At 43.8% G+C, this 71,939-nt stretch overlaps 2 protein-coding genes across 2 annotated transcripts; both read right to left on the bottom strand.

Annotated features, from left to right (window-relative positions):
* Positions 1-38,102: 38,102 nt before the first annotated feature.
* il12b2 (interleukin 12B 2) lies at positions 38,103-44,444 on the bottom strand. Its single transcript, XM_056296913.1, has 7 exons — positions 44,328-44,444; positions 43,879-43,975; positions 43,496-43,750; positions 42,910-43,012; positions 39,970-40,151; positions 38,316-38,464; positions 38,103-38,225 (listed from the first exon to the last, which is right to left on the bottom strand). Exons 1-7 carry the CDS (start codon positions 44,328-44,330, stop codon positions 38,103-38,105), a joined length of 912 nt encoding a protein of 303 aa, XP_056152888.1. The 5' UTR covers positions 44,331-44,444.
* Positions 44,445-54,993: 10,549 nt separating this feature from the next.
* LOC130127319 (transcription factor BTF3-like) lies at positions 54,994-65,806 on the bottom strand. The gene is made up of 6 exons (XM_056296925.1): positions 65,582-65,806; positions 57,220-57,288; positions 57,006-57,119; positions 56,104-56,305; positions 55,941-55,997; positions 54,994-55,406 (listed from the first exon to the last, which is right to left on the bottom strand). Exons 1-6 carry the CDS (start codon positions 65,801-65,803, stop codon positions 55,360-55,362), a joined length of 711 nt encoding a protein of 236 aa, XP_056152900.1. The 5' UTR covers positions 65,804-65,806; the 3' UTR covers positions 54,994-55,359.
* Between the last annotated feature and the right edge of the window lie 6,133 nt (positions 65,807-71,939).

Raw genomic sequence — 71,939 nt, 5'->3', positions numbered from 1 at the left:
CCAAGAGGGTCCTAGCCACTTCCATACGGAACTCAAGGAACTGCATGAGGCTCTTCTTTGGTGCACCACATATTGTAAGGTCTTTGCGGTAGAGTAGCCAACTGTTGGCTAAAGCCAGATCCGTGAAGTGCACTAGCATCCACATTGTCCTCTTCTTAGTACGGGCGCTCATGCGATAGTAACTGATCATTCTATCAACTAAATCAACTCCACCCATCTTGAGGTTGTACTCGCGGACAATGCTTCGTCGCGAGACAGACACATATGTTTTCAATTTCTTGTCCCAGCGCTGGCAGGTGTCTTCAGGCTGTGTACCATGAACAACAGACATCATCAGTACTGGTTTGTCGTAATACCACTTCACTACACATAACTTTCCATCTGCAGTGGAAACTTCTGTTGAGGTACCTCTTCCTGCGTTTTTCATGGTTTTGTCAGTGGGTAACTTCTGCACTGCTGCAGCGACTCGGTTCTTCATTACTGTACCAGTCATGTACAGCTCCTTCTTCATCATTTGTTCTGCACCTTGGATGCTTGTGAAGAACCGGTCACAATACACTTTTGTGCCACGATGCAGAGTTTGACACAGACGAGCCATGACTAAGCTTCCCAAACCCGGACCCTCTGGTTCTTCAACCTGCTCAAGCAGTGCACCTGTACCTTGATACAGATCAAAGTCCAGCACAATGCCATCTGTTGTAGCGCAAACAAAGTTCCTTATGCCAACTGGGTTTGGCTTCATTGGCAGATACTGTCTGCACGGACAGGCTCCTGTGAAAGGAATCATCTGCTCATCGACAGATACGCATTCAGGTCGAGTCTGAGACCTGCAGCCTTGCAGAATCCGATCCAGAAAAGGCCTCACCTTCCAGTATTTGTCACTCTTCCTCAGGTCTTCTGGGACATCATCATCAATTAGCACTTTTAGTGATTGCCTCAGTCTGAAGAATCTGTCACGCGTGAATCTGTGATGGCAGTGAATGTCAAGGCTTTGGACCAATACATGCTGATTTTTGGGTATCGGACACAGGACATCAAAATACAGGCACCAAAAAAATGGTAAACTTCATGTACTGATGTGTTGAGTGAGTAGACAGTGACATAGCATTAGAGCAATCTGAAATAGTTTTCATCAAACCTTTATCTATATACTGTTCAAAATAGTTTAGTGGGGTCCAGCCATTTCTGTCCTACTCAGTTTCGTCCTCATGGTCAAACTCGGCAAGGTTGAGCGTCAATGGAGTAGCCCTCCAGCGCATTCCACGTCCTGCACAACCAGAATCAGAATAAAAATAGTACTTATTGCAAAGTAAGTTACACATTTACCCATGCAAGCAATTGACTGAGGTGTATTGGTGCATAATATAGTTGAATCTGAGTGGACATTTCTATGAAATTTGAAGATTTACCCTCAAGGTGTGCCAAAATAAGAACAATTACCTTTATTGGACTGTCCCTGAGGGCTCGGTCCTGGTGTTGGCTCTTCCGGGCCATCATTTCAGCCATTAGCCTCAATCTGCTGAGTTTGACGGCGACGTCTGGGAGTTTGGGATCTGGCAACGTCATAGCCTGGACGACCTGTACCTGTCCCCGACTCTGTCAACAAGTGTTGTAAATTAGCATTTTGCTACAAACATTCCATGGTGCCATGTCTATACGTGTTCCTCCCAATCATTCACCTAGCCCTGAAGCCCTAACTGCCTAAAATAAACAAATACCCACTGGGTCTTGGCTAACCTTTATTTTCACCACGAAGACGTTTACGTCCCCTGCTGTGCTCAGTGGGCTGAGGAATGGGGTCCTCGTCGTCACTACTGTCATCCTCACCGCTGCTTTGCTCCCGTGGTGGGGGTTGGTAAGCAGCATCCAGGATGGCGTCATCGTTGTCAGACAAGTTTTCCAAATCTGACTTGTCTCCATCAAGAGACTCAAGTAGCCCCATTGCTCTTTGCATAGAAAAACGCTCTGGAAATAAAATCATGACAAAAAATCAAATACAAATCAATGTAATGTATGTATGTATTTATTTATCTAATTGTTATTTATGTCACCGGGACAATGTACAGCTTTTTAGCTGCACCAGAGTTAGCTATAAGCTAATTTACATGTGCACATTGTTACTAACATATTAACATTTTCAACCAAACTAAATCCATCTGTACACATACGTGTACATCATGTTTAGCGGCATACTAAATCGTTACTTTTACTAATTATTGTCAAATTTGTATGTCATGGCAAACTTACAATGCTTTTATGCATATCTAAATTAGAATAAGCCGTGAAATATGATTGTCCTTCTTACCTTGTCGACGTTTGTGTTTTGAGTGGCCACGCGAAACTTCGCTTGTTGTACTCTTCTGACACCACTAGATGGCAGTGTAAGTGTCCACATACGTGGACAAAATGCCCCAGGTAAGCAGAATCAACGACTGTGGTAATATGACCAACATGTGATGTCCACGCACGTGGACGCCAGGTCTGACGAGTTAAAGATCATTTTAAAAGCCAAAAGTGTCCCAAATTGAAGAATGAGCCAAGTGTGTTGTGTTGGTAGTTGTTTAACTACTACGGGAGGGAAATCTGTCCCCGGCAGGTGGACATGTAGCTACGCCATCTTTCCATGTAATGCTGGCAGCACTCAGTGCTCCGCTCATTTCACCGCCGTCCATCTTCTTCTCTGAAGACATTTCTTCTCTTCAGTGTTTGCACATCCTGCTGAAGACAAACAGGGGAGCCGTTTGTACGGTCTGCTGTGTTTATATAGACGGGTGGCGGACGTAAGTGGGGCCCACAGGTAGGTGAACGTTGACTTAAACGTTTCGGTGCTGCACGCATGCGCGAAGGGATAAACCCACTAGCGATAGCCTTAGAGGGCGGCGCCTGTACGAAATAGAACGTGACAGAAGCCGCCAATCATAAAACCCCGCCCATGATTCCAACAAGTCTCGTCCAATCACGGAGCCCCACGTGGAAGGCAAGTAATAAAAGCGGAGCGGCCGCCGCGCAGCTGCACATTGCCACGATGGACGCAAGTGAGAAGAGAAGCAGCAGACACAGAGGTGGACGGGGAGAGAAGAAGAGCGGAGACCTTTCTCAGCGGCAACCGCGGCGAACCCAGAGAAGAAGAGCGGGTCCGCCCGGTGAGGCGCCGCAGGCTGAATGCCGCAGACGAGAAACAGGAGTCCGGCAGGGGGCGCTAGAGCGAGGAGGCCCAGCCAGACAGGTAAGAAACGAGCTGAACCAAGCGAACCAAGTGTTCTTGTGAGTGACAGGCGCAGTATTTAGTGTGGTAACACTGTGTGTGCCGCACAGCTGGTTCACATCTGCTGACTAGAACCAGCAAGACGCTCATTAGGGTCGTTTAGATTCTCACTTTAGTTTGTGTTGCCGAGGCAACGCTGGCCAGTCATTTTCCCGTCTCAAAAACGTTACGACACAATCTACCCAAAACGACCATGGACGGTCAAAATGACTGCTGGTAACTTGCGCGTGATCGCGCGCGTCATGCCACTATTTATTAGGCGTGTTGGTTGGTCGCATCGTTTCCTTCGTGAAGTTCACTGCTCTGTCCTACCCACTAGCGCCCTCCAGTGGACACAAATAGTCTAAACTTTTGATCATTTCCACCACGTCTGGTTACAGACGCCGTTTCAGACGCACCATGACAACCACCGACGCGCTGCAGCATTTACAGGCGTTGGACAGCGGCCACTTTAAATAGTTTGGAAAATAGTATTAAAGTTGTTAAACTGTTAATTTTGGTGCCAGTTAGTTTCAAAACAGACATACTAACATATGTACTGCATTAATATGTCAACTGGGTATTTATCTTGACAGAATATAGAGTTTAAAAACTGCGGCGGTCGAAAGGACTGCCCACGGTCGTTCTAGTAGTTTTAAGTGCCGCTCGTTGTCTAGGACTGTTTCAATAGTTATTTTCTATTGTTTTGTTTTGACATTTCACCTTTTATAGGCCTTGTTACCTTTGTTAGAATAGCAGTGTGTTTTCCCTTTTGTATTTCAGGTAATATTTTAACTTTCTCAGCTTTGCTATTCAAGTTCGACTATGTCTCTCTGAAGTTTAAATGGTTTAAAAATGGAAATAGTATTATAGTTGTTAAAATGTTAATTTTGGTGTCAGTTAGTTTAATAACAGACATGCTAAAATGTAATGCATTTCTATCTTAATTTGGTACTTATCTTGACAGAATAGAGTTTAGAAACCGTGGGCGGTCATTGTGGACCACTCATGGTGGTTTTAGGTAGGAGTGACGTCCCGGTGGTTCTGGTGTTAAATGACTTCTCTGGTGTCTCTGGTTTGGATCAAACACTTGACTGACATTTCTGTCAAAGTCCTGCTACACAGTGTTTCCACACTACATACAAGACACATGGATTTACACACATTTCAACACATTTCACAGAAAATGTGACTTTGTACAGATTGCCAGCAGACATTTGACAGTCACGTTCAGTTGGTTCTTCTTGCTGATTCCACACACACACACACACACACACACACGCACACACACACACACACACACACACACACACACACACACACTGGTACAATGTAAAAAAAATTCAAACCATCTGTTTCATGATACACTTCGTCTGTGTGATATTAATATAAAGAAATTCCATTTACAAAGTTTCAAGGTATTTCAGTTCTACTTCCAGCTTTGGCAGTATATAATTTTTTCATTTCATATACAATTTAGTTTCAGATTTTCATATACGTTTTTTTCAACTCTGATCCTTAATCTGATACGCTCCAGCTGTTCTTTTAGTAATGCACTTCAGCTCCCAATTCTGCCTGTAGGCGAATATGTTCCAGCTTCCAGTTAAGATTACAGCATATTCAGCTTCATTAGATACTGACTTCAGCTTCCAACTGCCACTACTACACTTCAGCGTGCATGGTTTTTTCCAGCAATTTTCAGCATTATTTCAGCAATTTCCTTCAGCTTTCAGCGTCCTTGTTTTACTTTTACAATTCTGCTGTTTTTGCAGCAATTGTCAGCATTGCTTCAGCAATTACTTTCAGCTATCAGCATTCACATGCACTTTCTGCAGGATCTGCATTTTCTGGTTTTATATGAGCTGTCAAGAAATGGACTCCACATAAATCAAAATTCAGTTTTTATTATTTGAACAAGTTGTGGAACATAAAAAATATAAATGTTGAAAATAATCCCCAATCTTAAAGCTGTATAAAGTAATTAAAATAATGGAGGTAATTAAAAGCAAGTGCAGCGTTTCTATTATAGTTATAGGGTGGGTTACATAGAATTACCTCATGTCTTCCGTAGGGGTTTGGATTCATGTGATCTCACTGTCATGTTGACATGTCAGAAACTGCCATTCAAAGGAACGAGCTAATTATATATTAACTAACTCATTCGAGTTAACTCTTTGGAGTCTTACAAGTACCCAAAAAGTAACTCTTTAATGTTGACAAGTTTGTATTCTGAAGCAATGCGCACTCAATACATTTAGATTCCTTCAGTTGGCTGAAATCAGATTCCAGAAAAGTTTTAAGTAACAACTTTTTTTTTACTCTATTTTGCAGAATGTTTATAGAGGAGAGCATGAAGACAACAGGAGGGAGAGACCGTCAACTGTTAGGGAGGCAAACAGGAGGAGCAACAATGTCAGGAAACCAGATGAAGTCGCTCTTCTGAAAAGCCGGGTGGAGGACTTGTCTACGCTCCTGAAGGAGCTCCAAAACAAGACCTTGCACTTGCAGAGGACTCTCAAAGAGAGGGAGGTCAGCCACAACAATTGGCAGAAGGAGAGGGAGTCTCTCCTCCAAGACAATGAGGAACTTGAGAAAATGAACAAGATTCTCAAAGAAGAGTCTCTTGTCAATGCTAAAATGTTGAAGGAAGCACTCTATGATAAGGAGACATGCCTTAAGACCTGTGAGAAGGAAAAAGAAGTTCTCCTCAAGGACCAAGACTCACTTCTGCAGCAGTTAAACTTCCTGCAAACAGAAGGGCTCCGTAAAGAGAAGGACTTTGAAAGAAGGCTCGCTGAAGAGAATGTGGAAGTGCAGATAGCGCTGAACAAGCGCTTCACCTTGGAACTTTCGCAAAGGAAGGAGGAAAGTGAGCAAATGATCACGGCCGCCGTCAGTCAAGTCGAGCAGGAGTTTAGGTGTAATCTTGAGCAGTGGCAGAAGGAGAAAGCTAGTATCCTTGAAGAAAACAAAGAGACTAAGCTGCTCCTGCTTCAGGCTCAAGAAGAAGTTCAGCTGCTAAAACAGAGCAAGGAGGAGGCAGAGCTGAAATGGACTGCTCTTCTTAGCCTGAAGGCGGAGCCCTCGCAGGTCCCAGGTACCGACTCGCTGGCCTCAACAACAAAGGCACACAAGAGTCGGGAGGACAAGGAGTCAGCAAAGAAAGAGAAGAAGGAGCAGAAACTGTTGGCCAAGAGAGAGAAGCAGGAGAAGAAAAGGCTGTTTGAGAAGGAGAAAGAAGGCAAGAAGATGCCCAAGAAAACAAAGAACTTCTTTCTTTCTTTCTTTACGAAGAAAATAAGGGGGTTTTCAAATAGTTAATTCGTATGTAGTTTCAAACTGTTAAGATTTTTCATGTTAAGAGTTCTAGTGTAAATAGTTATAGTGTTAAAAGCTCTAGTGTTGAGCGTTGTTACTGTTAAGGGTTCTACTGTTAAGAGTTTTAGTGTAAATAGTTCGTGTTAAAAGCTCTAGTGTTGAGCGTTGTTACTGTTAAGACTTCTAGTGTTAAGATTTTTCATGTTAAGAGTTTTAGTGTAAATAGTTCTAGTGTTAAAAGCTCTAGTGTTGAGCATTGTTACTGTTAAGAGTTCTACTGTTAAGATTTTTCATGTTAAGAGTTCTACTGTTAAGATTTTTCATGTTAAGAGTTCTACTGTTAAAAGCTCTAGTGTTGAGCATTGTTAGTGTTAAGGGTTCTAGTGTTAAGATTTTTTCATGTTAAGAGTTCTAGTGTTGAGATTTTTCATGTTGAGTTTTCGTGTTAATAGTGTAGAAAACCTGCGGCGGGAGGTGATTGACATGAGGCTCCTTAATGAAGTGATTGCTTGCAGCCGCGCAACTAGACTGGAGGAGACGCAAGTTAGAAGAGAGGACTAAGCAGTCCCTTTTAGGTCTCTGAAAAAGCCCATTTCTTTCAAGCAATTTCTTTCAGCTATCAGCATTCACATGCACTTTCTGCAGGATCTGCATTTTCTGGTTTTATATGAGCTGTCAAGAAATGGACTCCACATAAATCAAAATTCAGTTTTTATTATTTGAACAAGTTGTGGAACATAAAAAATATAAATGTTGAAAATAATCCCCAATCTTAAAGCTGTATAAAGTAATTAAAATAATGGAGGTAATTAAAAGCAAGTGCAGCGTTTCTATTATAGTTATAGGGTGGGTTACATAGAATTACCTCATGTCTTCCGTAGGGGTTTGGATTCATGTGATCTCACTGTCATGTTGACATGTCAGACACTGCCATTCAAAGGAATGAGCTAATTATATATTAACTAACTCATTCGAGTTAACTCTTTGGAGTCTTACAAGTACCCAAAAAGTAACTCTTTAATGTTGACAAGTTTGTATTCTGAAGCAATGCACACTCAATACATTTAGATTCCTTCAGTTGGCTGAAATCAGATTCCAGAAAAGTTTTAAGTAACCTCAACTTTTTTTTACTCTATTTTGCAGAATGTTTATAGAGGGGAGCATGAAGACAACAGGAGGGAGAGACCCTCAACTGTTAGGGAGGCAAACAGGAGGAGCAACAATGTCAGGAAACCAGATGAAGTCGCTCTTCTGAAAAGCCGGGTTTTAGTGTAAATAGTTCTAGTGTTAAAAGCTCTAGTGTTGAGCATTGTTACTGCTAAGAGTTCTACTGTTAAGATTTTTCATGTTAAGAGTTCTACTGTTAAAAGCTCTAGTGTTGAGCATTGTTACTGTTAAGAGTTCTACTGTTAAGATTTTCATGTTAAGAGTTCTAGTGTAAATAGTTCTCGTGTTAAAAGCTCTAGTGTTGAGCATTGTTACTGTTAAGGGTTCTAGCGTTAAGATTTTTTCATGTTAAGAGTTCTAGTGTTAAGATTTTCCGTGTTGAGTTTTCGTGTTAATAGTGTAGTAAACCTGCGGCGGGAGGTGATTGACATGAGACGCGGCTCCTTAATGAATTGATTGCTTGCAGCCGAGCAACTAGACTGGAGGAGACGCAAGTTAAAAGAGAGGGCTAAGCAGTCCCTCGGGGTTGCTGGAGAGAGCTGACTTGGTTGGTTTGCGAATACACTCATTGGGGGGAGGCGGCGTTCGCAGTTTATAGTATTGCCGGCGCTGAAGACAGAAAGGTAGGGGAGCTGTTCCAGATCAGGAGGGGAGGCTAGTTGCCTCCTTTAGTCAGAGAGGGCCGGGAACGCTTAGGAGTGTTTTCGCGGACCTCCGCTCTCCAGCCCGGGTTCCAGTGGTCGGCACGCCGCCGCCCGCTGCCTGTACCGCCGACTGAACGCGATTGTTTCCCCGGCTGTCGGACGGTGCCAATAAAGCTCAGACCCTGGGGGAGGGTCTCGCCAGCCGAGCGAGCTAAGTTTTAACTCTTGCTATTTCCCTATTCCTGTTGTACTAGGTTTTATATATGGATTCACTGGTGAGTTTTATTGTGCCGGCTTTTTACAGAGGAGCAGAGGGCTAGTGGGCGGCTCAAGTTACCCGGGTGGTGGGGACGTTTACTGTCTTATTTGCAGTGTCTGAGCAGGCGTTATAGCCCCCGTTTGCTCCTTGAGTGGAGGTGTAGCCTAGTGTTTCATCCCCCGTGTGCAGTGTCTCCAGCGGGCGGAGCGTAAAGGGTGGGGTGTTTGCATTCATGCGCACCGTGCCTGATCTTAAAGTGTGCCCTATTCCATGTGCGTGGTTTGTACTACAGTGAACAGACTTTACTTACCTGTGAGTAGTCGCCGGTCCTCAGGCCCATCTGTTCAACTCTGTAGGCCTTTTAATATAATTTGTGAAGAAATAAAGGTTTATCTACTTTTCTATATTCCTCGACTGGGGTTGTGTGTCTTTTAGGTCTCTTACAAAGCCGATATCGGGCTTGTTTATTCCAATATATTGTAAGAAATATGAGGCAGAAAGAAGGCATCTGACTCAAAATCTCAGAAAAATAAAAATACAATTTGATTCAGTAGATGTTAAATAACAGAACTAAACTCAGTGTTATAACTTATTGTCTCAGTTTCGTGGAGTAACTAATTTAATTAATAAGATTTGAGGGGTATTTTTGGGGGGGGGATAACGTAAATAATAGACACTGATCCACACGACATACCAGTTGGTGGCGGATTGTTGCAGCTGCCATCAGGACCGTGTAGGTAACACATAGCTAGCAGAAAGCACTATTAACGGGGACAAACTGATACACGGTAGCCATCGGATCTCTGGTCTAACCGGAATGCCAAACAAGGGCAATCGGCCGTTTATTTATTGAAAAGCATAATTAGAAGCACCTGTAGAGTAATCACCCGCCCCCCTCTGTACAGCGACGTCGGCCTAAGAGCATTCAAGACAGACAGTGTTCCTTGGTGTTCAACACCCCCACTTGCTCTTAGGCTGATTACAGTATGCAGTTGTCAGGTACATCTAGCAAAGAAAATAAAAACATCTTGCATACCAAAAACAAAAAAACTTGTCAAGCAGAGCTTTAGTTACAGGTTTAGTCAAAATATCTGAAACCATGTCTGATGTGGGGCAATACTCAATAGTTATCCTTCCATCACTAAGTGCAGACCGAACAAAATGATATTTGATGTCAACATGTTTACACCTTTGACGACATACAGGATTCTTGGACAGAGCAATGGCACCCTGGTTATCCTCATGGATAGTCACTGGTGTATAATCACACCCCATATCCATCCCATTCAACAGTTGAACAAGATACATACTCTCCTGTGTAGTAGCCGCCAAAGCCACGTACTCGGCTTCACATGTGGATAAAGGAACAGTGGGTTGTTTCTTAGACTTCCAAGAGATAACAGGACCCGTTTCAGAGAGGCAAAAACAATAACCAGTAATACTTCTTCTGTCATTCTGGTCTGCGGCCCAGTCAGCATCACTGAATGCAATAAGATTAAGGTTCACATCACTTCTCTTGTAACACAATTCATGGTTAACAGTTCCCTTCAAATATCTGAGCACATGCTTTGCAGCTACCCGATGCTGCTCTCTTGGGTCAGACAGGTGTTGTGACAGTTTACTTACAATGAAGCTAAGGTCTGGTCTAGTACTTGTCATTACATAGATCAAACTGCCAACCATTTCTCGGTACCTCCTCGAATCAACAGGGTTACCTTCATCATCAAATTCCAGTTTGTTCTCACATGGGGTCGATCTTGGTCTGCAGTGAGTCATGTCAAACCTTTCCAGGATTTTTGTGATGTACCTCTTGTGGTTCATCTTTATTTCACCATCTCCCTGTGTAAAGTCAATACCAAGGAAATGTTTTAGTTTACCAAGATCTTTCGTCTTGAATTGGTCTCCCAATAGCTCTTTCACATTCCTGAGGGTTTGACTGTAACTCGCTGCAATAAGAAGATCATCGACCCAGATAATCAAAATGATTCTCTCACTCCCAGTTTGTTTGCTGTAAATACAGTGGTCAGCTGGGTTCTGAACAAAACCATTTTGGCAAAGGAAATCATGCAGCATTTTATTCCAGTTTTGTCCTGACTGTTTCAGACCATAGAGTGACTTGTTGAGCCTACAGACTAGTCTCTCACCAGCTAGAGACTTAACCTCAAAACCTTGTGGCTGTTCCATGTATAGCTCACAGTCAATGGGAGCATGTAAATATGCAGTTTTTACATCCATTTGGTGCAGCTCCAAACCATATTGTGCAGCAACCTGCATTAAACTGCGTACAGAGGTCATATCAGCGGTTGGGGAAAAGGTCTCACTATAGTCTATCCCTTCAATTTGACTATAGCCTTTACGCCATCTTTTCATGTAATGCTAGCAGCACTCAGTGCTCCGCTCATCACACCGCCGTCCATCTAATTCTCTGAAGACATTTCTTCTCTTCAGTGTTTGCACATACTGCTGAAGACAAACAGGGGAGCCGTTTGTACGGCCTGCTGTGTTTATATAGACGGGTGGCGGACGTAAGTGGGGCCCACAGGTAGGTGAACGTTGACTTAAACGTTTCAGTGCTGCACGCATGCGCGAAGGGATAAACCCACTAGCGATAGCCTTAGAGGGCGGCGCCTGTACGAAATAGAACGTGACAGAAGCCGCCAATCATAAAACCCCGCCCATGATTCCAACAAGTCTCGTCCAATCACGGAGCTCCACGTGGAAGGCAAGTAATAAAAGCGGAGCGGCCGCCGCGCAGCTGCACATTGCCACGATGGACGCAAGTGAGAAGAGAAGCAGCAGACACAGAGGTGGACGGGGAGAGAAGAAGAGCGAAGACCTTTCTCAGCGGCAACCGCGGCGAACCCAGAGAAGAAGAGCGGGTCCGCCCGGTGAGGCGCCGCAGGCTGAATGCCGCAGACGAGAAACAGGAGTCCGGCAGGGGGCGCTAGAGCGAGGAGGCCCAGCCAGACAGGTAAGAAACGAGCTGAACCAAGCGAACCAAGTGTTGTTGTGAGTGACAGGCGCAGTATTTAGTGTGGTAACACTGTGTGTGCCGCACAGCTGGTTCACATCTGCTGACTAGAACCAGCAAGACGCTCATTAGGGCCGTTTAGATTCTCACTTTAGTTTGTGTTGCCGAGGCAACGCTGGCCAGTCATTTTCCCGCCTCAAAAACGTTACGACACAATCTACCCAAAACGACCATAGACGGTCAAAATGACGGCTGGTAACTTGCGCGTGATCGCGCGCGTCATGCCACTATTTATTAGGCGTGTTGGTTGGTCGCATCGTTTCCTTCGTGAAGTGAACTATTCTGTCCTACCCACTAGCGCCCTCCAGTGGACACAAATAGTCTAAACTTTTGATCGTTTCCAGCACGTCTGGTTACAGACGCCGTTTCAGACGCACCATGACAACCACCGACGCGCTGCAGCATTTACAGGCGTTGGACAGCGGCCATTTTAAATAGTTTGGAAAATAGTATTAAAGTTGTTAAACTGTTAATTTTGGTGCCAGTTAGTTTCAAAACAGACATACTAACATATGTACTGCATTAATATGTCAACTGGGTATGTATCTTGACAGAATATAGAGTTTAAAAACTGCGGCGGTCGAAAGGACTGCCCACGGTCGTTCTAGTAGTTTTAAGTCCCGCTCGTTGTCTAGGACTGTTTCAATAGTTATTTTCTATTGTTTTGTTTTGACATTTCACCTTTTATAGGCCTTGTTACCTTTGTTAGAATAGCAGTGTGTTTTCCCTTTTGTATTTCAGGTGATATTTTCACTTTCTCAGCTTTGCTATTCAAGTTCGACTATGTCTCTCTGAAGTTTAAATGGTTTAAAAATGGAAATAGTATTATAGTTGTTAACATGTTAATTTTGGTGTCAGTTAGTTTAATAACAAACATGCTAACATGCAATGCATTTCTATCTTAACTTGGTACTTATCTTGACAGAATAGAGTTTAGAAACCGTGGGCGGTCATTGTGGACCACTCATGGTGGTTTTAGGTAGGAGTGACATCCCGGTGGTTCTGGTGTTAAATGACTTCTCTGGTGTCTCTGGTTTGGATCAAACACTTGACTGACATTTCTGTCAAAGTCCTGCTACACAGTGTTTCCACACTACATACAAGACACGTGGATTTACACACATTTCAACACAGAAAATGTGACTTTGTACAGATTGTCAGCAGACATTTGACAGTCACGTTCAGTTGGTTCTTCTTGCTGATCACACACACACACACACACACAACACACACACACACACACACACACTGGTACAATGTAAAAAAAATCAAACCATCTGTTTCATGATACACTTCATATGTGTGATATTAATATAAAGAAATTCCATTTACAAAGTTTCAAGGTATCTCAGTTCTACTTCCAGCTTTGGCAGTATATAATTTTTTTCATTTAATTTTCAATTTAGTTTCAGATTTTCATATACGTTTTTTTCAACTCTGATCCTTCAGCTGATACGCTCCAGCTTTTCTTTTAGTAATGCACTTCAGCTCCCAATTCTGCCTGTAGGCGAATATGTTCCAGCTTCCAGTTAAGATTTCAGCATATTCAGCTTCATTAGATACTGACTTCAGCTTCCAACTGCCACTACTACACTTCAGCGTGCATGATTTTTTCCCAGCAATTTTCAGCATTATTTCAGCAATTTCCTTCACCTTTCAGCGTCCTTGTTTTACGTTTACAATTCAGTTGTTTTTGCAGCAATTGTCAGCATTGCTTCAGCAATTTCTTTCAGCTGTCAGCATTCACATGCATTTTCTGTAGGATCTGCATTTTCTGGTTTTATATGAGCTGTCAAGAAATGGACTCCACATAAATCAAAATTCAGTTTTTATTATTGGAACAAGTTGTGGAACATAAAAAAAATAAATGTTGAAAATAATCCCCAATCTTAAAGCTGTATAAAGTAATTAAAATAATGGAGGTAATTAAAAGCAAGTGCAGCGTTTCTACTATAGTTATAGGGTGGGTTACATAGAATTACCTGATGTCTTCCGTAGGGGTTTGGATTCATGTGACCTCAGTGTCTTATTGACATGTCAGAAACTGCCATTCAAAGGAATGAGCTAATTATATATGAACTAACTCATTGGAGTTAACTCTTTGGAGTCTTACAAGTACCCAAAAAGTAACTCTGTAATGTTGACAAGTTTGTATTCTGAAGCAATGCGCACTCAATACATTTAGATTCCTTCAGTTGGCTGAAATCAGATTCCAGAAAAGTTTTAAGGAACCTCAACTTTTTTTTTTTACTCTATTTTGCAGTATGTTTATAGAGGGGAGCACGAAGACAACAGGAGGGAGAGACCCTCAGCTGTTACGGAGGCAGACAAGAGGAGGAGCAACGATGTCAGGAAACCAGATGAAGTCGCTCTTCTGAAAAGCCGGGTGGAGGACTTGTCTACGCTCCTGAAGGAGCTCCAAAACAAGACCTTTCACTTGCAGAGGACTCTCAAAGAGAGGGAGGTCAGCAACAACAATTGGCAGAGGGAGAGGGAGTCTCTCCTCCAAGACAATGAGGAACTTGAGAAAATGAACAAGATTCTCAAAGAAGAGTCTCTTGTCAATGCTAAAATGTTGAAGGAAGCACTCTATGATAAGGAGACATGCCTTAAGACCTGTGAGAAGGAAAAAGAAGTTCTCCTCAAGGACCAAGACTCACTTCTGCAGCAGTTAAACTTCCTGCAAACAGAAGGGCTCCGTAAAGAGAAGGACTTTGAAAGAAGGCTCGCTGAAGAGAATGTGGAAGTGCAGATAGCGCTGAACAAGCGCTTCACCTTGGAGCTTTCACAACAGAAGGAGGAAAGTGAGCAAATGATCACGGCCGCCCTCAGTCAAGTCGAGCAGGAGTTTAGGTGTAATCTTGAGCAGTGGCAGAAGGAGAAAGCTTGTATCCTAGAAGAAAACAAAGAGACTAAGCTGCTCCTGCTTCAGGCTCAAGAAGAAGTTCAGCTGCTAAAACAGAGCAAAGAGGAGGCAGAGCTGAAATGGACTGCTCTTCTTAGCCTGAAGGAGGAGCCCTCGCAGGTCCCAGGTACCGACTCGCTGGCCTCAACAACAAAGGCACGCAAGAGTCGGGAGGACAAGGAGTCAGCAAAGAAAGAGAAGAAGGAGCAGAAACTGTTGGCCAAGAGAGAGAAGCAGGAGAAGAAAAGGCTGTTTGAGAAGGAGACAGAAGGCAAGAAGATGCCCAAGAAAACGAAGAACTTCTTTCTTTCTTTCTTTACCAAGAAAGTAAGGGTTTTTTCAAATAGTTAATTCGTATGTAGTTTCAAACTGTTAAGATTTTTCATGTTAAGAGTTCTACTGTAAATAGTGTAAATAGCTCTAGTGTTAAAAGCTCTAGTGTTGAGCATTGTTACTGTTAAGGGTTCTACTGTTAAGATTTTTTCATGTTTAGAGTTTTAGTGTAAATAGTTCTAGTGTTAAAAGCTCTAGTGTTGAGCATTGTTACTGTTAAGGGGTTCTAGCGTTAAGATTTTTCATGTTAAGAGTTCTAGTGTAAAAAGTTAGTGTTAAAAGCTCTAGTGTTGAGCATTGTTACTGTTGAGCGTTCTAGGGTTAAGATTTTTCATGTTAAGAGTTTTAGTGTAAATAGTTCTAGTGTTAAAAGCTCTAGTGTTGAGCATTGTTACTGTTAAGAGTTCTACTGTTAAGATTTTTCATGTTAAGAGTTTTAGTGTAAATAGTTCTAGTGTTAAAAGCTCTAGTGTTGAGCATTGTTACTGTTAAGGGTTCTAGTGTTAAGATTTTCCGTGTTGAGTTTTCGTGTTAATAGTGTAGTAAACCTGCGGCGGGAGGTGATTGACATGAGACGTGGCTCCTTAATGAAGTGATTGCTTGCAGCCGCGCAACTAGACTGGAGGAGACGCGAGTTAAAAGAGAGGGCTAAGCAGTCCCTCGGGGTTGCTGGAGAGAGCTGACTTGGTTGGTTTGCGAATACACTCATTGGGGGGAGGCGGCGTTCGCAGTTTATAGTATTGCCGGCGCTGAAGACAGAAAGGTAGGGGAGCTGTTCCAGATCCGGAGGGGAGGCTAGATGCCTCCTTTAGTTAGAGAGGGCCGGGAACGCTTAGGAGTGTTTTCGCGGACCTCCGCTCTCCAGCCCGGGTTCCAGTGGTCGGCACTTCGCCGCCGCCCGCTGCCTGTACCGCCGACTGAACGCGATTGTTTCCCCGGCTGTCGGACGGTGCCAATAAAGCTCAGACCCTGGGGGAGGGTCTCGCCAGCCGAGCGAGCTAAGTTTTAACTCTTGCCATTTCCCTATTCCTGTTGTACTAGGTTTTATATATGGATTCACTGGTGAGTTTTATTGTGCCGGCTTTTTACAGAGGAGCAGAGGGCTAGTGGGCGGCTCAAGTTACCCGGGTGGTGGGGACGTTTACTGTCTTATTTGCAGTGTCTGAGCAGGCGTTATAGCCCCCGTTTGCTCCTTGGGTGGAGGTGTAGCCTAGTGTTTCATCCCCCGTGCGCAGTGTCTCCAGCGCGCGGACCGTAAAGGGTGGGGTGTTTGCATTCATGCGTGCCGTGCCTGATCTTAAAGTGTGCCCTATTCCATGTGCGTGGTTTGTACTACAGTGAACAGACTTTACTTACCTGTGAGTAGTCACCGGTCCTCAGGCCTATCTGTTCAACTCTGTAGGCTTTTAATATAATTTGTGATGAAATAAAGGTTTGTCTACTTTTCCATATTCCTCGACTGGGGTTGTGTGTCTTTTAGGTCTCTGACAAAGCCCATATCGGGCTTGTTTATTACAATATATTGTCAGAAATATGAGGCAGAAAGAAGGCATCTGACTCAAAATCTCAGAAAAATAAAAACACAGTTTGATTCAGTAGATATTCAATAGTAGAACTAAACCGAGTGTTATAACGTCTTGTTTCAGTTTCTTAGAGTAACTAATTTAATTAAGAAGATTTGAGGGTTTTTTTGGGGGGGGGGGATAACGTAAATAATAGACACTGATCCACACGACATACCAGTTGGTGGCGGTAATGCACCATTTCGTTGTTTGCCGACCGACAAAAACCAAACGAAGAAGTAAAAGAAGCAGAAGAAGAAGACTATCGTCAAAATGGCTGCCATCTAAGTAAGCGCGTTTTATGGAAAAAAGAAAGGTAACCGTGATATTCATGAATTAAAAAAAATGTTATCTTTCGATTGTTTCGAGTAAGTAAATGTAACCCGCACTTTGCGTTCGGCCGTCGTCTCCCTCCAAGCCCTGGGACTCTGCGTTGTGTTTGTTGTAGTATGATGTTTGCGTGGAAAAGGAAGGAGGCGGAGGCCTGGGATCGTGGCTGAGACCTGGACACTTTATTGGCACTCGCTTATACTTCACCTCTCATCAATCAGCTGGCCGCTGGCCTCCTCATACTCACAGCTTCCGGCAGAAGAAACAAAAAAACATGTGATCAACGTAGCCTTTTGCCCGGGACAAGACTTAGGGGTACGGTGTTGCAAAAGGGACAAACCTCGCCATTTGCGGCATTCCCAGGGGGACATACAGCGTAACAGTGCCACCCTGTGGCGGATTTACATTACTACCTTACATCTACCCCTTCTTTAATTGATGGCGTCCCAGCCATCAGACCAAACAAAACAAAACAAATAAAACTTATGAGCATAAACATTAAAACAGATCACACTGAAAGTGACGTATTAATACCATGAGTTGCATATGAAATGTAGATGTGTAAATGCAATCAAAGTAAATAAACCATTAATAAAACTTGTTTGTTTTTTTTGTTTTTTTCCGTGGATTATACGTGCCTTGCTACTCTCTCTGCTATGGCCCTCTGCCACAATGTCCAGCCCCTCTCTATCTTCTGCTGTTCCTCTTTTGATCTCACCACCTGTGACTCGTAAGACAGTTTCTTTGGGGGACGTCGAGTTCTCTGTGGGTTCCTCCTCAGGCTGGGGCCATCAAGTGCGTTGGTGTCACTGACATTTATGTCCTCTTCCCCCCCTTGACTCACTTTTTCGGCTTCCTCCCCCATTACCTCCATGCCATCCACCTCCCAGTCCCCCATGTCAGACTCAACTCCTGCACTTGTTGCTGCACCAGCCCGCTCCACCGGAAGAAACACACACTGTGTAAGAAGGTTGCGGTGAACCACTCTCTCTTTTTCACCATCCTCTGTTCGGACCACATACACGGGTATACTGGGTTGTTTCTTCACCACAATGTATGGGCGTGACTCCCATCTGTCTCCCAGTTTCTGCCGTCCCTCCACATGACATATTTTGACCAAGACTCTGTCCCCTGGGCTGAAACCTTGACTCTTTGCCTTTTGATCATAGTACCTTTTCTGCTGCTCTTTTGCATGTCGCGAGGCCTGGTTAGCCTGAGTATAAGCTTCCAACAGACAGTCATGCAGGGTCTGGACATATTCACTATACTCACATGGCTCTTTGGTGGTAGAAAGCCCAAAAATCAGGTCGACTGGGAGTCGTGGATGTCTACCAAACATTAGGTAATACGGTGGGTACCCAGTAGAGTCATGTTTGGTGCAGTTATACGCATGTGTCATTGCATCCACATACTCATGCCAGCGGGGTTTCAGGTGAGGCTCTAGTGTCCCCAGCATGTCCATGAGAGTCCGGTTGAACCTTTCGGTGGTGCCGTTACCCTGCGAGTGATAGGGTGTCTTAGTGACACCAGTACACTTACACAGCTCTTTCACCACAGCACTTTCAAAATTACGCCCCTGGTCTTCATGTACTTTTGCTGGGAATCCAAACCGACAGAAAAAGTTCTTCCACAGTACCTTCGCCACTGTACAGGCTTTTTGGTCTTTAGTGGTATAGGCCTGGGCGTACCGGGAGAAGTGGTCAGTGACAATAAGCACAATTTCTATGCCTCCCTTTGATTTCTCCAGAGTCAGAAAGTCTGCACACACAAGTTCCATAGGAGCGCTGCTGTGAATACTGACCAGGGGAGCCCTGAGGCCTGCAGTTGGAGTCTTTCTGAGGCAGCACCTTTCACACTGCTCACACCAAGCCTTGATTTCCTGGAACATCTTAGGCCAGTAAAATCTCTCACTTATCATCTGCAGCGTTCTCTCAAACCCTAAATGCCCTGAGTCATCATGAAGTGCAGTCTTGACGGATGTGTGAAATCTCTCTGGTAGTACCAGCTGCTCTACTACTCCCCTTTGACAGTCTTGGACCTGACGATACATTATTCCATCCCTTACTAATAACCTCCGCCACTCTTTTAAGAGAAGGCAAACCTGCCTGCCACCACCAATCCTCTCGCTGCGGCTCGGTTTTTGGTTCACACTTTTAAAGTGCAAAACGGGACCGATTACAGCATCCTCTTTTTGCCCTGCACGAATCTCCTGTTTTGTCAATGCAGGTAGAGAGTCCATCGCCAAATCTTGATAGGATTCACTGAGCGTGTGTGACAGAGGTTCTTGATGCTCAGGTCCCTCTGAAGCGGAGCTTTCCAGTTGTTGGGGAGATTGTTCCTCTACACACCTTTGTACTTTGGCTGCTACAAGCTGAGGGCAGGTTTGCAGGACTTGGGTGACCTAGTTAGACAGCCGGGAGAGGGCATCAGCGTTCGCATTATTCTGTCCCCTTCGATACTGCACATCAAAATCAAATGCTGACAGCCGAGACACCCACCGCTGACCTGTAGCATCCAATTTTGCAGACGACATGACATACTTGAGGGGGTTATTGTCTGTCTGGACTGAGAACTTGCGCCCATCTAGATGGTCATAGAACTTGTCGGTCACTGCCCATTTCAGAGCGAGGAACTCTAGTTTGTGTGCAGGATACCTCGTCTCTGCTGGGCTCAAGCCTCTGCTGCCATAAGCTAGGACTCTCTCGACTCCGTCCTGAACTTGGGCTAATACAGCACCAAGCCCCTCCCCCGAGGCGTCAGTCTGGAGCAGAAAGGGTAGGCTGTAGTCTGGATAGCCTAACACTGGAGCAGTTGTCAATCTTTCTCTCAGTGACTGAAAAGCCTCCTCACACTCATCAGTCCAGACAAAGGGCGGGTCAAGCACTAACCTCTTCTTCCCCCCTCTCCGTTTCTTTCTAGGGTCACCAGCGGTAAGGCAGTACAGGGGCGCGGCCAAGGTAGAGTAACTGCACACAAACCGCCTGTAATATCCGGTGAATCCCAGGAACTGAAGCACCTCTTTACGATTCGTGGGCCTCGCCCAGTCCTTGACTCTGCTGATCTTCTCTGGGTCTGTCCTGATGCCCTCCGCAGACACCAGGTGACCCAAGTAGTGCACCTCCTTTCTCACAAGCTGACATTTGGAAGGCTTCAACTTCAAGCCATGCTCCTTCAGTCGATCGAACACCAGCTGCAGCCTCTCCAGATGCTCATCAAAGGTTTTAGAGAATATGATCAGATCATCAAGGTAGATCAGGAGATGGGTGAAGTTCAGATTGCCAAAACAGCAGGTCATGAGTCTCTGGAAGGTGGACGGAGCGTTTTGAAGGCCGAAAGGCATTCTGTTGGCTTCAAACAGCCCCATGGGAGTACTGAATGCTGTTTTGTGTTTGTCCTGCTCCGCCACCTCTACCTGCCAGTATCCAGATGTGAGATCAAGTGTTGAGAAATACTTTGCTTGACCCAGAGCCTCCAGGGCCTCCTCTATTCTGGGCAGTGGAAATGCATCTCTTGTGCTGCAGGCGTTAAGCCTTCGGTAATCGATGCATAATCTTAGTGATCCGTCTTTCTTGGTAACAATCACTACTGGCAAAGCATATGGACTCTTACTAGGCCTGATAACCCCTGCTGTTTCCATTTCTGTCAGCAACTTCCTCACATCCTGCCACTGTGAAGGGGGAATCTTGCGGTACGGGAGTCGAAAGGGCTGTGAGTCGACCAGGGGGATTTTGTGCTGCACTGTTTTTGTGTGGCCGTAGTCCATTGAGTGCTGTGAGAACACCCCCATATTCCTCTCCACAAGCTCTTTTAGGAGGGCGCGCTGGCGCTCATTCTCCACTGCTGCCTCACTTATGTCCACCCCACCACTGCTCACAACTTGGTGCAGACACCGGTATGTCTCTTTGTTCTCCTCATTTTGATGACAACCCTGTTCCGTGGCTGAAAAATCCACAACACTGTCCACCAGGAAGGCGCTGGCCAGCTGTGTGTGTGGTTTGATTGTGACAGTTTGTTGGGACAGGTTCATCACTCTGACAGGAGCACAGCCTTTCTTCACATCTGCAAGAACTTTGGCGACCATAAGGTCCTGAGGAAGCCGAATGGAGGCGTGGCCTTCAATTAGCGCTGTGTATGTCTTTCTTTGTGGGCCAGTTTTGATTTTGCACATTAAGTCCATCTTTTTCCCTCCCGGGATGCGTATTTTACGGCCAGTGTACACAGCAGGGCCCACCATGTCGTCTGCTCCTGTATATTCAGTGTCGCCAGTTTCCAGTAAAGCTGTGTACCACTCTGGATGGCTTTCCTTCACCCACTGAAGATATTGCTCCCCATAGGTTGCTTGGAGGTGCCTCCTGGCGGCACGGACGACATTAGTTCCCACAAGCAGTGGGACGGAGGAGCGATACTCGGAGTCAGGGACAACAAAAGCCGGCACTCTCTGGAACTCTTTCCCCAGCACTTTCAACTTAATACGCAGGACACCAGAGTAAGGCACATCCTGACCTGCTGCACCTGCTATGGGTATTTTAGAGGGCCGTAGTTTCTGTCCATGGAGGTCAGGGTGGTTGCACCAGTATCCGTGAGTAATACTGGTTACCTGAGAGCCGGAATCGATAAGAGCCCTGCACTTTAATCCATTGACTTCCACCTCACCCTCATTCCTGAGACCCACAATAGGAATGTCCTCTACTCCATCATCAGTATCGCTCACCTGCAGTGGGGGGTCTTGCTGCTTGCCCATGGTTGCCCCAGTTACCACAGGCTCTAGGCGTTTAAATGCTGCGTTGAGTGGGGCGTGGTGCTCTCTGCGGAGGTCGCAGGCTGGGGTCGGTGAGTCCAGGGCAGACTGGGATCTGGGAGCACCACTCGACATACTCGGGCTACATGCCCTTGCTTCCCACACCGGTAGCAAACAACACTGGAGCCCTGAGTAACTGTTCTGGGAGATGGTTGGGGCCTTAGTGGGGGTGCAGGGGCTGGTGCAGGGGTAGGTGCAGCAATTCTCAACTCAAGGTGAGCCAACTTGGTCACCTGTTCTTCTTGGCTAAGAGCTAATTTCTTGACCATATCTTTAAGCTCTGTCCACTCTGAAGTGTGTTTTGACCTCTCTGACCTCATATTGGTATCACATTCTGATGTGACCTGCACCTGGGTGAGCGCTTTATTTGTCTTGTGTTGTGACTGGAACTTCTGAGTCTCTTTTGCAAGGTTTCTAAGCTCTGCTTGCAGCTCCCGGAAACTCAAAAGCCTGGGCTTCATTGGTGCGATCCTTGCATACACCATCTCATCCATAAGCCCTCTTAGAAACTGTCGAGTGAGTTTACTATCACGATCAGGAAATTGCCTGCCCCCTCTCTGACTTTCCTCTACCGCTCTCAGTGTTGCCTCCAGAGCAATAGCATAAGAGCAGGCAGACTCTCTGGACCTCTGGCTGTGCTCATAGAAGTCGGCTAGTGGATCAAGTGAGCCTTGTGTGTCGCTGTATTCAGCCCTCAGCTCCTCATACGCCTTCTCTGGAGTCTGGTCGTGGGGGGGTAGGTTCAGGACTAGCTTCCGGGCCTCACCGCTCAGGTGTCGCACAACAGTCGAAAGGCGGAGGTGTGTGGGGAGCTCGATTGGCTCCAGAAGGTACTGCATATCACGAACCCAGTCTTCTACAAGTATTTTGCTGTCTGGATTGCCAGTGAAGATTTGGACATTTTTTACCTGATGAGTTTGCATGAACCCACCATATGCAGCTGGTGAAAGGGTTGTGTTGGCTGCGGCTCTGACGGCAGCATTCATTGGGGGCTCATACGGACGTGGGTGCATGTGCAGGGTGGTGGATGGGTGTGGTGGAGGGTGTTGTGGGAGTGTGTTGTGGTACATGACAGCTCGAGGGTCTGAGGCAGGGGCTGTGTGGTTAGGGGCTACATGTTGCACTGCTAGTGGGGTGGTCACCTCTTGGGGGTAGAGGGCAGCAGGCTGTGACATATGCAGCTGGGGGATTGATCCATGCTGCAAACTTTGAAGGGTCTGGCCAGTAGAAGAGAGGTAGCTCATAATGTTCATCATTGGTGGCATTTGAAAGCTTGGCATGAGGGCCTGGGGCACAGGGGGATTATATGCAGGACCAGTGTAGACCTGGGGTTTAGGCTCGGCAGCAGGGCTTTGGTAAGGAGGGGTGTCTGGGTGAGTCATGGTCGGCCGCTGTACAGTTTGCATTTCTGTGGAGGTGGGGCACGAGAGGCTGTGAATGGGCAAAGGGTGTGTGTGCTGGTTCACACTGGCTTGGGCCGGGGGATTAGGTTCCACTAATATCTGTACAGCTGGAAGGGATGCACTGGGCAGGCTGTAGTCTGGCCTGCTGTTTCGGTGGATTGGTTTGGCAGCTGGGCTGCTGTCAAAACATAGTGAGGGTGCTTGCATTGGAGCTCTAGAGGCTGGCAAGGTGGGTGCATGAGCTGGAGTGGAGTAGTGAATAGGGTAAGGTGACAGTATTGGGGGTGGTGGAGTGAGTGGTGCACTTAGTCCTGGGTATGGGGGCTGCTGACTGCTGTGGTGGTCTTGAGGGAGGATCAGCTGTTGGGTGGTGGTGGGGCTAGTGAAGTAGTTGTTAAGCTTTGGCCTCACTGATTGCTGTTGATTTGCAGCACTGGTGGTTGTTACGCCCTTGCTTGAAAGGTGGGGTTGTGTCTGGGCTGGAGTGTCACAGTTGTGGCTGGCTGTGGGCATCGGGGGCAGTTGGGAACCCGGTGTGGCAGCAGAGGCACCTTCTTGCTTTGACTGATAATCTGCATAGTCACTGAACATTTTGATATATTTTTTTCTAAATCACTATGACTGGTGTAACTGTTGGTGTCAAAACAGATGACTATTAATGATTCACTGTGTTCACAGAATAAGTTTAGCTGTGTATGCAAAATCTCCCCTTTTTTCCAGTAAATATATCAAAAAACAATAATCACTATCAACTCAAAACTCACATTAAACTTGAGTCAAAATCAGATGGTCAATACACAACCCTTAACCAAAACCAAAAAAGTATGAATGATATATATCAGCTTAATGTTAAACACAGTGTTCCTATAGCAGGATCTCACATAGCACACTTTTACACAACTCAAATAACAGTTAAGTTTATCGAAATATCATAAAAAGTCCTCAAATGGATATAGCAAGCTTTCAACAGTCTTTAAATGATATTTGAAGAGGTGAGTATCTTGCCAATGCTGCAGCGCCGAGGACAGTAGTTCAGTCCACCACACTGTCCAGTCACTGAAGGTGACGCAGTTCAATGCAGCAGCAAAGGCGAGGACGCGAGTCTCTGTATCTCCTTGGATCTCGAAGCACCACGATCCGGGTCACGGCACCATGATGTAACCCGCACTTTGCGTTCGGCCGTCGTCTCCCTACACGCCCTGGGACTCTGCGTTGTGTTTGTTGTAGTATGATGTTTGCGTGGAAAAGGAAGGAGGCGGAGGCTTGGGATCGTGGCTGAGACCTGGACACTTTACTGGCACTCGCTTACACTTCACCTCTCATCAATCAGCTGGCCGCTGGCCTCATCATACTCACAGCTTCCGGCAGAAGAAACAAAAAACATTTTTCTTTCTCAATAAAATTAAAATAAAAAGTGCAAATGTGCAAATAAACACATCTCATATCAAAATGCTACCTTACGGCAAAACCAAAGCAAATTGTCATCCATTATAAATTAAATAAGGCACTTATTACCCATAAAATTAAACAAAAAAAACCATGGATAATCTGCTCAAATAATACTGCGTCCTGCGTTATATCCCATGCTAATGCTCAACAGGCTAGCCAACACTTTCTGTCACATTTCTCTTGCCAAATACAATGTTCGACATCAAACTTTAACTAGGTTATAAGCAAACTTGTCTATTAACACCACAGAATAAACAGTTAGACAATATGTGGGATATAAATCAATATTTTTATGATAATGCAGACCGCCAGCAACACTGCTCACCTTCCGGCAGAAAAAAAAAAAAAAAAGGTGATCAACGTAGCCTTTTGCCCGGGACAAGACTTAGGGGTACGGTGTTGCAAGAGGGACAAACATCGCCATTTGCGGCATTCCCAGGGGAACATACAGCGTAACAGTGCCACCCTGTGGCGGATTTACATTACTACCTTACATCGACTTAAACGTTTCAGTGCTGCACGCATGCGCGAAGGGATAAACCCACTTCGATAGCCTTAGAGGGCGGCGCCTGTACGAAATAGAACGTGACAGAAGCCGCCAATCATAAAACCCCGCCCATGATTCCAACAAGTCTCGTCCAATCACGGGGCCCCACGTGGAAGGCAAGTAATAAAAGCGGAGCGGCCGCCGCGCAGCTGCACATTGACACGATGGACGCAAGTGAGAAGAGAAGCAGCAGACACAGAGGTGGACGGGGAGAGAAGAAGAGCGGAGACCTTTCTCAGCGGCAACCGCGGCGAACCCAGAGAAGAAGAGCGGGTCCGCCCGGTGAGGCGCCGCAGGCTGAATGCCGCAGACGAGAAACAGGAGTCCGGCAGGGGGCGCTAGAGCGAGGTGGCCCAGCCAGACAGGTAAGAAACGAGCTGAACCAAGCGAACCAAGTGTTCTTGTGAGTGACAGGCGCAGTATTTAGTGTGGTAACACTGTGTGTGCCGCACAGCTGGTTCACATCTGCTGACTAGAACCAGCAAGACGCTCATTGGGGCCGTTTAGATTCTCACTTTAGTTTGCGTTGCCGAGGCAATGCTGGCCAGTCATTTTCCCGCCTCAAACACGTTACGACAAAATCTACCCAAAACGACCGTAGACGGTCAAAATGACGGCTGGTAATTTGCGCGTGATCGCGCGCGGCATGCCACTATTCATTAGGCGTGTTGGTTGGTCGCATCGTTTCCTTCGTGAAGTTCACTGCTCTGTCCAACACAATAGCGCCCTCCAGTGGACACAAATAGTCTAAACTTTTGATCATTTCCAACACGTCTGGTTACAGGCGCCGTTTCAGACGCACCATGACAACCACCGACGCGCTGCAGCATTTACAGGCGTTGGACAGCGGCCACTTTAAATAGTTTGGAAAATAGTATTAAAGTTGTTAAACTGTTAATTTTGGTGCCAGTTAGTTTCAAAACAGACACACTAACATATGTACTGCATTAATATGTCAACTGGGTATTTATCTTGACAGAATATAGAGTTTAAAAACTGCGGCGGTCGAAAGGACTGCCCACGGTCGTTCTAGTAGTTTTAAGTCCCGCTCGTTGTCTAGGACTGTTTCAATAGTTATTTTCTATTGTTTTGTTTTGACATTTCACCTTTTATAGGCCTTGTTACCTTTGTTAGAATAGCAGTGTGTTTTCCCTTTTGTATTTCAGGTCATATTTTCACTTTCTCAGCTTTGCTATTCAAGTTCGACTATGTCTCTCTGAACTTTAAATGGTTTAAAAATGGAAATAGTATTATAGTTGTTAAAATGGTAATTTTGGTGTCAGTTAGTTTAATAACAGACATGCTAACATGCAATGCATTTCTATCTTAACTTGGTACTTATCTTGACAGAATAGAGTTTAGAAACCGTGGGCGGTCATTGTGGACCACTCATGGTGGTTTTAGGTAGGAGTGACATCCCGGTGGTTCTGGTGTTAAATGACTTCTCTCGTGTCTCTGGTTTGGATCAAACACTTGACTGACATTTCTGTCAAAGTCCTGCTACACAGTGTTTCCACACTACATACAAGACACATGGATTTACACACATTTCAACACATTTCACAGAAAATGTGACTTTGTACAGATTGTCAGCAGACATTTGGCAGTCACGTTCAGTTGGTTCTTCTTGCTGATTCCACACACACACACACACACACACACACACACACACACACACACACAACACACACTGGTACAATGTAAAAAAAAATCAAACCATCTGTTTCATGATACACTTCATCTGTGTTAATATAAAGAAATTCCATTTCATATACAATTTAGTTTCAGATTTTCATATACGTGTTTTTCAACCCTGATCCTTCAGCTGATACGCTCCAGCTTTTCTTTTAGTAATGCACTTGAGCTCCCAATTCTGCCTGTAGGCGAATATGTTCCAGCTTCCAGTTAAGGTTACAGCATATTCAGCTTCATTAGATACTGACTTCAGCTTCCAACTGCCACTACTACACATCAGCGTGCATGATTTTTTCCCAGCAATTTTCAGCATTATTTCAGCAATTTCCTTCAGCTTTCAGCGTCCTTGTTTTACTTTTACAATTCAGCTGTTTTTGCAGCAATTGTCAGCATTGCTTCAGCAATTTCTTTCAGCTATCAGCATTCACATGCATTTTCTGCAGGATCTGCATTTTCTGGTTTTATATGAGCTTCAAGAAATGGACTCCACATAAATCAAAATTCAGTTTTTATTATTGGAACAAGTTGTGGAACATAGAAAATATAAATGTTGAAAATAATCCCCAATCTTAAAGCTGTATTAAGTAATTAAAATAATGGAGGTAATTAAAAGCAAGTGCAGCGTTTCTATTATATTTATAGGGTGGGTTACATAGAATTACATGATGTCTTCCGTAGGGGTTTGGATTCATGTGACCTCAGTGTCATATTGACATGTCAGAAACTGCCATTCAAAGGAATGAGCTAATTATATATGAACCTAACTCATTTGAGTTCACTCTTTGGAGTCTTACAAGTACCCAAAAAGTAACTCTTTAATGTTGACAAGTTTGTATTCTGAAGCAATGCGCACTCAATAAATTTAGATTCCTTCAGTTGGCTGAAATCAGATTCCAGAAAAGTTTTAAGTAACCTCAACTTCTTTTTTTTACTCTATTTTGCAGTATGTTTATAGAGGGGAGCATGAAGACAACAGGAGGGAGAGACCCTCAACTGTTAGAGAGGCAGACAAGAGGAGGAGCAACGATGTCAGGAAACCAGATGAAGTCGCTCTTCTGAAAAGCCGGGTGGAGGACTTGTCTACGCTCCTGAAGGAGCTCCAAGACAAGACCTTGCACTTGCAGAGGACTCTCAAAGAGAGGGAGGTCAGCCACAACAATTGGCAGAAGGAGAGGGAGTCTCTCCTCCAAGACAATGAGGAACTTGAGAAAATGAACAAGATTCTCAAAGAAGAGTCTCTTGTCAATGCTAAAATGTTGAAGGAAGCACTCTATGATAAGGAGACATGCCTTAAGACCTGTGAGAAGGAAAAAGAAGTTCTCCTCAAGGACCAAGACTCACTTCTGCAGCAGTTAAACTTCCTGCAAACAGAAGGGCTCCGTAAAGAGAAGGACTTTGAAAGAAGGCTCGCTGAAGAGAATGTGGAAGTGCAGATAGCGCTGAACAAGCTCTTCACCTTGGAGCTTTCGCAACAGATGGAGGAAAGTGAGCAAAGGATCACGGCTGTCCTCAGTCAAGTCGAGCAGGAGTTTAGGTGTAATCTTGAGCAGTGGCAGAAGGAGAAAGCTTGTATCCTTGAAGAGAACAAAGAGACTAAGCTGCTCCTGCTTCAGGCTCAAGAAGAAGTTCAGCTGCTAAAACAGAGCAAGGAGGAGGCAGAGCTGAAATGGACTGCTCTTCTTAGCCTGAAGGAGGAGCCCTCGCAGGTCCCAGGTACCGACTCGCTGGCCTCAACAACAAAGGCACGCAAGAGTCGGGAGGACAAGGAGTCAGCAAAGAAAGAGAAGAAGGAGCAGAAACTGTTGGCCAAGAGAGAGAAGCAGGAGAAGAAAAGGCTGTTTGAGAAGGAGACAGAAGGCAAGAAGATGCCCAAGAAAACGAAGAACTTCTTTCTTTCTATCTTTACCAAGAAAGTCAGGGGTTTTTCAAATAGTTAATTCGTATGTAGTTTCAAACTGTTAAGATTTTTCATGTTAAGAGTTCTACTGTAAATAGTGTAAATAGTTTTAGTGTAAAAGCTCTAGTGTTGAGCATTGTTACTGTTAAGAGTTCTACTGTTAAGATTTTCATGTTAAGAGTTTTAGTGTAAATAGTTCTAGTGTTAAAAGCTCTAGTGTTGAGCATTATTACTGTTAAGGGTTCTACTGTTAAGATTTTTCATGTTAAGAGTTCTAGTGTAAATAGTTCTAGTGTTATAAGCTCTAGTGTTGAGCATTGTTACTGTTAAGGGTTCTAATGTTTAGATTTTTCATGTTAAGAGTTCTAGTGTAAATAGTTCTAGTGTTAAAAGCTCTAGTGTTGAGCATTGTTACTGTTAAGGGTTCTAGTGTTAAGATTTTTCATGTTAAGAGTTCTAGTGTAAATAGCACTAGTGTTAAAAGCTCTAGTGTTGAGCATTGTTACTGTTAAGAGTTCTAGTGTTAAAATTTTTCATGTTAAGAGTTCTAGTGTAAATAGTTCTAGTGTTAAAAGCTCTAGTGTTGAGCATTGTTTATTTTAAGAGTTCTACTGTTAAGATTGTTCATGTTAAGAGTTTTAGTGTAAATAGCTCTAGTATTAAAAGCTCTAGTGTTGAGCGTTGTTACTGTTAAGGGTTCTAGCGTTAAGATTTTTTCATGTTAAGAGTTCTAGTGTTAAGATTTTCCGTGTTGAGTTTTCGTGTTAATAGTGTAGTAAACCTGCGGTGGGAGGTGATTGACATGAGACGCGGCTCCTTAATGAACTGATTGCTTGCAGCCGCGCAACTAGACTGGAGGAGACGCAAGTTAAAAGAGAGGGCTAAGCAGTCCCTCGGGGTTGCTGGAGAGAGCTGACTTGGTTGGTTTGCGAATACACTCATTGGGGGGAGGCGGCGTTCGCAGTTTATAGTATTGCCGGCGCTGAAGACAGAAAGTTAGGGGAGCTGTTCCAGATCAGAAGGGGAGGCTAGTTGCCTCCTTTAGTAAGAGAGGGCCCGGAACGCTTAGGAGTGTTTTCGCGGACCTCCGCTCTCCAGCCCGGGTTCCAGTGGTCGGCACGCCGCCGCCCGCTGCCTGTACCGCCGACTGAACGCGATTGTTTCCCCGGCTGTCGGACGGTGCCAATAAAGCTCAGACCCTGGGGGAGGGTCTCGCCAGCCGAGCGAGCTAAGTTTTAACTCTTGCTATTTCCCTATTCCTGTTGTACTAGGTTTTATATATGTATTCACTGGTGAGTTTTATTGTGCCGGCTTTTTACAGAGGAGCAGAGGGCTAGTGGGCGGCTCAAGTTACCCGGGTGGTGGGACGTTTACTGTCTTATTTGCAGTGTCTGAGCAGGCGTTATAGCCCCCGTTTGCTCCTTGGGTGGAGGTGTAGCCTAGTGTTTCATCCCCCGTGTGCAGTGTCTCCAGCGTGCGGACCGTAAAGGGTGGGGTGTTTGGATTCATGCGTGCCGTGCCTGATCTTAATGTGTGCCCTATTCCATGTGCGTGGTTTGTACTACAGTGAACAGACTTTACTTACCTGTGAGTAGTCGCCGGTCCTCAGGCCTATCTGTTCAACTCTGTGTGCCTTTTAATATAATTTGTGATGAAATAAAGGTTTATCTACTTTTCCATATTCCTCGACTGGTGTTGTGTGTCTTTTAGGTCTCTGACAAAGCCCATATCGGGCTTGTTTATTACAATATATTGTTAGAAATATGAGGCAGAAAGAAGGCATCTGACTCAAATTCTAAGAAAAACAAAAATACAATTTGATTCAGTAGATATTCAATAGAAGAACTAAACTCAGTGTTATAACGTCTTGTCTCAGTTTCTTAGAGTAACTACTTTAATTAAGAAGATTTGAGGGTTTTTTTTGGGGGGGGGGGATAACGTAAATAATAGACGCTAATCCACACGACATACCAGCTGGTGGCGGTAATGCACCATTTCGTTGTTTGCCGACCGCCAATAAACACCAAACGGAGAAGTAAAAGAAGAAGAATATCGTCAAAATGGCTGCCATCTTAATTAGCGCGTTTTATGGAAAAAAGAAAGGTAAGCATGATATTCATGAATAAAAAAAAATAGTTATCTTTAGATTGTTTCGAGTAAGTAAACATCTCAGGAATATCTGCGTGAGTTTTCAGAGCTGAGCTTGTTTATTTTCATTTGAAAAACGCTAGTTTATAAATGTCCTCTGTAGTGGACATCAGGACTTGACGCTTAGTTTGTTTCTCATTGTCCTCAGTAGACAGCTCTATGACGGAGGCAGAGAGGATTCTTAACAGAACCACTGAGGGAGATTCTGACATCGATTTATCAGAGGGTGAGAGTCCAGAGAGAGTACGAGACAAGAGGGTGAGAGCTCAGATGAGGAGGACACAGATCAGCTGGGCCAAAACCAACACGTAAGGTTCTGAGGTTTTTAATCAGTATAAATATGGAAGTTTAACCTACAGAGATGTGTTCCAGGAAATAGATCCCAACATTTTATTTTTGAACCTAATGAAACATCTGTCACTCTCCGTGACAGTAAAAGACGATACAGCTAAAATTAAAACAGAATGGGAGAATGACTGTGGTGTTGAAGAGTGGGATGATATGTGGTCAACCTATCCAGCTGTTTTGCCACTAATAGAGCAAAAGAACTGCAATTTAAGATAAATCATAGACTACATATTACCCCTGTGAGACGCAATAAAATGAATCCAGATCTATCAAAGTTTAGTAATAAGTGCAAGACTACAGAAGGCACATACATTCACTGTTTACTAGAATGTGTATATAGTCATACAAATTGTAGAAAGATGTTCTTAAAGAAATCAGTGACATAATTGGTCAAACAGTGAGCATTACTCCTGCATCATGACTTGATGCATGCTCAATAATCCAGGTAAGCGAATCAAAGAAGCTTGAATCAGTTCATCTGAATACAACGTTTGAGTTTCATCACTCATCTAAGTGACCTCTTCAGTCTAAGCTGACTGCAGGTATCCACACCCCTTATAAAAAATACAGTTGCATAACGACCAAAACCATCGACCCGTTTCATACACAAATATGGGTGTGACCATTAACTAGAGTTTCAATGGCCATGTGTACTATTCACAGAGGATTTGGGAATGTTTGCAATCACAGCATTGTAAGATGGCGACAGATGTACTCTTAGCCACCACCCCCCTCCCACCCCCACCGCCTCGGTTCAGGGATGGTCGTTCCCTCTTAACATAGATGGCCTCTTTGACGCCTCGTTCAAACCAGCGTTCCTCCCTATCAAGAACGTGCACATCCTCAGCCTTGAAAGAGTTGCCACTGGCCTGTAGATGGTGTAGACTGTGGAGTCCTGCCCTGACGCATTAGCTCTGCTGTGTTGTGCCATCCTCTTGGCCAGCGTCTGTTCAGTTTCCCCAATGTACAAGTCACGGTAGTACTCCTGGCACTTAACAGTGTACACTCTATTGCTCTGTTTGTGCCAAGGGACCCAATCTTTGGGGTGGACCAACTTCTGGTGCAGCGGGTTTTTTGGGTTTGAAAGCAACTGAGATGCGGTGTTTGGAAAATGTGTCTCAGCTTTTCTGACACTCCTGCCACATACAAAATCACCACTGGTTTACGCTTAGTCTTAATGTACGCTTAGTGATTGGTCTCACTCCTTCTTTACACAGAATCAAGCTAGCTGTAGTGACTCTGCTTGGCTTTGTGAAGCCTGAAACCCGCTCGTTGACGCTTGTGGCTTTAATTCTGGCAGATTGAGCTGCTTCCTTCTGTTGACCAAAGGAGTTGAATCAAGTGCAACTCGACTTGGTATATATCCGTGAAGACGTTTCGCCTCTCATCCAAGAGGCTTCCTCAGAATGAGAACATTCACAGACTTCCTTCTGTTGAGTGCAAAAATAGGTTTGAACTTGGAAAATGCTGTTTGTGACTATTTGTACTTATTTCGGAAAAACTGCTTTTAGGTTCTAATGCATTTTAGGTTTTAATGCATATAACCATAGACAGGGAAAACAAAATATGCTGAGCCAGGTTGCTTTAAATTCATTTATTGAACACTGTCTTGTTACAAATATATAAAGACGTGGACGGTTTAACACACACCATGAAAATAATCTGTCTTGTTACTTTGACTTGGACTTGGTCTTTCTGGCCTTCTTTCTTCTGCAGCCAGGAATACTTCCCGGTGATGGTTGGCAGCAGATTTCTGTCTTTTTCTTACAGCAATAATCCTTTTCACCAGTCTTCACCTGCCATGAAGCAGAGGAGAGATTATGAGCTGTCAGTAGAAATTCTCACTGGCTGTGATGTGTAAAACCCATCAATACTCATAGCTACATTTTATTTTTACTTAAGGCCAATATATCTGGCTTTGGGTGGCACAGGGGTTTACTTTATAGGCTGTATGGCGTCACATCGAGATAGCTCCAGGTTTGATACCAGCACGTCTGTGAGGAGTTTACATGTTCTGCCCGTGTTCATGTGGGTCTCTTTCCACAGTCCAAAAACATGCATGTTAGCTGAATTTGAGTTCCATAGGTGTGTATGTGTGTGTGTTCTGTGATGGGCTGGTGACCTGCCCAGGGTGTCTCCCTGGCTTCTGCCCCGTGCATGCTGGGATAAACCACCCCCCTGTGAAATTGGATTGAATGGGTAAATGTCCATCTTCATCATAGCAGCCAGATGAGGAAGAAGGCCGGTAGTGTTGAGTTTGAAAAAGAAGGGAAGTTGTTGTGTTTAACAAGCAGATATGACAGAACAAGCTGGTAGAAGACCTTTACCAACACGTAGTACAACATCAATAAGTAAAACTCAGGTTCAGCCGTGTTGTTGCACATCTCCATGGTAACGGCAGCATCTCTGATGGACTGTTGTTCTTCACCGGCGACTCACTAGTAACACATAAATTCTGAAAGAAGTTGAAGTCAGACTGATTTGTGGGTTCAACAGGACCATATGTCGTCGTTTCATAATCTCACAGCTCATGGTAAATCTGCCTTGTACTGTTAATACTGTAACCATCACCAATGACTAGACTTGCTAGCCCGTTGGCTAACGGGTCGGACCCTTAAGTCGACTGGTTAATGTTGTCGCCCATGGTGCGGGCGGCCCCGGTTCGCGTCCCGGCTGCCCCCTGAATTCGCTCCATTGGTGTCAGAAGTGGGATGGTGAGGCCACCGGAAGCTTGCACCCAGACACGAGAGGGAGTTGGTATGCTGAAGCGCGGGAATGTGCTTCCCGAAAGAGGGGGGTAGGGTAATGACCACGGATGAGTAGGCCCCTTAGCTGACTGGTTAGCGCAGTCGCCTGTGGTGCGGGAGACCCGGGTTCACATCCCGGCTGTGGTGGTTCATGGCTGCCCACAGACTTCGCTACAATACATTATAGCTAGTATCCAAAGTCCATACGGTGAACCCAAGGAATGGGATTTTTACTTCCACAACCCGACTGTTCAGTTCTGTTGAGAAACAGGACTACCTATTTGTACGCCATTTCACCCGGGGGTTAAGATTAGATCAAGGTAAAGGTTAAGATTAGAGTTAAGGTTAGGGTTAAGGGTTAGGGTGGAGGTAAAGTTTAAAAACGATAAGATCAGAAACGGCCAAGGCGGTGTCATCCTGGTGAAGTGGTGCACAAATAGGGAGTCCCACTGACCCTCATCCTGCCAGACGACAACTGATGAAGAGGTTGAACAGAAAGCGTGTCAGCTGAAAGGACAAAGTCAAGTCAATATCACAAATTACAAATTTGCCTCAAGGGGCTTTACAGCAACATTAGTTAGTTTGTAATTTAATTTCTTTTTAACTTCACTTCTATTTCAACCCATATTTTCCAGCTGGGTTACACTTCCATAACCGCAGCAAACTCCTCTGGAGTAACCGGAAGGCCAAAAGTATGGAGGAATTCAGAATAACTCAGTACCTGTCCATTATCCCTGATTAACTGGTTTACTAGAATTATTTTGTTGTTAAACCAGTCTGGATAGAATAAAGATCTGTTTTTCAACATAATACGCCGGCTATTCCAAATAAAACATCTGAGGGAGGGGAAATGATGTTTGTAAATTAAGGGGCATGCTAAAAGCATTTGTGTATGGGATTTAGCTAAAGATAAGGGAAGTTTCTCTACTTTCCTCTACAGCTTTATTAGTTATGCTAGCCGAGTGCCCGTATTTTATGATATTTATTATATATTGTTGATAAAGCTATTGACAGAACTAATAAGTGAGCATATAATCATTTATGATAAATGCTTTTCTAAATAACAAGCTGATCTGGATTGGGGCAGACGCCTGATGTTTTATATTTTGTTTATTGTAACAATCGTACAAATGTCAGTTAGTGTAATGACCTGGTTTTTGGAGCCCTGGTCTCAGGACCAACCATCCCCATGATGCCCTCACCTAACCAGACTATAAAATCTGTTTTACGGGTCTGTTAGCTTAAACCTGCCCTGTTGATTTAAGTGGTGTAATCACCTTCCTGCATCTTTTCTTTTTTGGATTTTTTTCTCCCCAATTGTACCCAGCCAATTACCCCACTCTTCCAAGTCGTCCCGGTCGCTGCTCCACCCCCTCTGCCGATCCGGGGAGGGCTGCAGACTACCACATGCCTCCTCCCATACATGTGGAGTCACTAGCCACTTATTTTCACTTGACAGTGAGGAGTTTCACCAGGGGGACTTAGCGCGTGGGAGGATCACACTATCCCCCCCAGTTCCCCCTCCCCCCTTGAACAGGTGCCACGGCCAACCAGAGGAGGCACTAGTGAAGTCACCAGGACACATGCCCACATCCGACTTCCCACCCGCAAACACGAACAATTGTGTGACCTCCACCCTAACGCGTCACAGATAGCACGCAGGTGTGGGCCACTTCAGGCACTGGTGGCCTTCTTCTGGCCCTGACAAAACAGATGTGAGCCTGAAGTGGCCCACATGTATCATAGCAAATATGGCCCAAATATGCCAAATCAAATGTGGCCTTTTCTGGCAAAGACGCGGTGCTCTGGGCAACATGTGACCCTGAAGTGGCCCCGTGTGGTAAATGGTGAATATGGCCCAGATATCACAAAACAAATATGGGCCACCTTTGGCAAATATGTGGCACATGCGGCATTGCTATGGCTTGGTTCTGACCCAGATCTGGCAAACAGGAGCGGACCGCCCAAGTGCCATCATTCCACACGTTATGTGGGCCGGATGAAAGGGTTGGTTGTGGGACGGGTCCGGGCCACAGCAGTTTTGCTAGCTGGGTAGAGACGCCCGACCAAGCCGGAGGTAACGCAGGGATTCGAACCGGCGATCCCCGTGTTGGTTGGCAACGGAATAGACCGCTACGCTACCCGGACGCCCAGCTTCAATCATCAAATTACACCTCTTAAAGCTACTAGATTCACCTTTTTCTTTCCAACAGTCCAAAAATCACATATGTTGACCGCTGTAAGTAGCTTTGAAACTTGATCTTGAGTTTTTGGGTTTTGATTTTGAGATACTTTATTGATCCCCATGGGGAAATTGTTCTCTACATTTAACCCATCCTAGCTGTGTAGCTAGGAGCAGTGGGCAGCCACCGTACAGCGCCTGGGGACCAACTCCAGTTCTTCTTGCCATGCCTTGCTCTGGGGCACAGACAGGAGTATTAACCCTAACATGCATGTCTTTTTGATGGTGGGGGAAACAGGAGCACACGGAGAAAACCCACCAGAGGCACGGGGGGAGAACATGCAAACTCCACACAGAGGACGACCTGGGATGACCCCCCCCCCCAAGGTTGAACAACCCCAGGGTTCGAACCCCGGACCTTCTCGCTGTGAGGTGACATGCAGTGAAAACGGAAGAAGAATCCAAAAATACACAAACATGACAAACAGACAAGGAAGCGGTGTATGAGGAAGGAAGTGCAGAGCCATTTTAATAACTATCTGGTGGGCCACAGAGACAAACAATCAGTACACAGAAATACCAGCACCACTCGCTACTGGGTCTAAATGTCTGGTCTGGACACGGATGAGAAGATAAGAGAGTTTCAGGACAGAACAGTAGTTGTAGATGGACATGTCTAAGTTTCTAATCTCTAAACATTTCTTACTACATTTTTCTTTTTCTTACTATAAGTGGATATTTGGGTTGTGTTTGCATTGAGATCTGTGTAGTCTTGGTACATGACAGGATGTGTTTTCTTTTTTTCTGTGTGTTTTTTTAAAATCTTTTTTGTCTTATTGTTAACGGTAGGTGAGTTTGTGTTGTGCCGCCCAACTTGCATTGAATGTGAACTACTCAGTACAGTGGGGACTGAGTTTTTAATGTAGAGTAGCTGAATTAACTTAAGAGGAGGTGAGAAGGGGTATACTTCCTCCTACTCCTTTTCCAACATGCAACAAATCATCTAATGCACACCCAGACAGCATGCGGATGTGGGCCACTTCAGGCAGTGATGCGGCACTGATGGTCTTCTTCTGGCCCTGACAAAGTGGATGTGAGCCTGAAGTGGCCCACAAGTATCATAGCAAATATGGCCCAAATGTGCCAAATCAAATGTGGGCCTTTTTTGGCAAAGATGCGGTGCTCTCAGCAACATGTAATCTGGGTGGGACCCTGAAGTGGCCCGTGTGGTAAATGGTGAATATGGCCCAAATATCACAGAACAAATATGGCCACCTTTGGCAAATATGTGGCACATGTGGCATTGCTATGGCTTGGTTCTGGCCCAGATCTGGCTATGAGGGCCGTCATTTTACGTGGTATGTGGGCTGGATGAAAGTGGCAGTGTGGGGGCGTCCGGGTAGTGTAGCGGTCTATTTCCTTTGCCTACCAACACGGGGATCGCCGGTTCGAATCCCGTGTTGCCTCCGGCTTGGTCGGGCGTCCCTACAGACACAATTGGCCGTGTGTGCGGGTGGGAAGCCGGATGTGGGTATGTGCTGTGGTCGCTGCACTAGCGCCTCCTCTGGTCAGCCAGGGCGCCTGTTGGGGGTGGGGGGACTGGGGGGGGGATAGCGTGATTCTCTCACGCGCTACGTCCCCCTGGTGAAACTCCTCACTGTCAGGTGAAAAGAAGCGGCTGGCGACTCCACATATATGGGAGGAGGCGTGTGGTAGTCTGCAGCCCTCCCCGGATCGGCAGAGGGGGTGGAGCAGAGACCGGGACGGCTCGGAAGAGCGGGGTAACTGGCCAAGTAACATTGGGGAGAAAAGGAGTGGGGTGGGGGGGGGGTTGCTATCTGGGTAGGGAGATTTGTTCATTGCGTTTGATGTGTGGATTTGTTGCTCACGTCAGATTATTGGCAATGGCGGTGAAATTAACGAATTGGCAATTAATTAACTAACAATTAATTAACTTATTGGTGATTAATGGCTTATCTGTATGTTATATCCTGCTTATTTACATTTTGGAAATAAATTGTCACCCTGGTCGTTAAACGGCGGAGTGAGACGGGGGAAGAAGGAGGGCAGTGTGTGGGTAAAAAAACCAAAGCTTTCAGTAGGTTACATATTTCCAGGGGGTCCACTGGCTCCATGCTGACAGCACCAGGGGGTCTCTGGATCGCACCCTCAACCTGCTGATCCTCTTTGGTATCAGAGGAGACGCCGAGCGTTCACTCTGGAAGAGAGAGAGTCAGTTTGAGAGAGGGTGTGCGTGTGTGTGTGTGTGTGTGTGTGTGTGTGTGTGTGTGTGTGTGTGTGTATATACCTTTCCATCGTCTTTATACACATATTCTATCTCGTGGTCCAGACTGAAGTAGCTGTGAGGCGTGGACCAGCTGGACGCCGGCTGGACGCTCACGTTCAGGTTCTCCCCCAACTCCTGACACGTCACCTTCTGAGGACTGTCTGGTAGGACTGTTGAGTCAGATGCACCGGTCACTTGTCACTTAAAGGGGTGGTAAACCTTTAAATCTAGGGTCTAGGGTGGTAGACCTGATTGGATTGTCCGCATGGTCAATTCAAAGAAGAAATGAGACCCATCACACAAAGAAAATCGATGCCTTACGCTACACCCACATTACCGTCAAGCCTCTCTGAATCATCTATATGGGGGCATCAAAGATGGCTGCCCAGGCGTCCAAGTAGCGTAGTGGTCTACTCTGTTGCCCACTAACATGGGGATCGCTGGTTCGAATCCCCGTGTTACCTCCAGCTTAATCGGGCGTCCCTACAGATGCAATTGGCTGTGTCTGCAGGTGGGAAGCCCGATGTGGGTATGTGTCCTGGTCGCTGCACTAGCGCCTCCTCTGGCCGGTCGGGGCGCCTGTTCGGGGGGGTGGTGAAAGGCCTCACTGTCAGGTGAAAAGAAGCGGCTGGTGACTCCACATGTCTTGGAGGAGACATGTGGTAGTCTGCAGCCCTCCCCGGATCGGCAGAGGGCGTGGAGCAGCGACCGGGATTGGCTCGGGAGAGTGGGGTAATTGGCTGGGTACAATTGGGGATGATAAAAAAAAGATGGCCAGCCCATGTGATGAGGGTGATGGCATGTTAGAACCATAAAATATGAGGCGAGCGGAAAGGCGACTCAAAAACATTCAAAGTATCTCTTTCCAAAATGCTCTGTATTCACTTTGGGAATATTTCAAGCTGCAATTTGATATTTGCTGCTTCGGTGACATATTATCCTGCCTGTGTCATGCTAGCATTTTATGAGCTAACGTCTTTTAATATTTCATTCATTCTATTTACATCCTTTGGAGTATGTAGTCGTGATTGCAAAGTCCTCTAAGACGTAGTAACTGTTATTTAGGGCTCTACAAATAAATTTGGCTGACTTCATGATATTCCAATGGGATATTCTCTCTTTGCTATGTCAGCACTGATAAGGTGCCTAATTTCTTCAAGATGGTGGATATCTCATTTTGAATTAAACATGTCATTCTAGACATTGAGACCAGTGTCCGTCTTGGTCTCCTCTCGGTCTTGGACCCAGTTCGTCTGGGTCTTAACTGAGACTGGATTTGACATCGGGCCTGATGTGTCATGGCTAAATTTAAATGTACGATCATTGATTCAAACATAAACCAAAGGTATTGTCCTGAGTCACTACCAAAATACAAAACACAGGCTTGTAAGCTGCTGTCACTCCTACATTGATTGGCAGGTCTCTTAATACAAGGATGAACACTCAGCAGCTAACTCTTGAGTTTCTAATGTTTTCTGATGCAATAAAACGTTTGTCCTCATTGCTAATGGGGTTAATGATTGGAGTAAAATAAGACCCGTACTGTCAGTTACCATCGGTTGACAAAGACACAAAGTGGTTATTTTCAGTCTATAGCTCAACTTATGTCTGTAAATGTCATGTCATGTCACACGGTCAAATACAGATCACAGGTTGGGCCTCTGACAAGACTTACTGATATCTCTGAGGTAGAATTTCTTGGTCATCCTGAAGAACGTGTGTTCGATGATGGCCTCGGCCGTGACGTGGATCATCTGGGATTCCTCCTCATAAGGAGAGAGGGAGTGGGCCAACTCAAACTGGAATTCTCCATCTGGGAGAGGAGCAACCCAGGAGCAGGTCTTCTCCCCTTCACTGCTGCGTACGCGAGACACAGTGAGTTAGACATGGCGCACCGTTCATATTGAATCCCATTTTTAGATCTAGTACATACTGCTGTGTTTTGAGTATGTGACGTGTTCACACTGGGAAAATAACAAGATAAAGTATAATTCAAAATTAATTTTGATGTGGCAAATTGATTTTTGAATGTGCCGCTGGTGGGCAACGTTTTCCCATAATGCAACACGTTTTGAAAACAGGAGCTGGAAAATTGTTGAACAAACAAGGCGGACGGTGGCGTGACCTGAAAGGAAGCACCAAGCAACATGGCTAACAATAGCTGGCTCGGGTTATCAACAGCTGCCACTGACACAGTTGGCCAGTAGGGTGTTGGCGGTAACTATGCTACTGTTGGGTGAAGGAGAAGGAGAGAGGGAAGGGTAGGAGTGTGGAGGTGAGAGTGGGAACTTTAAATGTTGGCATTATGACTGATAAAGGGAGAGAGCTGGCTGATATGATGGAGAGAAGGAAGGTAGATCTACTCTGTGCAAGAGACCAGGTGGAAGGGAAGGAAGGCCAGGAGCATTGGAGGTGGGTTGAAATTCTTCCATCATGGCGTGGATGGGAGGAGAAATTGTGTAGGGGTAGTGCTGAAGGAAGAGTATGTCAAGAATGTGTTGGAAGTGAAGAACCTGTCGGACAGAGTGATGAGTATGAAGCTGGAAATCTAAGGTATGATGGTAAATGTTATCAGGGCATATGCCCCGCAAGTTGGGTGTGAGATGGAAGAAAAAGAAGAATTCTGGAGTGAGTTGGATGAAGTGGTGGAAAGTGTACCCAAGGAGGAGCGAGTGGTGATTGGAGCAAACTTCAATGGGCATGTTGGTGAAGGGAACGGAGGTGATGGGTAGGTATGGTGTCAAGGAGAGGAATGTGGAAGGACAGATGGTGGAAGATTTTGTGAAAAGGATGGAGATGGCTGTGGTGAATGCATAGTTCAAGAAGAGGAAGGAACACAGGTTGATATATAAGAGTGGAGGAAAGTGCACACAGTTGGACTATATCTTATGTAGGAGTCACGATCTGAAGTCTGCAAGGTGGTGACGGGAGGACGTAGCTAGGCAGCATCAGATGCTGGTCTGTAGGATGACTTTGGAGACCAAGAAGAAGAAAAGAGTGAAGGCAGAGCCAAGGATCAAATGGTGGAAGTTGAAGAAGGAAGACTATTGTGTGGAGTTCAGGCAGGAGTTAAGACAGCCACTGGGTGGTAGTGAAGAGTTGCCAGATGGCTGGGCAACCACTGCAGAAATAGTGAGGGAGACAGCTAGGAAGGTACTTGGTGTGTCATCAGGACAGAGGAAGGAAGACAAGGAGACTTGGTGGTGGAACGAGGAAGTACAGGAACGTTTACAGAGGAAGAGGTGGGCAAAGAAGAAGTGGGATAGTCAGAGAGATGAAGAATGGTTTGCAATGGTGATGGACAGGTTGATGGGCGAGAACAGGCAGGAATCCCTGTGGACTATGATGTTCGCAGATGACATTGTGATATGTATTGAGAGTAGGGAGCAGGTTGAGGAGAGCCTGGAGAGGTGGTGATATTCACCGGAGAGAAGAGGAATGAAAGTCAGTAGGAGCAAGACGAAATACATATGCACAAACAAGGAGGACTAAGGAATGGTGAGCATGCAGGGAGTAGAGGTGGTGAAGGTGGATGAGTTTAAATATTTCGGGTGACCTGTTCAAAGCAACGGGGAAGTGCAGAAGAGAGGTGAAGAAGAGAGTGTAGGCAGGGTGGAGTGGTTGGAAAAGAGTGTCAGGAGTGATTTGTGACAGAAGGGTACCAGCAAGAGATAAAGGGAAGCTTTATAAGATGGTAGTGAGACCAGCTATGTTGTATGGTTTGGCGACAGTGGCACTGACGAAAAGACAGGAGGTGGAGCTGGAGGTGGCAGAGTTGAAGATGCTAAGATTTTCATCGGGAGTGATGAAGAGGGGCAGGATTTGGAGCGAGTACATTAGAGGAACAGCACAAGTAGGACAGTTTGGAGACAAAGGAAGGGAGGTAAGATGGAGGTGGTTTGGACATGTGTGGAGGAGAGATGCTGGATATGTTGGGAGAAGGATGCTGACTATGGAGCTGCCAGGGAAGAGAAAAAGAGGAAGTGCAAAGAGGATGTTTATGGATGTGGTGATGGAGGGCATGCAGGTGGTTTGCATAACTGGGGAAGATGTAGAGAACAGGAAGAGATGGAAACAGATGATCCACTGTGGCAACCCCTAGCAGGACCAGCCGAAATAAGAAGACCATTAAGTTGACTAGATCTCTGGTCTATTAGCCCTCTTATTGTAATTTTAATTCATTCATTATTTAGACACTATTCATAACATTGTTGCATACTTGCATTGCTTTATTGTAAACACAACTCAACCTTTAACAAATGTACGAACGTGGTTGAGGTTTGAACCAGACCTGTGTTTAATTGTAGTAGCCACTGGCGTAGCATCAAGGCTGTCAATCAAAGCAAATCTGACCAGTGAAGAATCAAAACTTAGTGTACCTAAATTTCAAACATGGTTGGATTTCAGTGATGTAGAGAAAACAATCATAAAGTGTTAACCTGCACTGAAAAGGAATTTAATTATGATTATAATGTTTTTTCAGGATGTTTTATTTAGTCATTTTGTCATTTGCTAGAAAGAAGGGGTGTTTTCTGAATATGGTATCACGCTTTTCTACGTCTGGATATGTCTGTCCGTCTGTCATCTAGAGTGGTCTCTGTTGTGTTTGTCTTACCAGTTGCGTCCCAGTCCAAGGCGTACGGCGGTGTATTCACTCTGATTCCAGATGCAGGTGAAGGTACAGCTGTAAGACTTTGCTCGACAACTGATCAGCGAATCTATCGGGACGCACATTGTGGGGAGTTAGAACGTTGCCTCAAAATGTGTGTTTTGTCATTGTTTCGACTGTCTGTGTTGTAAATGTCCTTGTCTATTTCAACATTCAGTGCTGTTCTTCACAGCAGGACGTGGGAGGGTTTGTTCAACAGTGATGTCACCATAGATGGATTTGTGTACAGATCGGTTTCAGATCAGTGGTCCTTATGTGGTAACAGAAACAGTCATTCTCAACCACCTGTCAATACATCAGCTTTAAAATGCACATTTAATGACCTGAAAGAGTCAGTCGAGGCTTCCTCCTTTTCAAATGGCTGTTCACAATTGGCTTTCTCAATCCTCATATTTGAAGATTGTTCAAAATGTAATCAGATTAATCAGATTCTTGCTATCAGTAGACCTTTCCGGTATGAATTATCGTGCTGAGTGCTGGTCTTCTCTGATAGTCCTCAGTTATAGAGAAGGAAAAAATGTGTATGTCTCACCAGAATATTCCTCCTCTGCGTCCAGTAGGAGATATGCTGATGATAACCTTTTTCCCTTAAACCAGCAGCTGTACTGTCCCGTTATCGGTGATAGGACCTCGCTCACCCACAGGTCTCGGCCGACCTGCTCGAACTCTCCTCCCAGCTCCACGTCCTCTATCAGCCCGTCCCGCTCAAACCGCCATGTGACATTATCGCCAATGTCCGTGTCACAGGTCAGCAAGGCTGTGCCGACGTTCTCTTTGATCACTACCACTGTAGGCAGGCAGATTCAGACCACACGCACACACACAGTCACATATTACAACACAAATAGAGCAAAATCACTATAACGCGTCGCATAATGGAGAAATTAATTCTGTTGAGTACTGCTAGAAAGATACCGTTGTCAGGGAAGGAGGTATTTCCATATAATCCCGGCAGACTACTGAGCAGAAACCCAAGTATCCACTGGGACAAATGCCTTTTAGAGAAAACCATCTGAGAGTAAAACAAAGACAGATCAGTAGTCATTATGGCTGGATTTTAATCCATTGATTTGCTGTCTGCCCTTCTGACTAGTAATAAGAACTTGCTAGGAAACAATTTGATCACATGTCCTGCCTGCGGTCACCGAAGGCTTCATGATTTGGATAGGCAAATCTGTTTAATCTAGAAAAAAAGCACTGAAACTATGTGAAAAGGTCTGATAAGCTGTGAAATGTAAACATGTGGCCACACATAGCTGAAATAGTAAATGACTGTCTCTATTAACGTCTAACCGTAGTGGTTAATAAGCTCAGTTATACATTCATAATCATCCAACTTCCACTGGTTATGCATTTTCACTTACCATTTGGATGAAGTTATGTCTTCGTTTTTTCGTGTCCCTTTGATAAAAAATTTCAGCAGGTTTTCAGACTCTGAATTCTGATTATGATAAAGAAAGACTTCACTAGGCATCATTTTATATTGTTGGCGTCTGCAGAGGACATAAACCCAACCTCACCGCGTGGTCCTGTAGGCGCGTGGGAGGAGACTGATCAGGCCAAACTAGTATCGGTATGCAACAATGTGTGTGTATGTGTGTTTGTTGATGGTGAGAGATATGTTAGATTCAGAGGTGGGTGTTTATTTGTCCCCAACCCTTCATTTGAAATGCAAAACAAATGTGATGTTGACCCACGAGACAGTCCCTCTTCAAATCTCCTGTTAGTCACAAGTCAGTTACTCTTGTTTTCAGAAGCAGAAGTTGGTAAGATGTGGATGGATGATTGATACTATCTTGTCAAAAGGATTTTCCCGTTGACCATTACTCACCCAGGCCATGTATGGGGCAATCCACCCCTAAATGTCAGCCTCTATAAAACTATACAGCTCAATAGCAAATTTACCTTTCTCATATTTCGCATTTGTGAATTTATTCTCTAAAAAGCCTAACATTTTCTTAGAGGTCCATATTCTGTATACAGCTGCAAGAAAATTTTCCATTTCTGTTTTCTTTCTCCTTTGATTGGTTTGGCTTGTATATTATTTAAACATCTTCATTTACCCACATTACAACATAAAACTTGAAACATATTTTGGGCTTTGCATCTTGATGACACACATTGTTCTTGGGAATGTTTTAGTTTCTGTTCCTCAATATCCTAAATGGAATGATGAATAATTTCCTGTGCATTAGTACTCATTGCTTTTCAGCAAATATAATTACTATTGCACTGTGATGTCACTGTTTTCTGGTGTCTACAAAAAACAAAATCTTTCCAAAGCATGAAAGTAGGTTTATATACTACATGATAATAATAATATTTCATTTATGATCTATAGTCTCCAGACAAGTTACGAAGTGCACTACAAACAACAACCACAGCATAGTACAGAACAATATGTGAGACAAAGTACGATGGGTAAAATCAAAACACAGATGCACAGTAAAAAAGGGTTAATAGTATATAAAGCTAGAGAAAACGATAATAAAAGAAAAACACAGCTTTCAGGCTCTGTCACTCCACTGAAACTGCTCTGACCAGAGTGGTGAATGATCTTTTACTAGCTATCGACTCTGATTCCACTTCTGTGCTTCTGCTACTGGTCCTCAGTTCAGCCTTTGACACTGTTGATCACAAAATACTATTAGACGGATTAAATTGAAATTTTTATGTCTCTTGACTTAAGTCCTACTTATCTGGAAGAACACATTGTGTCTGCTATAATAATATATCAAAATTCTCTGACGTTAAATATGGTGTACCTCAGGGTTCAGTTCTTGGCTCTCTAATTTTCTCTCTTTATATTTCAACGCTTGGCCAAATTATACGCAGTTATGGAATACATTTCTATTGCTATGCTGATGATACTCAGCTGTATGTGCCTATAAGGGCTGATGATCATACTTAAATGACTAATTTAGAGGCCTGCGTGGCTACTGTGAAAAACTGGATGTCACTAAACTTTCTGCTTTTAAATTCAGATAAAACTGAGATGCTGGTCATTGGCCCTGCTAGACACAGATACCAATTTGATCAAGTAACGATAACAATCGACAACTTTGTGATTTCACAAAGTGTGGCAGCCAAATTCTTGGTGTTACATTTGATCCCAGCCTTTCCTTTGATAAGCTTTGATAAGCACACTAAAGAAATCACTAAGACTGTCTTTTTTTCACTTATGTAACGTGGCTAAAATTCGATCTTTTCTCTCCATGGCTGATGCAAAGACTCTAATACATGCATTTGTTTCATCCAGACTTGATTGATGTAATGTTGTGTTTTCAGGTCTGCCACATGCTAGTACTAAACGTCTTCAGATGGTTCAGAATGCTGCAGCTGGAATCCTAACTAAAACTAGGAAATTTGACCATATTACACCAATTCTTGCCTCCCTTCATTGGCTTCCTATCCATGTTAGATCAGACTTCAAGGTGCTTCTGCTGACTTATAAAATCCTAAACTGTACGTTCCATCTCGAGCTCTTCACTCTCAAAATACAGGACTGCTCTGTGTACTCAAAAGTTAAAAAGATGTCAGCTGGTGACAGGGCCTTTTCCTGTCGGGCCCCGTTCTTGAGGAATAACCTGCCTGATGCCATCAGACAATCAGAGTGTGTTGAGTCCTTTAAATCCAAACTTAAAACTCATCTTTTTGGCTTAGCTTACAATTAGTTGCCTTTAAGTTGAGTGCTTCACAACCTGTACTGCATGGCGGGTCGGTTTCTGTCTCAATGAATTTACCAAGCACTGTTCTGCCGACGAGATTATAGTGTATAGATTATTGACTATTGCAAACTCGTCTCTTCTCTCACATCTTTTCTCTCTCTCTGAATGATGTCTTCTCCTTTCTCTTTTTCTCTGTGTGAATGGTGTGATGTGAGTCTCCCTTGTGTGTATGTGCAGTCTGTCCTCCTCCCAGGTCTCCATAATGATGGTATTCGCTACCTGGACACTGCTTGGCAGCCCCCTCATTACATTTTCTTTTTATATATCTTATAAATCCATGTAATTTTGTTATCCTACTTTAATGTTATATCCTAAGATGTGCGGAAATTGTATTTATTTATTTACATGGTAATGCTGGTCACATAGCTCAGGTCCTGGGCTGTTCTGGTGGCATCTTCACACTGCTTGGCATCCTACTCATCATATTCTTCATATATCTTATAATTTCATTATAATTCTGTTATCCTCCACAAGAACGGGGTCCAATAGGAAAAGGCCCTGCCACCAGCTGACTTCTTCTTAACTTTGGGTACACACAGGAGCCCTGTATTTTGAGAGCTTGAGATGGAACGTACAGTTTAAGGAGATCAGACAGGTAAGATGGGACCAGCTCGTTTAGGATTTTATACAGTCAGCAGAAGCACCTTGTATTCTGATCTAACATGGATAGGAAGCCAATGAAGGGAGGCAAGAATTGGTGTAATATGGTCAAGTTTCCTAGTTTTAGTTAGGATTCTAGCTGCAGCATTCTGAACCATCTGAAGACGTTTAGTACTAGCATGTGGCAGACGTGACAACAGAACATTACAGTAATCAAGTCTGGATGAAACAAATGTATGTATTAGAGTCTCTGCGTCAGCATGGAGAGAAAAGACCAAATTTTAGCTATGTTACATAAGTGAAAAAGGGCCATCTTGGTGATTTCTTTAATGTGCTTATGAAAGGAAAGGTTGGGATCAAACGTAACACCAAGTTTTTTGACTGCCACACTTTGTGAAACCACAGAGTTGTCAATTGTTATCGTTACTTGATCAAATTGGTGTCTGTGTCTGGCAGGGCCAATGACCAGCATCTCAGTTTTATCCGAATTTAAAAGCAGGAAATTAAGTAACATCCAGTTTTTCACAGTAGCCAAGCAGCCCTCTAAATTAGTCATTTGAGTATGATCATCAGCCCTTATAGGCACATACAGCTGAGTATCATCAAAATAGCAATGGAAATTTATTCCATAACTGCGTATAATTTGGCCAAGAGGTGTAATGTAAAGAGGGAAAAGTAGAAATATGGTGAGCCCTGAGGCAAACCATATTTAATGTCAGAAAATTTTGATGTAATATTACTATAGCAGACACAATGTGTTCTTCCAGATAAATAGGACTTAAACCAAGAGAGAGCTAAACCAGAGACACCAAAATTACAATTTAATCTATCTAAAAGTATACAGTGATCAATGGTGTCAAAGGCTGAACTGAGGTCCAGTAGCAGAAGCACAGAAGTGGAATCAGAGTCGATCGCCAGTAGAAGATCATTTACCACTCTGGTCAGAGCAGTTTCAGTGGAGTGACAGGGCCTGAAAGCCTACTGAAAAGGTTCATATAGATGGTTTTCTTGTATATGGGTTGAAAGTTGTTGATACACAACTCTCTCTAGTACTTTAGAGAAGAAGGGAAGATTCGAGACTGGCTGATAGTTATTAAGAAACCCTGGATCGAGGTGCGGTTTTTTAAGTAGAGGTTTAACCACAGCTGTCTTAGAACTGCTGGGAACAATGCCAGTAGTAAGAGATAAATTAACGATGTCTAGCATTGTAGGTCCAAGAAAAGGCCAGAGGTCTTTAAAAAGTTTTGCTGGTAAGGGATCAAGTATGCAAGCAGTTGATTTAGAAGCTGACACGAACTCAGTCAAAGTATCAAGAGAGATAGTCTCAAAAGCTGTAATAACTGGGACTGTCAGTGACCCATTGTGTAGATATGAATTTAGTAAGACAGGATCTGCAGGAGTAGATGGAGTTGAAGAACTGATTTTGTTTAAGATCTCATCAACCTTATTGCAGAAAAAATCTAGAAATTCATGGGCTGTGAACGGTGAGCAGCTAATAGACGACTGCTTTTTAGTAAGTTTAGATACAGTGTCAAAGAGAAATCTGGGGTTATGTTTATTAATATTTATTAAGTGAGAGAGATACGCTGTTTTTGCAGCAGATAGAGCATGCCTGTATTTCAATAAACGCTCGTGCCACGATAGTTAAAAAACTTCCAATTTTGATTTTTGCCATTTACGCTCCAGTCTCCTGCAGGTCCGCTTAAGAGCATGTGTCTCATCATTAAACCAGGGTGTAGGCCTCTTTAGTCGCCTAGCTCTGGTAGTGAGAGGTGCAACTGAATCGAGGAGACTAGAGAGGGCCACATTTAAGTCACTAGTGAAATGTTCAACAAAGTCAGTTACCACAGTGAAAGGAGCCAAGACTTCAAGCAGCTGCTGGCCAAATGCAGTTACAGTGGAGGGACCGATGTGGCGAGTGGCAGTTACATCTGTGCTGACATTAACTGGACAGGTCAATAATGCTTCAAATTTGATGAGAAAATGATCAGACACAGCAGATGTGGTTGGTAAGACATTCAGATCAGAAACAGCTATCCCCTTTAGATAAAACCAAATCAAGGGTGTTACCACTGCAATGAGTCGACTCTTGAACAAACTGAGTGAACCCAAAAGTATCAACTAGTGCCAGGAAGGCTTTACTTAGAGGATCAGCAGCCTTATTCAGATGAATATTGAAATCACCAAGAATTATAATCTCATCAGAGTGAGTAACAAGGCCTGAGACAAATTCTCTTTAGAAATAACGAGTAAGAGCCAGGAGGCCGGTAGAGTATCACAATTTGGACTGAGCCGAGTCTATTCATGGCTGAGGGAGATGGACCAAGAACAAGAGCCTCAAAAAACTGGAATTTAGATTCGAGTCTAGAAGTCAGATTGAAAATAGATTTATATATTAAGGCAACACCCCCGCCTTGTTTATTTGCCCGAGCTACATGGGCATAAGTATAGTCAGGTGGGGAAGCTTCATTTAAGGGAAGGAAAACATTTGGTTTCAGCCATGTTTCACATAACCCAATCATATCAAAACTATGTTCAAGAATCAGATCATTTATTAGTAAGGCTTTGGTAGACAGTGATCTGATATTTATGAAACCAAATTTAAGCGTCTTGTGGAAGTGATCAGTAGTAGGCAGAGCTTTAGAGCCAGTAATAGGTGAAAGATTAATTGGAATTAGACACCTTGTTGAGAGTTTTGGCCACCAACGCTTTGGACGATATGTGGTCACATTCTTGGTAACATTAGCTGTTTGGTTTTGTAGATTAGTAGGTACTTTGTCGCACATCTCACCACTACCAGTGGTAGGAATAATTACTAGATTATTATGATTCACACATTTAGGAGAGGAGAGCTTGGGAGCAATACAGCAGGGTAGGGAGACAGTCTCAATGTTATAGACCAAGCTATCAGGCTGATAATCTACTCTGAGAAATTCCCTGACTAATCATATTCATTAAACTACTTGACTCCACATCCGCACTAGATTTAAACCTAGCAGGCTCTCTATTCACCTGCAACCTGCTGAATGATAAGTCCCTAGTGTCAAACTAAATGTAAACAGCTATCTATACTGCCAGACAAAAGAGTGGCGCCATCCCCAATGGGGTGAATGCCGTCCGCTTTCAGAAGGTACGGGCGGCCCCAGAAAGAAGGCCAGATATCAACAAAGCCAAATCCCTGCTCATTACAGTAACGAGCCAGCCAGCGGTTCATTGAGGTGAGCCTACTGTACATCTAATCATTACCCCTCACTGGTAAGGGACCAGAGACAATTAATCGATGCCAACACATCTTTCTGGCAAACTCGAACATGCTGGCTTTTGTGATCTCTGATTGCTTCATCTTAGCATTATTGGTGCCAACATGAATAATAATGTTGTTGAAACACCTCCATGCCTCCAGAGGTATGTCATCTCTCCACTCTTCATAGCTGCCCTCACTTCCTCGCTAATCCACCGCACTTCCTGATTCACTATCCCCACATCATCCAACCTTCTCTCGCTTTCATTTTCTTCATTCATCAACTCTTCAAAGTACTCCTTCCACCTTCTCAACACACTCTCCTCACTTGTCAGCACATTTCCATCTCTATCCTTGATCGCCCTAACCTACTGCACGTCCTTCGCAGCTCGGTCCCTCTGTCTAGCCAATCAGTACAAGTCCTCTTCTCCTTCCTTAGTGTCTAATCTGTCATACAACTCACCATACGCCTTTTCCTTTGCCTTTGCCGCCTCTCTCTTTGCCTTACACCACATCTCCTTATACTCCTATCTACTTTCTTCATCTCTCTGACTGTCCCCCTTCTTCTTCGCCAGCCTCTTTCTCTGTATACCTTGCTGTACTTCATCATTCCACCATCAAGTCTCCTTGTCTTCCTTTGTCCAGATGATACACTAAGTACCTTCCTAACTCTCTCCCTCACTATTTCTGCAGTGCTTGCCCAGCTATCCGGCAACTCTTCTTTACCACCCAGTGCCTGTCTTAACTCCTCCCTGAACTCTACACAACAGTCTTCCTTCTTCAACTTTTACCATTTGATCCTTGGCTCTACCTTCACTCTCTTTCTCTTCTTGGTCTCCACAATCATTCTACAAACCACCATCTGATGCTGCTTAGCTACGTTGTCCCCTGTCACCACCTTGCAGTCTCCAATCCTTTTCAGACACGGTCTGAAAGGGATTGGAGACTTCTTTCTCTTCCATCTCACACCCAACTTATGGGGCATACACGCTGACCACATTCATCATCACACCTTCGATTTCCAGCTTCAAAATTATCAATTTGTCCGACACTCTCTTCACCTCCAATACACTCTTGACATACTCATCCTTCAGAATTACCCCTACTCTATTTCTCCTCCCATTCACACCATGGTAGAAGAGTTTGAACCCAGTTACGGTGCTCCTGGCCTTACTCCCCATCCACCTGGTCTCTAGCACACACGATATATCTACCTTCTTTCTGTCCGTCATATCAGCCAGTTCTCTCCCTTTACCAGTCATAGTGCCAACATTCAGAGTTTCGACTCTCACCGCCACACTCTTACTCTTCCTCCACTCCCGCCGCCTCTGGACATGCCTTCCCCCTCTCCTTCTCCTTCCCCCAAAAATAGCATAGTTTTCACTGGCCCCCTTCTGGCCAACAGTACCAGTGGTGGTCGTTGGTCACCTGGGCCTCGACTGATCCGGTATGGAAATCTGATTTATGATCCACATATTTGATTTGGAAAAGGTTTTACGCCGAATGCCATAGGGTAGGGTGCAGGTTGAGGAGAGGTGGAGGTATGCACTGGAGAGAAGAGGAATGAAAGTCAACAGGAGCAAGATTGAATACATATGTGTGAAAGAGAGAAAGGACAGCGGAATGGTGAGGATGCAAGGAGTAGAGGTGACGAAAGTGGATGAGTTTTAATATTTGGGGTCACTGTTCAAAGTAACGGGGACTGCATAAGATAGGTGAAGAAGAGAGTACAGGTAGGGTGGAGTGGTTGGGGAATGGTGTCAGGAGTGATTTGCAACAGAAGGGTGCCAGCAAGATTGAAAGGGAAGGTTTACAAGATGGTAGTGAGACCAGCTATGTTGTATGGTTGAGAGATGGTTGCACTGATGAAAAGACAGGAGGTGGAGCTGGAGGGGGCAGAGTTGAAGATGCAAAGATTTTCGTTGGGAGTGATGAAGGACAGGATTAGGAACGAGTATATTAGAGGGACAGCTCAGGTTGGACAGTTTGGAGACAAAGCAAGAGAGGTAAGATGGAGATGGTTTGGACATGTGTGGAGGAGTGGGTATATTGGGAGAAGGATGTTGAAGATGGAGCTGCCAGGCAAGAGGAAAGAGGACAGCTAAATAGGGGGTTTATGGATTTGGTGACAAAGGACATGCAGGTTGTTGGCATGACAGAGGAAGATGCAGAGGACAAGAAGAGATGGAAACAGATAATCCGCTGTGGCGACCACCAACGGGAGCAGCCGAAATTAGAAGAAGACAAAGAAGAATATAATTATAAAAATCCCCCTCCCAAAAAATCTCCGCTATTTCCCTTAGCTGCTATGATTCCTGAGAGGAGCTTACATGTTGTGGAGAGGCAGGTTACTGGTCGGTAGTTTGAAGGTGTTGTCCTTCATGATCAGTATTGTTCTGCCCTGTGTCAGCCAGTCTGGGTAAGACCCTAGTGTTAGCAGCTGGTACATTTGTGCCATCAGTTGTTCATGGAGCTTCTTCCACCAGTAGGCATGGGTCATGTCCAGTCCTGGTGCTGTCCAGCTCTTCATGCTTGAGACTCTGTTGGATGTCTGCTGTTGTGATAATGACTGGTCCTGGTTCCGGGAGGTTGCTGTGGTCTGCTCTTAGGTCCTCTAGCCACTGGGCATTGGTGTTGTATGATGCCTCCTTCTCCCATATATCCTTCGTCTCGCTCAGTCTCAGCTTTGGGTGGGTCTGCTCTTGTGCTGTTGTCTCCCTGCAGCTGGGACTACACTCTAGAATCTAGATGGTTCTTGGATTCCGTTTCTCTGGTGTATTGCTTCAGCCTAGCAGCCAGAGCTGTGAGTCTTTGTTTTGCGGTCTCCGGGGCCTCACTTATGGACAACTTGCTGTACTTTTTTCAGCCAAGACCTGTCTTTCATCACCAACTTCTGCACTTCTATTAGCCAGCTAATGTCTCTCTGGGTTGCCTTGATCTTGACCTCTAGCCTTCTCCTCTGTGGCGGGTACTCTCAGTGGCTTGTGCTCTTAATCTTGTACCCAAGCATCTCCCAAGCATATGTAGTGGCATTTACAAGCTCTGATGTTGGTAGTGGGTATAGTGTGCAGCGCTATGTTAACATCTGATCGCATCTCTTCTGATTGGACATTGTCAGTGAGCCATGAGAGTCAGATACAGTTGACTGTGTTTAGTCTGGCCATGATTTTCATCTTCAGCTCTGTTGATTCAGCTGTCATGGTTGGTAGGGTTATGCCAGTTGGTTCTGTAAACCTGCGCTCCTGCCTCAGGGGCAACCCGTCGTTTCCACACTGCTCTCCATGTTGTTGAGTCACATGGCCATTCTGTTGGAGCCTCTCAAGCTCTAGCTGTGATAGTAGCATCCTTTTATTGATGTTTGAGCATTTAGCTACCAGTTGCTTCTTGGTCAGTGTGGATGTTGATCTCCTACGCGTCCATAGTTCCCACATACATTACATGTAACCCCTCTCTTTGGGTCTGCTGTTGTAGTAGCATTCCATCAATTCCATTTTGTCAGTCCATGTCCATGAATGACTTATTCCAGTAGCCCACTTATACACACACACACATATACGTATATGTATGTATGTATAAGAGAGACAGAGAGAGAGAATAGAAAACTGCAGATTAAAGAGTCGGGCACAATGAAGGCCATCAGGTTCCTTAGTTTGCCGTTATATTGCAGAGTATTTATGGTGAGTGTGGAACTGTGACTATACTTAAAGAGCTCCTTTTAGTGGCAACCCATAACATCCATATATAACGTCCATGCATCTTTCTTTTTTTTGAGTCAGGGGTTGTGGTGGAAATAAGGTTGTATTTGGTCATGTTTGGTATTCCTTAAGTGTGGTGGACTTCTTTAGAGCAGTGGCTCTACTGTCTGTGCTCTTCCCCGATGACTGAACCCTGCAGAGAAACCGGATTTCCCCTGCCAATACGCAAGAGCTCTTATTTTTGGTAACTGCCCTCAGCTCATGACAACGGACAAGAGGTGGTATGAAGATTAACTTGTAAAACTGACAACTTCGCTTTGTGGCTCAGCTCACTCATCACTCCAGGCTGATAAAAGGCTTTCATTACTGCGACCACTATCTCACTGTCTCTCATGGTGATAATGAAAGACAGATCTCTCCTAAGACCTTCACTAGGAGGAGCTGCCCATGCTGAATGTGCCACGCCACCTCCTGCTGAGATAACCACAGCTTCAGTGGTACTCATGTTCATCTGAGCCATGTCACATTCACCAGCAACTGTTCGATATATTGAAGGTCAAATTCGATTCTGCAGATGATGGCATCCACAAAACAGATTTTACCTGACTTAATAAAATGTGCAGTGCAATTACTCACTCATCTCTAAAACAAAACCCAGAATCCATCTTGGGTCACAATTCAATTTAATAAAAAGGTGTTTCCTTTAATTTGACAAACTTTAAACCAAGTATCCATTTCTATAAAACTCAAAAGCTGACAAACTGAGGATCTTTGATGTAATCTTTATTATATGTTTGAGTCCACAAATACAAGTTTGATGTGTTGGGATCACAGTGCAGGAGAGGCAGTGCGAGAAAGAAAGGTGTGCACATTCCACTAATGTGACTCATTTCATCGGGACAGCAAAATAAGGCCAATCTGAAAATGATGTAGGTAAAGGCTGCTATAAAAAGTGAGTTTGTTTTTTTTAAGTTACTGTATTCCGACCCAATGGTCAAGGTAACAATTATGTTAAGAGCAACTTCTACTTGTAGCCATAGAACAGAGGAGATAGGACAGTAATAAAATAAAAATTGCTGTGTGAGTAGGGTGTGTCAAGAAGAGCCTTTAAAATGTCGCTGGTGCTTCCTTGTTAGTTTGCCTCGTTCTTTGAAGCCTCATCGAAGTTCTCAACGAGATCTGTGAAAAAGCCAGAGAGAAGGGAGACGGAACCAAAAATGGGACAAAATTTGGATTTAGTATACATTTTCACCTGGAAATCATTAAAAAAAAACATACAAGCTTTAACTGCTCAGAATAAAAATGAAAAAAACAAAAAAGTAATCAAAGTAATCACACCCTGCTCAAATTGGACTACTCAAAATATTTACATTTAGCCAAGGGCAAATTAGTGCTTAGACTGCATATGAAAGTGTAAGCTTGACCCAAAAGTCCAATGATCATTAAACACATTAAATATTTTGCTGATACGTCACACCATCATTTAACCCTAGCCTTAGCTGGTGAGTACGATTTATTTCAAATAACATGAACCCACCCGCGACCCGACTTCGGATAAGCGGCTCGGATAATGGATGGACGGATAAACATGAACCCACTGAGGTCATTTAGGTCCAAGAGTTGGGCAGAAATGTAATGCTCAAGAGCAACCGGCTGTTGTACATCCAAAATAATTTGATCAACTGATATAAAACCAAAATTTCGTTTGCCTACCTGGCACCTCGTCATCCTCCTCTTCGGTGGCAACCATGGGTGCTTTGCTGTCTCCGGCTGTCGGGGGAGGGGTGAACAGATAGTGTTTGTTAGGAAAGAGGAACCACGGACGACAGGGCTTGGAAATATCTACAGAGATCAGTTAAAGGTGTTGTGTCGCTACCTGGCTTAGGCAGCGTCTCTGCTAATCTCCTCAGGCTGGTGAGACTGTCGGCTCCCAGCTGGTTCAGGATTCCTGGGAGCATCTCTGTAAGCTGCTTGTTCTCGGCGTGTCCTGTGATGGTAAAGGTGTTGGCAGCCAGGGAGGCCTGAACCTTTGGGTTATTGAAGTGGATCACTGTACCCTGGTTTGTGAACATGTTCACCTTAAGTGACAAAGCAAAAGAGAAATTAAAGGGTTAAAAAATAAAGAGAAGTTTGAGGTCAGTTTACAAATCAGCTCTTGTATTGACAAGTCAGACCGTCTGCCATGGGGTTGAACTATGGTATTAGGGAAATTTTGGGGGGTAAAAATAGCTTTACACAGAATTTCTGAAGATGTTGCAACAGCTTATAATGTGTCAAAATTCTTAAGCCCAATTTATGCTCCAAATGTGTCATGTACATGACAGCCCTGGGAGACACACAAAGTGTCTCTCATGACGTCAAAATTGTCGAGAGACATCTGTCTGCAGCTAGCCGTCATTTGGAGTATAAATTGGGCCATGTATTTTAACCTTTTATATTGGCTATGTATATTTATGAAAATGGACAAATATAAATTTGAACAAGTTACTCTAAGCAAAAAAATAAAATAACAAGCTACTCGGGCATACTAGCGATTATTGAAAATGTCTTACCATTTCTACTTTAACAGACTACGAACACACTGTCACAATTTAGGTTAGAAATGAAAAAGTAAACCTTGGGTTTACATGTATTCTTTCCAATACAGCATTTCTCGGTAAAATAATCCGTCTTAGTACACAAATCTCCTGCTCACTTTGCATTTTTAAGAAGGAAATAAAAAAATAGGTTTGTACAAATGATTTTATCAGGGTTTACAGTAAAGTGATGCTTCAGTACCTCCTCGATGCCGGAGATGTTGTTGACTCCCAGTTTTTTCAGGGAGAACTGCAGTTTCTTGTCATCGGCTGTAGCTGTTCTGTGTACTACCTTCTTCTTTCTGCGCGCTGATCCCTACACAGTACAGTGAATGTTTTACTAATCGATGACTTCATAAAAATAATAAAATTACAGCAAGGACCATTTTCACTATACAAAACATTTCCAAATTTACCTTTCCGCCTATGCGAACCTGCGCCTGCAGTTTGGCGAGCTTCTCCTGGTTCATTATCGACTCCTTCATCTAAAAACACACAGCAAAAGCAACAGCCAGAGATTATGCTTTCCATAAGAAACTCTGCAGTTATTGGAGACAAGTGCCGAAGTTGATAGAAGAGGGAGCATTTGGTGAGTAGATTAGTGATCAATGAAAACAAGTGTAAATTATGTGACACGTGAATGAGTTTATTACAGATCTTATTCATTTGTTACCACAATGGTGTATTAGACATATGCATTAACATGTCTTTCAGCAAAAATGAGGTGCAGCTGCTGCGTTACTTTAAATAGCTGCACACTCGTACTGTAGAATGGACGGCACGAATCTTAGCTGAGGTGTTAAACCCTCACAGACTGCAACCAGGGACAGCTGCAGCTCCAGAAACATTTCTCACTTTTTTCCTCAATGCAAGCGTAGCCTTTACCTGCTTATTGACCGTGCACATATTAATGTTTACTTAGGATGATTCTTCAATTTGAGGCACTTTTGGGTTTTGAAGTTTTGAAAAAAAAAAAAAAATTCTTTAAAATCTGTTTTTTTTGTGGTTTTTTTTTTTTTTTTTTTTTAAAGCTCTATTCAGTGGTCTGGAACAAATAGCATAAGTCTGATCATCCTACATAATAAGTTTGATATTATGATGCTTTTTTTCAAAGTTGTAACAGCAAAATGTGACGTCATGACACGTGACGGTAATGACAATTTTCACCTTTTGGAGAAAAAGTTGGCTGAGTCTTAGACTTGCTAAGCTAACTTGTTAGCTAGCATACAATGTACAATGAATATACGTGAATAAAGTGAGATTTCTTATTTCTGAACTAAGACACTCAATTAGTAACTTGTTTGGTAACGACGACTAATAAACATTGCTAGGGATAATTTAGTAGCGCCAGGTCACCTGACTGCTGGACCAGGCTGCAGCATCCCCGACACCCTGACAGCAGGATAAGCGGTTAAGACAATGGATGGATAGATGGACTAATAAACATCCTCTCAGATCAGGACACATAAATCTTCACATGACATTTGTGGACATGGAAAAGTCATGTTTCTGCCATGACCGCTCATGCGCCTCTGGCACTTCTCATTTCCATGGCAACCACATTGTTGTTAGTTGACAAATGTTATCGCTCTCTAAAATGTTGGGTGTGATGGTAATAACAGATGTATGAGGGACAGTCGTATTTAACGATAAAACGTGTGCAAAATGCACACACGCATATATATATATATATATATATATATATATACGTATATATATATATACAGTAGTGTGAAAAAGTGTTTGCCCCCTTCCTGATTTCTTATTTTTTTGCATGTTTGTCACACTTAAATGTTTCAGATCATCAAACTAATTTAAATATTAGACAAAGATAACACAAGTAAACACAAAATGCAGTTTTTTAATGAAGGATTTTATTATCAAGGGAAAAGAAAAATCCAAACCTACATGGCCCTGTGTGAAAAAGTGATTCCCCCCCCCCCCCCCCGTTAAAACATAAATTAAGTGTGGTTTATCACATCTTTGGAAAGCTGAGTTGAATTTCTCTAGCCACACCCAGGCCTGATTACTGCCACACCTCTTCTCAATCAAGAAATCACTTAAATAGGACCTGCCTGACGAAGTGAAGTAGACCAAAAGATCCTCAAAAGCTAGATATCATGCTGCAATCCAAAGAAATTAGGAACAAATGAGAAACAAAGTAATTGAAATCTATCAGTCTGGAAAAGGTTATAAAGCCATTTCTAAAGCTTTGGGACTCCAGCGAACCACAGTGAGAGCCATTATCCACAAATGGCGAAAACATGGAACAGTGGTGAACCTTCCCAGAAGTGGCCGGCCGACCAAAATTACCCCAAGAGCGCAGAGACGACTCATCCAAGAGGTCACAAACGACCCCACAACAACATCCAAAGACCTGCAGGCCTCACTTGCCTTAGTTAAGGTCAGTGTTCATGACTCCACCATAAGAAAGAGACCGGACAAAAATGGCCCGCATGGCAGAGTTCCAAGATGGAAACCACTGCTGAGCAAAAAGAACATAAAGGCTCATCTCAGTTTTGCCAGAAAACATCTTGATGATCCCCAAGACTTTTGGGGAAATACTCTGTGGACTGACGAGACAAAAGTTGAACTTTTTGGAAGGTGTGTGTCCCATTACATCTGGCGTAAAAATAACACCGCATTTCAGAAAAGGAACATCATACCAACAGTAAAATATGGTGGTGGTGGTGTGATGGTCTGGGGCTGTTTTGCTGCTTCAGGACCTGGAAGACTTGCTGTGGTAAACGGAACCATGATTTCTGCTGTCTACCAAAAAATCCTGAAGGAGAATGTCCGGCCATCTGTTCGTGACCTCAAGCTGAAGCGCACTTGGGTTCTGCAGCAGGACAATGATCCAAAACACACCAGCAAGTCCACCTCTGAATGGTTTAAGAAAAACAAAATGAAGACTTTGGAGTAGCCTAGTCAAAAGTCCTGACCTGAATCCGATTGAGATGCTGTGGCATGACCTTAAAAAGGCGGTTCATGCTCGAAAACCCTCCAATGTGGCTGAATTACAACAATTCTGCAAAGATGAGTGGGCCAAAATTCCCCCACAGCGCTGTAAAAGACTCATTGCCAGTTATCGCAAACGCTTGATTGCAGTTGTTGCTGCGAAGGGTGGCCCAACCAGTTATTAGGTTTAGGGGGCAATCACTTTTTCACACAGGGCCATGTAGCTTTGTATTTTTTTTCCCTTAATAATAAAAACCTTCATTTAAAAACTGCATTTTGTGTTTACTTGTGTTATCTTTGTCTAATATTTAAATTTGTTTGATGATCTGAAACATTTAAGTGTGACAAACATGCAAAAAAATAAGAAATCCGGAAGGGGGCAAACACTTTTTCACACCACTGTACATATATATATATATATATATATATATATACACTACCGTTCAAAAGTTTGGGATCACCCAAACAATTTCGTGTTTTCCATGAAAAGTCACACTTATTCACCACCATATGTTGTGAAATGAATAGAAAATAGAGTCAAGACATTGACAAGGTTAGAAATAATGATTTGTATTTGAAATAAGATTTTTTTTACATCAAACTTTGCTTTCGTCAAAGAATCCTCCATTTGCAGCAATTACAGCATTGCAGACCTTTGGCATTCTAGCTGTTAATTTGTTGAGGTAATCTGGAGAAATTGCACCCCACGCTTCCAGAAGCAGCTCCCACAAGTTGGATTGGTTGGATGGGCACTTCTTTGAGCAGATTGAGTTTCTGGAGCATCACATTTGTGGGGTCAATTAAACGCTCAAAATGGCCAGAAAAAGAGAACTTTCATCTGAAACTCGACAGTCTATTCTTGTTCTTAGAAATGAAGGCTATTCCATGCGAGAAATTGCTAAGAAATTGAAGATTTCCTACACCGGTGTGTACTACTCCCTTCAGAGGACAGCACAAACAGGCTCTAACAGGTACTATTTAATGAAGATGCCAGTTGGGGACCTGTGAGGCGTCTGTTTCTCAAACTAGAGACTCTAATGTACTTATCTTCTTGCTCAGTTGTGCAACGCGGCCTCCCACTTCTTTTTCTACTCTGGTTAGAGCCTGTTTGTGCTGTCCTCTGAAGGGAGTAGTACACACCGGTGTAGGAAATCTTCAATTTCTTAGCAATTTCTCGCATGGAATAGCCTTCATTTCTAAGAACAAGAATAGACTGTCGAGTTTCAGATGAAAGTTCTCTTTTTCTGGCCATTTTGAGCGTTTAATTGACCCCACAAATGTGATGCTCCAGAAACTCAATCTGCTCAAAGAAGTGCCCATCCAACCAATCCAACTTGTGGGAGCTGCTTCTGGAAGCGTGGGGTGCAATTTCTCCAGATTACCTCAACAAATTAACAGCTAGAATGCCAAAGGTCTGCAATGCTGTAATTGCTGCAAATGGAGGATTCTTTGACGAAAGCAAAGTTTGATGTAAAAAAAATCTTATTTCAAATACAAATCATTATTTCTAACCTTGTCAATGTCTTGACTCTATTTTCTATTCATTTCACAACATATGGTGGTGAATAAGTGTGACTTTTCATGGAAAACACAAAATTGTTTGGGTGATCCCAAACTTTTGAACGGTAGTGTATATATATATAACCCAGATGAATTTTGAAATATGTATTTTTAAATTATTATGAGAAAATACAAAGTAAAGCTTTAATGAATTTAACCACTTTTATTACTTTATTATAGAGGGGAAGTTAAAAAGTCTGGGTAGGAGGGGACAAGCCCAAAACAGTGCAATTCTGACACATTTGAATTTTCAACATACTGAGAAAGTATTAAAATGTCATCACTGAGACACAAATCTTTTTTTTTCACAGCTAACACAACCTAACTAACAAATACAATACTTGTTTTGTTGTTGTTGTTTTGTTTTTCTAATTTTGCTTGAAAATCTACCCTGGGGACAGAAAATCTCCCTTAACTGAATAATATGTTTGTGGTTACTTTAACTATTTACCCGCAGTACTTCCTGTTTATTACACGCCACTAACATGCAGCCAAGGGGCTGTCGGACCAGATCAAAACTGTTCGTTTCACTTTATTATCATGTACAGAAAAGGTACCACGTACCTTGAAATGTGTGTAGGTTTTTTTTGTTTTGGGGTTTTTTAGGATTTCTATTTGTACAACTTGAAGTGTTTAATGTCTCAACGCCACATATTACGATTTGTTTTGCGCTCTCGCTCCGTTATTGTGTGCACCTCGAACCCCGGATCAGTGAAGCTTGTCTGAAGGGGGGGGAGATAGGATATCCCCAAAATGTAAACGCTTAAGTAAAGTAACGTCAGCAGGCTATTAAGTACAGTACTTGAGCACAGCTATTTCCTCCCCTGGGAATGAAACGTGTTTGTGTATCATAGTAACATGTGGTAAAGATAAAAGAGAATAAAGGTGAAGTTTGTCTGAAAAGAAGAGAGAGAGAGAGAGAGAGAGAGAGAGAGAGAGAGAGAGAGAGAGAGAGAGAGAGAGAGAGAGAGAGAGAGGATGGAAAAAGTAGGATAGCCCCAAAATGTAAACGCTTAAGTAAAGTAACGTTAGCAGGCTATTAAGTACAGTACTTGAGCACAGCTATTTCCTCCCCTGGGAATGAAACGTGTTTGTGTATCATAGTAACATGTGGTAAAGATAAAAGAGAATAAAGGTGAAGTTTGTCTGAAAAGAAGAGAGAGAGAGAGAGAGAGAGAGAGAGAGAGAGAGAGAGAGAGAGAGAGAGAGAGAGAGGATGGAAAAGGTAGGATATCCCCAAAATGTAAACGCTTAAGTAAAGTAACGTTAGTAGGCTATTAAGTACAGTACTTGAGTACCGCTATTTTCCCCCCCTAGGAATGAAACGTGTTTGTGTATCATAGTAACATGTGGTAAAGATAAAAGAGAATAAAGGTGAAGTTTGTCTGAAAAGAAGAGAGAGAGAGAGAGAGAGAGAGAGAGAGAGAGAGAGAGAGAGAGAGAGAGAGAGAGAGAGAGAGAGAGAGAGGATGGAAAAGGTAGGATATCCCCAAAATGTAAACGCTTAAGTAAAGTAACGTTAGTAGGCTATTAAGTACAGTACTTGAGTACCGCTATTTTCCTCCCCTGGGAATGAAACGTGTTTGTGCATCACAGTAACATGTTGTAAAGATAAAAGAGAATAAAGGTGAAGTTTGTCTGAAAAGAGAGAGAGAGAGAGAGAGAGAGAGAGAGAGAGAGGAAGGAACAAGTAGGATATCCCCAAAATGTAAACACTTAAGTAACGTTAGCAGGCTATTAAGTACAGTACTTGAGTACAGCTATTTCCCCCCCCAGGAATGAAACTTGTTATTGCATCACAGTAACATGTTGTAAAGATAAAAGAGAATAAAGGTGAAGTTTGTCTGAAAAGAGAGAGAGAGAGAGAGAGAGAGAGAGGAAGGAAGGAAAAAGTAGGATATCCCCAAAATGTAAATGCTTAAGTAAAGTAACATTAGTAGGCTATTAAGTACAGTACTTGAGTACAGTTATTTTCCCCCCCTAGGAATGAAACGTGTTTGTGTATCATAGTAACATGTGGTAAAGATAAAAGAGAATAAAGGTGAAGTTTGTCTGAAAAGAGACCGAGAGAGAGAGAGAGAGAGAGAAAAGTAGGATATCCCAAAATGTAAACGCTTAAGTAAAGTAACGTTAGTAGGCTATTAAGTACAGTACTTGAGTACCGCTATTTTCCTCCCCTGGGAATGAAACTTGTTTGTGCATCATAGTAGCATGTAAAGATAAAAGAGAATAAAGGTGAAGTTTGTCTGAAAAGAGAGCGAGAGAGCAAGAGAGAGAGAGAGAGAGGAAGGAAAAAGTAGGATATCCCCAAAATGTAAATGCTTAAGTAAAGTAACGTTAGCGGGCTATTAAGTACAGTACTTGAGTACCGCTATTTTCCTCCCCTGGGAATGAAACTTGTTTGTGCATCATAGTAGCATGTAAAGATAAAAGGGAATAAAGGTGAAGTTTGTCTGAAAAGAGAGAGAGAGAGCTAGAGAGAGAGAGAGAGAGAGAGAGAGAGAGAGAGAGAGAGAGGAAGGAAAAAGTAGGATATCCCCAAAATGTAAATGCTTAAGTAAAGTAACGTTAGCGGGCTATTAAGTACAGTACTTGAGTACAGCTATTTTCCTCCCCTGGAAATGAAACGTGTTTGTGTATCATAGTAACATGTAAAGATAAAAGAGAATAAAGGTGGAGTTTGTCCGAAAAGAGAGGGGGGGGAGAGACGGGGGGGAGAGAGAGAGGAAGGAAAAAGTAGGATAGCCCCAAAATGTAAACGCTGAGGTAAAGTAACGTTAGCAGGCTATTAAGTACAGTACTTGAGTACAGCTATTTTCCTCCCCTGGGAATGAAACGTGTTTGTGCATCACAGTAACATGTAAAGATAAAAGAGAATAAAGGTGAAGTTTGTCTGAAAAGAGAGAGAGCAAGAGAGAGAGAGAGAGAGGAAGGAAAAAGTAGGATATCCCCAAAATGTAAATGCTTAAGTAAAGTAACGTTAGCGGGCTATTAAGTACAGTACTTGAGTACCGCTATTTTCCTCCCCTGGGAATGAAACTTGTTTGTGCATCATAGTAGCATGTAAAGATAAAAGGGAATAAAGGTGAAGTTTGTCTGAAAAGAGAGAGAGAGAGCTAGAGAGAGAGAGAGAGAGAGAGAGAGAGAGAGAGAGAGAGAGAGAGAGAGAGAGAGAGAGAGAGAGAGAGAGAGAGAGAGAGGAAGGAAAAAGTAGGATATCCCCAAAATGTAAACGCTTAAGTAAAGTAACGTTAGTGGGCTATTAAGTACAGTACTTGAGTACAGCTATTTTCCTCCCCTGGGAATGAAACGTGTTTGTGCATCACAGTAACATGTTGTAAAGATAAAAAAGAATAAAGGTGAAGTTTGTCTGAAAAGAGAGGGGGAGAGAGAGAGAGGAAGGAAAAAGTAGGATATCCCCAAAATGTAAACGCTTAAGTAAAGTAACGTTAGTGGGCTATTAAGTACAGTACTTGAGTACAGCTATTTTCCTCCCCTGGGAATGAAACGTGTTTGTGCATCACAGTAACATGTTGTAAAGATAAAAAAGAATAAAGGTGAAGTTTGTCTGAAAAGAGAGGGGGAGAGAGAGAGAGGAAGAGAGGGAGGGGAGAGAGAGAAAAGTAGGATATCCCCAAAATGTAAACGCTGAGGTAAAGTAACGTTACTAGGCTATTAAGTACAGTACTTGAGTACCGCTATCCCCCCCCCCCCGGGAATGGAAGGTGTTTGTGCGTCATAGTAGCATGTGGTAAAGTTAAAAGAGAATAAAGGTGACGTGTGTCCGGGTGAAGCGTGCCCGGTGCTGGCTAGCGACGATAGCCATCTAAACGGCGGCGGTGGCGGCGGCCTCGCCCCGTGTCTGTGGCCGGGCTCGGCGGGCGGGCGGGGTAACTTAGTCCCGGCGGCTAGCTTAACGTCGCCTTGTGCCGTGAGGTGGCAGCGCCGCATTTTAAAGGATTTAAAGAGGGCGGAGGGGCGGGTGGAGAAGCCGGGGCCCCTCTCGCCTTGCGGCGGACGGGAGAGGGGGCAGATCCGGCGTCCACGTCTTACTAGCGCGCCGCTAGGCGGTGGGCGCCGCGGCTAACGCCCGGCAGGAGGCCTCGGCGCCTTCCGGCTTACTTTCCAAACGGCCGCCGCGACACGCTCGCTGCCCTCCGGCGCACTCGGCCGGGCGTCGCCGAGGCCGCGCTCCGTATCGGCGAAACCGCGCCGCCCGAATAACGAGGCCGGCGAAGGGCCACGGGGCTGGAAACTGACCTGGGAGTGTGTAAACACGCGGCTCACACAGTCGGCGGACGCTCGGAGAAAGGAGGGAACGCCGGAAGTTGCGCCGGAAGTTACGCAGAGAACCCCGCCGCTCGTTGAGCACGTGTCTGTAATGCGTCTGTATATTTGAAAGTTGGTCAATAGAGGAAAAACAAATGTTGGGGCAAAGCACGTTAAGAGACGTTGGGGGGGGGGTTTCATTTTTCTTTTCATTTTTCTTTTATTTCGTTTTTCTGTTTTTTTTTAATTCGAGCGATACATTTACAATAAGGCAAACGTTACAATTGAAAACTTCATCCGCTAGACCAGTGTTTCTCAACCGGGGGTCCGCGGACCCCTAGTGGTCCGTGGTGTAATTGCAAGGGGTCCGTGAAAATAAAATATCTTTAAAAAAAATATCCTATGACATTTATAGAAATAGGATTATTTTACTCAAATGTGACTGAGACCTTTATCTACCTAAACTATAAAGGCTAACAGGACTTTTTTCTCTAATTACATCTGTTTCACAAGTGTAATTTATTGTATTTTAATAAGAGATCTCGCTCCCGTTTGCATTGTTAAAAGTTACTGCATAAAAATTCTGTTGTTACATAGATCTGAAAGTTACTGAATACATATTCTGTTTTGTTACATTTATCTGAAAGTTACTGAATACATATCCTGTTTTGTTAGATATATCTGAAAGTTACTGCATAAGAATTCTGTTTTGTTACATATATCTGAAAGTTACTGCACAAGAATTCTGTTTTGTTACATATATCTGAAAGTTACTGAATACATATTCTGTGTTGTTACATATATCTGAAAGTTACTGCATAAGAGTTCTGTTTTGTTAACTATATCTAAGTTACAACTGAAAGCTCTTATTTTTGCCCCAAAGAGTGAATAAATGCTATAATGCAATTTAAAATGCAGTTTCTACTGTTTCTATCAAATTGCAACCCCCCTCCCCCAAGATCAGGTGGAGGGGTCCTCAGGGTAGATCAAAAATACGCAGGGGGTCCAGGACCCCAAAAAGGTGGAGAACCACTGCTCTAGAAAACAACGAGCCCACACCACAAGAGATGTAAAAAAATGGACACAAACCATACAAAAAAAGGCATCGAACAAATCCAGCAGAACAAAACATGAAATAGCCATCGATAAATCAGCTAAGCAGAATAAAATGTAAAATGTTAATGAAATAAGTAAATTGTAAATAAAGGTTGACTAAACGATTGTTACTTTTGAATATATTGCGTTGGCCCGATCATTTTCTAGTAATCCATAGAGATCTTTGACACATTTTGGTTTCATTATTTCAGGGACTTAATATAGAGTTGAGTTTCATTATAGTAGAAAATGAAGATGGGCGGAGTCTTACTAAATTTACCCTTATGAATTAAAAATATGGCTAAAATAAGGGGCGTGTCCAGGTTCTGGGACAATCCTACTGCGTCTCTGGTTCTCCTCGCTGAAGGCTGTTCAGTGGAAATCTGTGAAAGGGTGCTTTTCTGCCTCCTCGGGTCCACGGGGGCCTTTTGTAAAGGGGTTTTCTGGCAAAGGTCTACCAAGAACGTTTAACAATTTTTGCATCATGTACTCATTATGCATACTACTAAAAGAGCCACGGGGATAGTAAACAATGTAGGATCTCATCGCCACACCAACATACTGACACGGTGTGTTAGTTCTTGGAGCTGGTAGAATATAAGACTGCACAAATAATGTACAAAAGAAGAAGTAATGTTCTTCCTGGCAACATACAAAAAATGTTCTCAGGAAGAGAGGGGGGTTATAACTTGAAGAGCACATTGTAGTGAATAAGGGGGGGCAGCCCGGGAACCGCCACAGCCGGGACGCGAACCCGGGTTTCCCGCACTACGGGCGACAACGTTAACCAGTCGACCAAAGGGGCCGACCTGTTAGCCAAGGGCTAACGTGTCTACTTATTGGTGTACGTTACACTACCCCCTCCTTCAGGATAGGGCGTCCCCGACCGGACCGTCACAGCCGGGGGTCGACTAAAGGGCCCAACCCGTTAGCCATGTCGGACCCTTCAGTCGACTGGTTAACGTTGTCGCCCGCAGTGCAAGAGATACGGGTTCGCGTCCCGGCTGTGGTGGTTCCCGCGGCTGCCCCCCGAATTCGCTCCCTCTCCACGGATCATGTCCAGATTGCTTCTGGTGTTTCCCCCTGGTGGCACACTCTCCGATCGTGCCCAACTTGCTTCTGATGGCTGCCGCTGGTGGCTCCCTCTCCACGGATCATGTCCAGCTTGCTTCTGGTGGCTTCCCCATGGCTTGAAGGGCTGGCTGCCCACCCCTGAGTGCGGTAGACTCGCTGGGTAGTGTCCGAGGGGCCGAGTCCAGAGGAAACGGAAAATGTCTTCTCTTTCAGAACAAGTCCAACGCAGAGCTCCTGCCGCGTCCTGCCCCGACCATGCAACGGAAGAGAGCCAGCCCTTCAAGCCATGGGGAAGCCACCAGAAGCAAGCTGGACATGATCCGTGGAGAGGGAGCCACCGGCGGCAGCCATCAGAAGCAAGTTGGGCACGATCGGAGAGTGTGCCACCAGGGGGAAACACCAGAAGCAAGCTGGACACGATCTCAAGAGAGGGAGCTTCAACCCAAGTTACTCTCTGCCCCATCTGTGCAACCAAAGACATTCTGACACCAATGCAGCAAACTCGGGGGGGGGGGGCAGCCGCGGGAACCGCCACAGCCGGGACGCGAACCCGTATTTCTTGCATCGCGGGCGACAACGTTAACCAGTCGACTAAACGTGTCTACTTATTCGTGTATGTTACACTATGCGTTTCAATTTGTGGGGTTTATTTGTGGAATGGTTCAGATGTAGAACTCAGCAACCTTGTTTCTATGTGTTGACGATGTAGTTTTTTTCCTCTGAGTGTGGGGACATGCTGGATGGGCACTGCACGATGATTATGTGTGTGTCAATAGGATATACATTAAGGTAATTAAGTTATATTTCATTAACACTGAGGTAAAGACTGTAGTTATACATGATAAACATTAATGTAATCATTTATGTGTATATATGATGAACATTAAATTTATCATTTAAGCTATGAAAAGGGGGGATAGGAACAAATAAGTCTATACTTCTTCCTGCTCCTTTTGGACATTTAGTATTTATTTATTTATTTTTGTTTATTGAGAATTTGCTGTTCATGTTTGCTGTTCATTTTATTTGTTTTTCTTGTTACATTTTCTTACTTATTATTTGTTACATTTTCGAAATAAAATATATTCTATTATAATCTGTTCTATATTTATGATAAAACTATTACTAAAAAGCCCTGGCATCATATGACCTCACAAGTGGCCTTATTGATTCGTGGAATTTGAGAGAATTTGGACATAGCACCTTCCAGAACCTAGAAAAAAAAGCCCAACAACAAAAGAACAAAACCCAAAGATTAATGGTTGCCTCTGTCTCAGCCATACCGCAGAACAGAGATCGTAGGCTCTCTACTCTGTGAGCCATACCTCGCCCACTCGTTTTAGTTGCTGTTTGCACCTAACAGCGCTAGAGGGCGCACGCAAATGCTGGAGAAAGCGAGTATCCCACTCAGGTAGACCATTTGTGATTTCACTGTCAGCCGAAATAGTGGCAGTCATTATTGATTCATTATTAATATCTGACCAGTTATCAGTACATACAGCAGAAATAGTGGCAGTCATTATTGATTCATTATTAATATCTGACCAGTTATCAGTACATACAGCAGAAATAGTGGCAGTCATTATTGATTCATTATTAATACCTGACCAGTTATCAGTACATACAGCAGAAATAGTGGCAGTCATTATTGATTCATTATTAATACCTGACCAGTTATCAGTACATACAGCAGAAATAGTGGCAGTCATTATTGATTCATTATTAATACCTGACCAGTTATCAGTACATACAGCCGAAATAGTGGCAGTCATTATTGATTCATTATTAATACCTGACCAGTTATCAGTACATACAGCAGAAATAGTGGCAGTCATTATTGATTCATTATTAATACCTGACCAGTTATCAGTACATACAGCAGAAATAGTGGCGGTCATTATTGATTCATTATTAATATCTGACCAGTTATCAGTACATACAGCCGAAATAGTGGCAGTCATTATTGATTCATTATTAATACCTGACCAGTTATCAGTACATACAGCAGAAATAGTGGCAGTCATTATTGATTCATTATTAATACCTGACCAGTTATCAGTACATACAGCAGAAATAGTGGCAGTCATTATTGATTCATTATTAATACCTGACCAGTTATCAGTACATACAGCAGAAATAGTGGCAGTCATTATTGATTCATTATTAATACCTGATCAGTTATCAGTACATACAGCAGAAATAGTGGCAGTCATTATTGATTCATTATTAATACCTGACCAGTTATCAGTACATACAACCGAAATAGTGGCAGTCATTATTGATTCATTATTAATACCTGACCAGTTATCAGCACATACAGCAGAAATAGTGGCGGTCATTATTGATTTATTATTAATATCTGACCAGTTATCAGTACATACAGCCGAAATAGTGGCAGTCATTATTGATTCATTATTAATATCTGACCAGTTATCAGTACATACAGCCGAAATAGTGGCAGTCATTATTGATTCATTATTAATATCTGACCAGTTATCAGTACATACAGCAGAAATAGTGGCAGTCATTATTGATTCATTATTAATACCTGACCAGTTATCAGTACATACAGCAGAAATAGTGGCAGTCATTATTGATTCATTATTAATATCTGACCAATTATCAGTACATACAGCAGAAATAGTGGCAGTCATTATTGATTCATTATTAATACCTGACCAGTTATCAGTACATACAGCAGAAATAGTGGCAGTCATTATTGGCTTACAGTGGGTTGAAGAGGTCAGACTTGATAGGGTGGTGATATGCACAGACTCAATAGCAGTCTTGGAAAGTATACAGTCAGCAAAAACTGTCCGAGAAGCTTTAATCATTGAAATTCACCATAATTTACGAAGACTACGCGGAGGTGGTGTAGACGTACAGTTCTGCTGGGTAGCAGCACATGAGGGACTGGAAGGGAACGAGTGTGCAGACAAACCAGCAAAAAGGGCTTCGCAAAAGGAAATAACAGCGTCAGTCCCACTTGGAAAAAGGAGAAGGAAAAAGCAGTGATTAAGAGGAAAGGAATGGAGATATGGCAGAAAAGGTGGGAGGAAGACTAAAAAGGAAGGGGGTATTACAAAATACAAAAATATGTCACAACAAAGAATCATAAAGAAAGGAGCAGAAGGGAGGAGACCGTCGTAACAAGAGTAAGACCGGATCACACAGGATTAAATGGCAGCTGGTTCATAATGGGGGAAAATGGGGGGCAGTGGTCCGTGTGAGAACTGTGGCGTTAAAGAAAACGCTGAACATGTAACAGGACATTGTAACAAGTGGGGAGAGAAAGGTCACAGGATGAAGTCCGAGAGGCGGGGCGGAAGTGGAATCTGATGGGGACACTGGGGACAGAGAGAGAGGGGATTAACATCACCAGCAAGGCACCGTGTTTACTTTCTTGAGTGACCCAAGGCTGACGGGTAGGATTTAATAAGGTGACATGACGTTACAGACTCTTGTACAGTAGGTGGCGCTATGCACCTTGAAGTCGTTTGCGATCCGCCAGTAAACAGAGGGAGGAAGAAGCGCAGGCGTCCCCTCGGGTGGTGACTGCAGTTGACGTGGTTCTTAGCAGGAGTCGGTCCATTTGGACGGAGCCGGTATCAGGCGTGATGTCTTCATGATAAAACAGCGTCTGATGATCAAAAGAAGAGAACGTGGTTTTGTTGCGAGGGCGCACAACATGATTGCGACATCCATCTACCTGAGACTTTAATCTGCGGGCACCATGATCTCTCTTGTACGCTCAAAACGTTTAATTGAGTATTCGAGTAATGGAAATAAAAAGAAAGGGAGGATAAGATTTTGGCAAGGCCATTTTTCTTCCTGCCAAAATGGCGCTACCTCCCAGCTGAAGATTGTTGTGTAGTCGGCTCATTCATTGTTCATGCATTGCAATACCACCACGCCACCAGAGGGCGCAGTAGCCTAATGATTGTTGCTGAGTGTAGTACGGTGCTGAGGGTGATGAAGAAGTGAGATAAAAAAGAAAGGAGTTGAAAAACGTACGGTGTTCGTCTCTTGCCTCGTTATCATTTTACAGCTATACTAATGTGATAAAGTCTAGTATAGGACAAAGATGCACCAACTTTACTTTACATTCTGACCTCTGATCAATTAGTACAAGTATTTGGTTCTAATGGCGACAGGGACAAAATTAGGAAGAGGGTAAGAT

This window comes from Lampris incognitus, chromosome 1, assembly GCF_029633865.1.
Source record: "Lampris incognitus isolate fLamInc1 chromosome 1, fLamInc1.hap2, whole genome shotgun sequence".
Classification (NCBI taxonomy): Eukaryota; Metazoa; Chordata; class Actinopteri; order Lampriformes; family Lampridae; genus Lampris; species Lampris incognitus.
This window is presented reverse-complemented; position numbering and strand designations above follow the sequence as displayed.

Coding starts and splice junctions, on each gene's coding strand:
- LOC130127319 (XM_056296925.1), bottom strand. CDS start 65,803: ATGAAAAGAAAAATGAAACCCCCCCCCCAACGTCTCTTAACGTGCTTT. Junction 56,306..57,005: donor ACATCTCCGGCATCGAGGAG/GTACTGAAGCAT, acceptor TTGTCACTTAAG/GTGAACATGTTCACAAACCA. Junction 55,998..56,103: donor AGAGACGCTGCCTAAGCCAG/GTAGCGACACAA, acceptor CTCCCCCGACAG/CCGGAGACAGCAAAGCACCC.
- il12b2 (XM_056296913.1), bottom strand. Junction 43,751..43,878: donor TACCTCCTTCCCTGACAACG/GTATCTTTCTAG, acceptor GCCTGCCTACAG/TGGTAGTGATCAAAGAGAAC. Junction 38,226..38,315: donor TGTATAAAGACGATGGAAAG/GTATATACACAC, acceptor TCTCTCTTCCAG/AGTGAACGCTCGGCGTCTCC.